This window comes from Hemicordylus capensis, chromosome 6 (assembly GCF_027244095.1).
Source record: "Hemicordylus capensis ecotype Gifberg chromosome 6, rHemCap1.1.pri, whole genome shotgun sequence".
Classification (NCBI taxonomy): Eukaryota; Metazoa; Chordata; class Lepidosauria; order Squamata; family Cordylidae; genus Hemicordylus; species Hemicordylus capensis.
Genome location: NC_069662.1, coordinates 37,818,265 through 37,879,212, shown reverse-complemented (window position 1 = coordinate 37,879,212; position 60,948 = coordinate 37,818,265). Strand labels below are relative to the sequence as shown.

The 60,948-nt window shown below is 46.8% G+C and overlaps 3 long non-coding RNA genes and 1 other non-coding gene across 6 annotated transcripts; 2 read left to right on the top strand and 2 right to left on the bottom strand.

The window, feature by feature from the left end:
* The first annotated feature begins 2,253 nt into the window (after positions 1-2,253).
* LOC128328962 (uncharacterized) lies at positions 2,254-11,867 on the top strand. Its single transcript, XR_008309467.1, has 4 exons — positions 2,254-2,392; positions 5,285-5,469; positions 10,127-10,203; positions 11,670-11,867. It is a non-coding gene; the product is annotated as an uncharacterized LOC128328962 (long non-coding RNA).
* An 8,272-nt stretch (positions 11,868-20,139) lies between these two features.
* Positions 20,140-53,458, top strand: LOC128328964 (uncharacterized). 3 transcript variants are annotated; one of them, XR_008309469.1, is made up of 6 exons: positions 20,140-20,373; positions 28,853-28,920; positions 31,171-31,326; positions 49,368-49,561; positions 51,750-51,809; positions 53,231-53,458. It is a non-coding gene; the product is annotated as an uncharacterized LOC128328964 (long non-coding RNA). The 3 variants fall into 3 exon arrangements; XR_008309471.1 differs by lacking the exons at positions 31,171-31,326; positions 49,368-49,561 and adding an exon at positions 28,541-28,582; XR_008309470.1 differs by lacking the exons at positions 20,140-20,373; positions 31,171-31,326; positions 49,368-49,561 and having other exon boundaries at positions 28,755-28,920.
* Positions 23,119-23,190, bottom strand: TRNAA-UGC (transfer RNA alanine (anticodon UGC)). Its single transcript has one exon. It is a non-coding gene; the product is annotated as a tRNA-Ala (tRNA).
* Positions 27,305-47,898, bottom strand: LOC128328963 (uncharacterized). The gene is made up of 5 exons (XR_008309468.1): positions 47,829-47,898; positions 43,320-43,372; positions 33,832-34,016; positions 28,965-29,041; positions 27,305-27,507 (listed from the first exon to the last, which is right to left on the bottom strand). It is a non-coding gene; the product is annotated as an uncharacterized LOC128328963 (long non-coding RNA).
* Positions 53,459-60,948: the final 7,490 nt, after the last annotated feature.

Sequence of the window (60,948 nt, the reverse complement as noted above, 5' to 3'; positions counted from 1 at the left end):
CAACTTCAAAGGGAATGGTCAAAAGGATGCTTCAGGGGAAAACCCAACACTACCCCCAACCAAACTAGATCATTTCTAGCCAGTCTTGAACCTGGGTTGGTGTTTGCATGTGTGGTGGTGACCCAACCCCAATTGTTCCTGGATGAAGACAGTTATCTGGATGCTTCCCAGTCCATCTTCAGACTGGCTTTGGCACAGAAATGGTGCTTGTTGTTGCCTTGATTAATTACCTGTGTCAGGAGCCATTCCTTTCTGCCTCTCATCGTTCTTGGAGGACAGGTCCAAGGCGGTGATGCTGGGGGACCTGCTTGATACTGTGGCTCTTTAAAATTACCTTTAGTTGTTGCAGAATGTTTAGGATGTTTTGTTTTGTTTTACTCGGCTTAGAAAGGAAGGAACTTCAAGATTCTGAAGGTCAAAAATGTTTTTTGTCCATTTAAAACTTCTGAATGTATTGATGGGCCACACTTCAAGGAGGTGCAAAAAAAACATCTGGATGCTGAACCCCCCCGCACACAAACACATTTTCTTTTTTATTGCTGCTTGACTGTCAATGCCTTTGAAACATAAAAATTAAACCCTTGCAAGCTCTAAAAGTGGGGCAGGTGGAGTGGAGAGGAGGGAAGGTTGCTAGCAGCTTCTTTCTCTCTCTTTGTGCTTCTTGCCAGTTTTGCAAGGAATGTGGCAAGAGAAACTCCTTGAAAAGCTTGCAGGGGTCAGATCAGTCCCGAAGAGCTTCTCCAACGGCAGGGGCAGAGGACTCTTGCCGCCTTGCTGGCACCACAGTAACCTGTTGCCTGAGGCAACCACCTCACTTGCCTCATGAAAGGGCCGCCCCTCCTGACTATTGCTGGAAACAGGCTGCTGGACAAGCTGGATCTGTAGTTTGGTGCAACAGGGCTCTTCAAGCGTTCTCATCAAGCCAGTATTCTCCCATTTGAATGGGTACATTAAAAGGATAAGCTCCAGGAAGAGGAACAAATTAGATCTATATCAGCAACTGGTACACAGGGTACAAAAACAGTTCCGTTGTGCCTATCTGTTACCTGTTTTTTCTTGGAGAGTTTGCCGTTACTCACAGGAAGGAATCCCCCCAAATCAATAGTTAAACTGTAGTAGTAGCAGCAGTAGTAGTAAAAATATAAGGGAGAGGTGTCAAAATGGCCTGCAGTACAGAATAATAACAATAAATAGTACTAAATGAATGTGAAATAGTAACAACCCACAGACTAATTCGGCCCCCTTTCTTCAATAGGTTTGGATGAATGGGTGCATTTACATGACCCCCTGCAAGGCAGTAAACTGGTAAGATGTCCATAAAATGCTGGCATGCAAGCATGAGTGCTCCTGTGTACATGACATCTGAACCCGCCCAAGTCCTGTTCCCGTGCTGCATTAATGCATTAATGCATGACTGCCATTCCCCTAATTTTCTGTTCCCATCTTTGGAAGTTTGGTGGAGATTGTTGTGCAGTTGTAGGTAACGCAGCCCAGGAACCGTTCTTGGATGGGTTCAGAATGGGTTCACATCCTGGCATTTTACTGCCATGTTATCGGTTTACTGTCTTGCAGGGAGTTGTATCAACCCACCCAATGGATACCTGTTGATCACACAAGCAAAAGCTGCCTCCAGTCTGATTGGACTCCATGATGGACTGCATAGATAATAAGCTATAACTGAGTGGGAACAAGGCATAGTATGTTTATCGCAGCTAGCTAGCACAATGGCTTTGCACAAGCACGTTTGTGCAAGCGTCTTGTTAACCCGGATGCTAGCCAGCGGCCCTGTGTTGCAATCACTGTCTCCGCACAATATTTAATGAGACTTCCATATTTGTTTCTGAACCCCTGACAAAGGAGTTCACCAAAAGGGGTTCGCCAAAGGGCTGGAGCAGCAGTGAAGAAATGGCATAGACTGACTAAATGTAATGGAAGAGAGGGGCGGATATGGCAGAATACCACTGTAGGATGATACAGAAACAATATTCCGTGTATATATCGCTTGAAGGCTGTTTCCAAAAAGAAGGAGGCACACAACGAATGTCTGGATGCTGAATCCCCCCTCGCACAGACACATTTTCTTTTTTATTGCTGCTTGACGGTCAATGCCTTTGAAACAACTCTGCATAACTAAATTGAGGGATTCCTAGGAAAAGTCCGGTTTTAAGATCTGTCTATGGCAGGGTGATTGTTAGTGAAGGAGCCATAAAGGAAGGAGGTCGAGGTTGCTGGTGCCGCTGTCATAATTTCCGCCTTAAACTGGGTGGAGATGGCAAGAGTGGGAGGAGCAAAGCAAGTGATATGTATATATAGACATAAGAGGCTCCAAATTGCACAGTCAACACAGAACACACAGAGCAGGAGGTACTTGTTTCTCCACTGCAAACTTGAGGTAAAAACCGGGCTTGGAGAAAGGAAGTGTGGGTTGTTTCTTCCTTCCTAGGTAGGCTCCAGCCCTGGAAGGGCTTGTCTTCCTTGGGTTCGGTAGAATATGGGGAATTTCCGGTGGACTCTTGTATCCTTTTTAAAGTGCCACCTTGCCAGTGGAGCCCCTGGTGAACATAAGTAGATAGGAAGGCATTGTGGTGTTTGGGGTTAATCTCTTCGTTGATCCAGGCCTGCTTTTGAATGGGCCTTGAGTTACTTTTATTCCAGTCCTGGAGTAGAGGCAGAACAAACAGCCAACGGCAAGAGCACTGAAGGCAGACTGCACTTGCCTCTCCTTAAATCATGAGGCTATTCACACAAGCATGCAAAAGCGGGCTAAGAGAGCCCAGCTGGGTTTTGCACGCTCGTGTGAACCACTGGGATCAGGCTCAATCCTGATGGCTACAGGGTGGCAAACTCGCCTATTAACCTCAACGAGGTTAGGGGAGTGAGTGCTTTTTAATCATGTGTCGGGGGGGGGAGGGGGGAAGGAATCCCAGTAATGCACCGCGCACTAGTCCAGGGACTTGAAGGAGATCATCTGCGGGGAATGGAAGGTGAACCCTCCTTCCCCAAAGACTGCCCTGGAGCTATTCTCACAGATCGTGAGGAGAGCTCTGTTGTTGTTGTTGTTGTTGTTGTTGTTGTTGTTATTTATTCAGTTTCTCCTTCCAAAAATGGCTCAGGGAGGTATACAAAGAGAAAAAACAAACAAATAAGATGGCTCCCTGTCCCCAAAGGGCTCACAATCTAAAAAGAAACATAAGACACACACCAGCAACAGTCAATGGAGGTGCTGTGCTGGGGGTGGACAGGGCCAGTTACTCTCCCCCTGCTAAATACAAGAGAATCACCACGTTAGAAGGTGCCTCTTTGCCAAGTTAGCAGGGTTAAGCCATTCATATTCCTGACTCAGCTGCACTGCCTTGTCCTTGCACACCACAGCTCTCTCTTCTCCTGGATTCTACAGGGACCACCTGTTAACTGCCTTTTCCTTTATAGAGAAATTAAGCTAGTCTTTTACCGAGTCAGCCTCTTGGTCCGATCTAGCCCCGTGCTGTCTGCACTGACCGACAGTGGCTTTCCAAGGTTCCAGGCAGGAGTCCCTCCCAGCCCTACCTGAAGATGCCCAGGAGTGGACCTGGGGCCTTCTGCCTGCAAAGCAGATGCTCTGCCACTGGGCATCCGTATGAGCCAGCGTGGTGTCGTGGTTAGAGTGCTGGACTAGGACCGGGGAGACCCGGGTTCAAATCCCCATTCAGCCATGAGACTTGCTGGGTGACTCTGGGCCAGTCACTTCTCTCTCAGCCTAACCTACCTCACAGGGTTGTTGTGAGGATAAACTTAAGTATGTAGTACATTGCTCTGGGCTCCTTGGAGGAAGAGGAGGATATAAAATGTAAAGTAATAATAATAATAATAAGTATGATTATTATTGTTGTTGTTGTTGTTATAGCAGTATTACTATTTATTATTCTATAATTATATTATATATTATCACATATATATATATAAAATATATAATTATATATTATAATATATTATATTATATATTAATATAATATATAATATTATATAAAATATATATTTATTATAATATATAATAATATTATAGAATTATTATATTATATTATTATAGCAATAATAATAATAATAATAATAATAATAATAATAATAATAATAATAATAATAATAGCAGACAGTGCTCACATGTAGTAACTCATCCAAACGCAAACCAAGGAAAACCAAGGATCCCTTTTGCTTGGCAACAGGGACAATTCATGCTTGCTACCATGCTGAAGCGAGAAGAGCCAGTGGTAAACCCCTCCTGTATTCTACCCAAGACAAGACAACCACAGGGCTCTGTGGGCGCCAGGAGTCGACACCAACTCAATGGCACACTTTACCTTACCACAAGACTGGCTCTCCACCCCTAACTAGTAGGGTAAACTCTGTATGTGTGTGTGTGGGTGTTGGATATATCAAATGGAAGAAATCCCCATGCCCTTCTAGATTGCAAATGTATGCCATTAAAGTGTCCAATCCAGCTGCAGTGGGAATATATGGAATCTTTTTAGACAAGGCTGACGCCAGAGGGTGGCAAGATGAGCAGATACCAGGGCCCTGAAGCCAAAAGGAAGTTAGCCAGACCTTTCATACAAGGCCCACGTTTCCTCCTAAGTCTTAACTGGACTTGCCCCCAAGCCAGTTTGTAAATAAGCCTCCAAAGCAATCTCCTATTCAAAGGCATGACAGAAATGCAAATTCAGTCTGATGCCCACATGAAAAGAAGATCTCAAGAATTTACAATATAATTATATACAGAAATTAAAGGTCAAGTGTGCCGTCAAGTCAATTTCGATTTCTGGTGCCAACAGAGCCCTGTGGTTTTCTTTGGTAGAATACAGAAGGGGTTTACCATTGCCTCCTCCTGTGCAGTGTGAGATGATGCCTTTCAGCATCTTCCAATATCCCTGCTGCCTGTAGTACCAGCGGGGATTCGAACCAGCAACCTTCTGCTTCTTAGTCAAGCATGAAATTGCTGCCTAATATATTTTGTTGAAAGGCAAAGCCTATTTGTTTTCCCCATAAATATTATTTCTAGATGGCTGATTTTTAAATGCAAAGAGGCTGTTTTGCTACTGTTGGGTTCACTTTTGCACAGACCTCACCCTACACATTTTAGGGCAAGGTGTCCCATTAATGGTCTGCTGCTTGGGGCACAGGACATGTTTTGCACCTCTGAAGATGATGCACCTGTGAAGATGATGTGGCTCTCTAATAAATCCACAGAAGAGTATCCATTCAGTAGATGCCCTATGCACATGGCCATGTGTTTTTTTCCCTCCTGCCACAGATGATCACTCCCCACAGATGCTGGACCACTCTCTTTGCCTTCACCTGCTGTATGGCTTTGCTCCTTGACCATGTTGGGGGCTCCGAACCACCACCGTACCCGGGTGACAATGCCTCAAAAGAAGAAATGAAGGCATTTCTGAATGCCCTTACTGAGCATCTTGATCGAGAAGGCGCCAAGAAGAGGTAAAAGGCATCATCTTGTAATGCAGGGATTCACAACCTTTTATACCAAGTGTGCCTCTTCAGTTGCAAATCTTCAGCTCAGGTACCCCAGGCCCCATGGAGTCTGTGTGAGTGTGTGCACACATGTGCATGTGAGCACACACACACAAATGTAAACATTACTGTTATGAGAGAGTCTACTTCAGTCACTGGCTTACATCCAGTCTGTTACTCATGAGTACTCCCACTGAAATTAATGTGACAAGAAAATTTGTCCCACTAATTTCAGTAGTAAAGGGATGAGAAGTGTGTGTGTGTGTGTGTGTGTGTGTGTGTGTGTGTGTGTGTGTACATATAAAAAGACAAATGTAAGTGTCATAGTAAGGGAGACAGGCTCCTACAGCTGCTGGCTCCTAGCCACACTGAGTTACTTGTAAGCCGTAATTGAAACCAATGGGGCAAATTTACTTGTTCTATTAGTTTCAGTGGGAGCACTCATTGCTGATTTTGTGAAGCCTGTCGGTCAGGCTGAGGGGAGGAGAATGCTGAGCTTCAGCACCTAGCCAGCCAATCAGGAGCAGCAGAGGACAGGTGCATCAGAAACAGCAGCCCTCCTCCCTCCCCTTCTGCAGCAGACACAGCACGGAGGATGTGTCAGCTTCAAGCCAGTGGCCCTCAGATGGGAAACAAATTATAGCGTGACTGCAGCGTGGGGAGGCAGGAGGTCTCTGAGTACTCTCTGGGAGCCCTTCAAGTACCCTTAGATACTATCCAGTATCTTTTATGTTTTGTTGTTTAGAAGTTTGTCCCAGTGGGGATCCTGTAGAGTGGGGCGGGGGGTGGGATGGAGAGTAAAGTCAGAAAGGAAACGGAAAGAAGGAGAAAACTGAGTTGTTTCTGAATAAACTCTTAGTTAAATCTATATAATATTCAGGGGTGCACCTAGGTAATTCTGGAGCCTGGACCTAAGGGCCTTTGGAGGTTCTCTGCTGCAAGTTAAGCATCATTATTTTAACATGTAGATTCTTGAGGGCACAAACCACACCACCCAGGACAGACTAAAGATGATTTGTGGGGGCCCCAGGGGATGTGGAGTCCCTGGACTTCGGTCCCAAAGTCCAGGGGTAAGAGCGCCTCTGATAATATTACTTCGTGTTTGTGAGAGTTGCAGCTATAAGTCAGGGTCCTAGTACCCCCTGTTGAAAACGCCTGCTGTGGTGATTTGACCTTGTCAGAAAATGCTGAGATCATTCACACAATCAAAAACTGCGTTCTACCCAGGTTTGTGCGCACTCTCAGTTTTCAGTTGTGTGGAAGCAAGGCAGGAGGAAAAGCTACCCAGGTTTTCCTCCTACCTTGTTTCCACACAATCACTTCTACCCAGGTTTTCCTCTTTCTTTACTTCCACACAATTGAAAATTGTGAGCACACACAGCTCCCAAACCCAGGTAGAAGTTTTGACTGTGGGGCTTTTCTCACGATAAACAAAAATCGGGCTAGGAGAGCCTAGGCCGATTTTTGTTAATCGTAAGAACCACCGGGCTCACAAGCAAGCCCGGTGGTTCTTGAGCGGCTAACCCACTCAAGTAGCCCGCCCCTTAGCCTGGGTTTGTGGAGCGAGCGCTCCGCAAACCCGGGCTATCTACTCGTTAGTAGACCCCTGACTGGGAGGCAAAGAGCCGCCTCCCGGCTCTGGGGGTCTCCCGAGTATGCCCTGTGTGCTCATGCAGGACATACTGGGGCTTCCGGGGGCCACGCGGCCCACAAGCTCCCCAGCCCCCGCCGGCTCCGTCTCGGAGCCGGCAATCGTGTGGGCGGCCAATCCGGCCGCCCAGGGCGCCCTCCCCACTCGTGAGCGGGGAGAGCAGACTTAGCCCGCTCTTCCTCCTCACAGCCCCAAACGGATCGTGAGACCCAGTCCTGTGTGAATGACCTCACTGTATAGCCTATATAAAACCCTGCCACACTGCTCTTTTGTCTCACACAGGAAAATTATTCACGATACCTGTTCCTTTCTTCTACCACATACCCCTTTATAGTCACATGGACAGCTGTAGAGCTAAAATGGCATTGGATTTTAAACGCTACTCTCTTTTTATTAAGAAATGGATGGTTTCTGGAAAGCTTTTTTCTTAAGATGGGAAAATAAATTGGGCACAAGGACTGCTGAATCTGAATGGGGAATTTTCAAGTGAATACAGTGAATTCCAGCTGTGTTCGCTGGAAAAAGAATGTCTGGCATCCAGGCAGACGAACCACTTGCACCGACATGTTGTGCTAGCACAAGGTTGTTGCCTGAACTGGTTGCACTAAGTTGGGAGCTCATCTTCCAGGCCAGCGGGATATAAAATTTAAATTAAATTAAATTGCGCAACAAGGTGCACAACCTGTGGTGCCACACCTCCTAGGTTTTGCTGGGAACTTTTGCACAAGGGCACAATTTTAAGCATCCCTGTGGCACTCCATTTGCATTCTGCTCCCATGAACGTAACTCATTTAACTGGTCACTCATTACCTATGGAGCCTGCCATTGTTCTGTTTGGTGCACCTATAGAAGGAACCCCCTTTGAATTCTGTAAAGAGCTTAGTGGCAGCTTAATTTGAGGTGGGCAAGGGATGGAAGCAGATTAAAGAACTGGTGATCAGGAAATGGGTTGATAGGAAGTGGGAAATGGAGATTATCAATCACATATGACCCTACAATAGAGGGTTAATGAACCCTCATTATAGGGATTGTTGTCCGAAAATATGGATTTTTAAAAAAAGTATAGATAAGACCAAAACTTCATACATCAGACTGTAAAGGTTGAAATCATTTTTAATTTGGTAATTTACATTCCTCATAGTACAAGTTGTTGGTAGCTGGTATCCTTAAGATCTTACATAATTCAGATATATTTGATTAGAAGAATGAGAGGGGAGCCTCTCTCCTCACAGAGGAGAGCTGGTCTTGTGGTAGCAAGCATGACTTGCCCCCTTAGGTAAGCAGGGTCTGTCCTGGTTGCTTCTGAATGGGAGCCTTGATGTGTGAGCACTGTAAGATATTCCCCTCAGGTGATGAAGCCACTCTCGGAAGAGCATCTAGGTTTCAAATTCCCTCCCTGGCTTCTCCAAGATAGGGCTGAGAGAGATTCCTGCTACCCTACAACCCTGGAGAAGCCGCTGCCAATCTGTGGAGACAATACTGAGCTAGATGGACCAGTGGTCTGACTCAGTATGCGGCAGCTTCCTATGTTCCTAAGAAGTTGGAGGAAAACTTCTCACTGGATTGTACCTCAAATCTTTTAAGGCTTGGGTAAACAGGAAGTACATACTGTGTCGTACCTGGGTCTTGCTAGTATCGTTTCCTTGTTATTAATGCACAGGAGGTTGGTTCTTTTGATCATTAACTGGGTAGGAGAAGCCTCTATCCATGCTCGGGAACTGTGCATGCTCCTGTGTTCTGATCGCCTGTGGGTAAAAAGCTAGGTAGGAGGGAGAAGAAGTGATCATTTGCTCAGCAGCAGCTGAGTCAACAGGCTCCATCCTTGCCAGCAGCTGGACCCGGCTCTTCAACAGGGTAGGACGAAAAGTCCTCGGACTCCGCTCCTCCTTCACAGACAATCACATCCTCCACCTCCTCGGCATGTGCCGGAATGTGATTTGGCATTAAAATTGCAGCACAATCCCCACGCGGACCACACAAATGGCTGACATGGGTGCACAGATGCCATGTGCATGCCAGCGCCACATGGGGGCAGCTGTGGGGGAGCACCAGTGGTGTTTGCTGATAACTAGGGGGAGCACCGCGAGTATGGCAAAGATGGTGAGCAGAGGAGGAGCAAGGATGGACCGGCTCTCCTCCATGTTAAAGAGGTTGTGGAAGCCCTCAGTTCTAACGGGATTGTGCTGCGATTCAGACGCCAAATTGCATTTTAAGCACATCCCTACCCCTTCCTATCTCAGTCTTTACTCACAGGTGAGCAGTAAATGGGAGCGAGCACAGCTTCCAAACTTGGGTGGGAGGCTTCTCCTACCCAGTTAATGAGCGTGGCTGCCCAGCTCTGGTTTTTCAGCATCCCTAACTTGGTCTTCAGGAAGGCAAAGACTCATTGGGTCCTCCTTGCTCTTATAAATAATAATAAGAAAAAGGTCTGAAATCAGCTCAGCAAAGCTAGCCCTTTAGGTTGTACAGTCATTTTCTGGGTTAATTTTCAACTTCCCTTGAAAACAACATTCTGCTTCTGAGTTTTTGAACTTGCAAGAAAAGGTGAGCAACAAGCTGGGCTAAATTTGATCTATGGCTCAAGAGGGGTTCAACTTTCAGAGATGTGGAGTTAGGGTTGAAAATGAGAGTGCAGCTGAGCATACCCAGATTTCCGTTTGTCATCACTGACTAGGCGTGATTAGCCCTCACATTTCTGAGGTGAGAGGCAGGCCATCCGTCTCACAAATTATGGTTCCTTTAATTGAACTTGAGCCCAGGCTGCTATTTGATTAGAAGCTGACCACTGGTGAGGGGTGGGCAGTGCATTTGTTGACATAACTGCTAGGGATACCTGACACGAAGCAGAAGTGCAAATTCAAAGGCCTCTTTTGCATGCCTTGGTGGAAGTCACCAGCTCTGGAAATGCTACAAGCTGAGAAACAACTTACTGTATCATCTCCCTCCCCCCACATCCCTTTACCTACCCACCAGGGACCTGGGTGATGAGGATATCGCTGGATTCTGAGAACATCCCTATAGTTGCCCCAAGTGACAGTTGAACACAACAGGTAAGTTGAATTCTACTAGGGTCAGGCTTGGTGTAGCCACTAACCATGTGGAAAGCCAGTATTTTGGGTCCCGATGCTGTGTTCTGTTCCTTGGGAGAAGGGCAGGATAGAACTGTAATAAGTAAAGAAAAAATTGAAACACGTTGAGGCAATGACATTAAATATGAATCCACCAAATTCAGCACCTCCAGATCATAATTTCTTTTCTCAACACCCCCCCCCCCGCCCCCGCTAAATTCAACATCATCCATAAATGAGGTTTTAGGAAAGAATCAAATTAGAAGAATCATCAACTGGAATTTTTTCAAAAATGTTGAGGATAGTAGGAGAATTGGTTTGAAAAATCCACCCTCAACTCCCATGCTTTCTGGGGCTCCAGTTCCTACCAATGTCCAGTAGGTGGAATGTATACCATCCTTTGCTCTGAAAAAGAAAAAGATGGGAGAGAGAAAGATGACACACAGAGAAAGGAATATATTGTGCACAGAATATAACAGAGCAGCTCAAGCCTCAAATATCAATGTACATAACCAGCAAGCCTGATATAAAAGACAGCTTCTTATTTCTCTTGAAGGTGGACAAGGAGGAGTGTGCAATACAATTTAGGAAAACTGGCAGATTTTCTGAGGAAGTGTCCGCAGAAATCTTTCTTATAGGTTTGCCTTACAGCTATGCCTGATCAGGGTCTGAGATTTAATAAAAGAATGCCCCCTAATGGGCAATTGATGTCTCTGAAATGGGAGTTAGTTGTAAGGAGAAGGTCTTTGGGTGCTGGGATTTCTCTGGAATGTTAGGAATGGGGAAGGCCAGGGGGATTTGCAGGGGGAGGGGGCGCACTGCCCCGGCTAAATGGAGGGATTGGTGCAAGGTGCGAGAGTAAAGAAGGAAGCAGTTTTCAGTTTGGGCACAGAGAGGAAGAGTTTGAGAGAGCTGAGATCTAAAAGATCCTTGGAGTACCAGCCTTTTCTGGAATCTGATGCACTGGTGTAGCTGTGTAGCGTGCCCCTTGCATGTGATGTCACACACGTGGCCAGAGTCCCAGAGGACCCGCACGAATCCTCCAGAGCCCATTCCCAGCTGGTGTTTGCTGCTTGGGTGCATTCCACCTCCCCACCCCATTTCTTACCCTCCAGAGAGGGGAGAAAGGAAAATAGATGCATCCAGCCAGCAAATGTGGGCTGGGAAATGAGTATTGACTGCGGGAGTGAGACAGCCGAGGTGGGCGGCTCCCAGGAGCTGGGCAGACTGGGTTCTTTGAACCTGACTGTCTGCTCTGTTATTGTTCCACCCCTGATCTGATCTGGAGTACTGGATCTGCTACTGGATAAGAGCTGACGTAGGTGGCCCCGACTCTTGTACAAAGGTTGGAGCAGATGGACTTTTGATCAATGGGTAAGACTTGAAGGAAGGGATTGGGCAATCTCCTGCTAGCAGCATTGAAGAGATCTCTCCATTGGCTGTTTCAGGGCCAAGACCAGAACAGATGGACATCACAGCAGTCACCCCAAACTCAAGACAGAAAACTGATCTCTCCATGCTTCTCCCTGATGACCTTTGCCAGTTATGCCTTGGTGAATCTGCATCTTTAAAGAGGCCAAGCTACTTGTGTTGCCTTCTTTTGCTCTCCTTAGTGAGTTACGGGAGAATCACATAATTAGAACGAACACCACAGTCTGTCTCTTCTTTTCCTTCGAGTGCTAGATTGGAAATGGGGGACAAGGGGATCAGGCCACAGCTCAGTGAGAGAGAGCCTGTTTTGCAGGCAGAAGGTTCCAGATTCCAATACCTGGTATCTCCAGGTAGGGCTGGGAAGGACGCTTTTCTAGAAACTCTGGAACATTGTGATTCACACTATCCTAATTAGGTCATGAGATGCATCCTGAGGATATCTGAAGCCCACTCAGAGACAACACACTGAGACAACACACAGTGGAAAGCAGGGGTCTGGGGAGGGGTCAGAGGGCAAACCCCTACCAGGATTTACCAGCAGCAGATTCCAGAAAACAGGGGCTGTCCCTGCTGAATATTGGCATTTGGAGCTTCTGCAAGCGCCCTTAGTCCTCTGGCCAGTGACGGAGGCAGAGCACAGTAAAAGGCAGGTGTGTCCTTCAGTGCTGGGGAGAGGGAACACCCAGCTCAGAAATAAAGAAAGAGGGTGATTGGAAAGAGAAAACTGGGGGAGAAATGGAGGTGTGGGTAGCAGTTTGCATACGTGTGTGTGCAAGGGCAAAGGGGTGTTTGTGTGTGTAGCTTCTTTGTGTGCATGTTTATTTTTGAGTGGATACATGAATGTTCCCTCAAAAGCGTTGTTGCAGGGAGAGCTAGGCCTGTTTCTGCAAAACAGAAAACCAGACTATGAACATAAAATGGAAAACATCCTCCAAAACATCCTCATCGAAGGGGGCACATTTGCACTTTTCAGAGTGCTAGCTGGTAGATGCCTGTGACCTGACCTTTGCATGACCACAGTCAAGCCACACACTAACTACACCAGTGATGGATGCACTATTTCAATGGGTGTGTGAAAGTGCCACATTGCCCTAATGCCTAAAAGTCTTGTTTGTTTAATCAAAACTACATACATACACTGCCAGTGAACCAACAAGGGCTCTCAGAGCTGCTAACAAACAAAATACTGACAAATGTAAATGTTCAGCGGTATAAACAGACACACGGTTATTAACCCATCTGTAGCCAGCCATTGAAGACCATTTCTGAAACCTCTCAGGAGCCGTCCTAAACCGAAGCATTGGCTCTCAGTTTCCCAAAGCAACCCTGCTCAGCTGGGCAGGTGAACTTTCCTCGGCAGCCAGTTGCTTAATGAGAAAGTGGTTCCATGGCAGCTCTTCCTGCAACCGTTCATCATTAGGGCAGTGACAATACCCAGAGCAGACCCTCAAGGGAGATCTCAAAGCAGAAAGGAGGAATAATATATTGGAGAGGATGCTCCTCCAACTAGCCTGGCCACCCCAAACGTTAGGGCAGGGATTCTCAACCTTGGGGCCTCAGGTGTTGCTGGACTACAACTCCCATCATCCACCAGGGATTATGGGAATTGTAGTCCAATATCTCGGGACCTAAGGTTGAGAATCCCTAACCTGAGGCTTTAAAAGTTAAACATAATACTGTTGGGCTCGGGAAATAACTGGAAACTAGCACGGCTCTCTTTAGCATAATGCAATTCCTAGGGCCAGATGAGAATTTGGTCACCATGTTCTGGATCTGCTGAAGTTGCAATAGATTGTGGGGAAATGTGCTTTGCAGAAGCCACACTTAAATTGCATTTGGGTGTCTCCCCTACAATTTGTGTGAACATCTCATGGCTCTTCCAATGGAAGAGAGGCATTTGTAATGTGAATGAGCATTTTTGCCAGTGCAGGCTTTACATCACTCAATACCAGTATGGTGTAGTAGACAGTGTATTAGACGTAGACTGAGGAAAGCTGATATCAGATCACCAGGTGACCTTTTCCCAGTCACTATAGCCCTGTTCAGACATTATGCTGTATTATTATTATTTTTTATTATTTACATTTTATATCCTCCTCTTCCTCCAAGGAGCCCAGAGCAATGTACTACATACTTAAGTTTATCCTCACAACAACCCTGTGAGGTAGGTTAGGCTGAGAGAGAAGTGACTGGCCCAGAGTCACCCAGCAAGTCTCATGGCTGAATGGGGATTTGAACTCGGGTCTCCCTGGTCCTAGTCCAGCACTCTAACCACTACACCACGCTGGCTGAGGGTACTGATGCCTCTACATTCATGCATGTGATTGTGTGAATGACTACATTTAAAAAGTGAACCTGGGTAAAGGCCGCTCAAATGATGGGACAGATAGCAAGTGTACTGCTGTACTGTGTTCAACATTAACGTGTGGATAACTGTACCTGTATACATTGTACACTCATTGTGTGAGTGTTAAACATAATGTATGAATTGGACTTATGCCTTACCCTAACCTGTCTCACAGGGTTGTTGTGAGGATACGAAAGTGGGTGGCTGACAGTGGCTGCATTTGCGCATAGCATGGAAACGGACTTAAAGATTCCAGAGGTTGCCAAATCTGCATGCGCAGATGCATGCAGCTCCAGTTCCATGAGAGGAACTACCCAAGGTTTCCATCTTGGAACTCCAATCTGAACCCTCAGGTTGTAGTGACTTTCGTTGCCCCAACCCGAGGTTAAACGTAGCCTTCGTGACATCCAAATTTTGAATGCAGGCTGCATTCCCTGTGACTGGAGTTGAGGGAGGGGGCTCTTCCCTCTCTCCAGCTGTGATTGGCTGTGCAGGCTGTCCTTCATGAAAGAAGGAAATCCACACAGCCAGTTCCCCCTCCTCTCTGCAGTCTCGCTGACTGTGGGATCCCTACTCTCTGTTTCATCCAAATTCAGACAGGAGAGCAGGGGTGGGGTGGGGAGTGGGACCGTGGGTCCATTGGACCCACAGTTCTGTGTCACGTGCGAATTTGGCCTATGTATGCCGTCCTGAGTTCCTTGGAGGAATGGGAGGGTTAAAGGTTATACATTCACATGGGGGGGGGGGCGGGCGGACAATGTTGCCACACTAAACCTTGTCTGTAAAATTACCCTCTGACTCACAGCTGGGAGACTTGGTTCAAGCTCCACTTCTAAGACAGGGCCGTTATTTGTTTCTTCAATATCCTTGTCTCCCAGCTTCCACCTTCAAATGTGGGCAGCTTCCGACATTAACACAATATGCAATACAAAATTACAAGACAGAAGCATTGGACCCCAGTAGATAAGAATAAACCAGCAAAAACCCCAGTCCTGAGTTGGACCATGTCAACCTTGTTTCACACCCATGATGCTTTAGCTTTCTTAAAGCAAGCAGGAACAGACATCACTGAATATATCTAGGGAGCAGGGGTGTAGCTGCAACTGAGTGGATGGGTTCAAAGAACCCAGGCCTCCTAGCTGCTGAGGGCCCCCCAGCTCCACCCCCCCCAACTAGCTACGCCCCTGCTAGGGAGGGGGTTTCTCAGACTCAGAGACAGTAGCTCTGGGCAGCTGATTCATCTGAGGAGAATGAGAATATGGAGTGGGTGCCATTTATACTTACTGGCCCTGCCCACTACTGATCTCCAGACATTGATTGATTGGTACCCCAGCACAGAACCTTTGCACCTATTACATTTTGTAGGTTCTATGCTTTAAAGCAGGGATCCCCACCCTTGTGTCCCGAAATGTTGTCGAACAATGTCTGGACACCCAAGTGTTGCAGACCAGGCCTGATCTATATACTAAACATGCTCATTAGCCAGTATATAAAATAGGTCTGTACCATAATGTCACCAACGTGACCTTGTTCTTTTATATTAGTGACCATGTGTGATCTGGGTTTGCAAAGAAGGAAGGAGGTCGAACCAGTCCTCAAAGAGGTTCAATGGGCTTTATTGAGTATAAAAACTAACCACATAATCTAGCAAAGCAGAAAGCAGAATACTCTATTAATATCAGCAACAGTATTTCCTAACCAGCACCAATATTCACCCGTGTGCCTAACTACATATGTGTGGGCATTTAAATCTTCCTAGATTCTAATACATTTCAGATACAGGCAGAAAAGGGGGGGGGGTTGAGAGAGGCTGGCTGGCATGGTTTTGTGGTGATTAGTGGAGGGAAAGGGGGGGAGGAGAAGGGAGCAGGGGAAGAGGAAAGGATGGAGGGAATTCCAAGGCTTGTAGCATATTACCAGGATCAGAGGCTGGAGAGAGACAGATCAGTTCAGCTGAAGGGGTGAGGCGCTGGCGGAGACAGGAGTTGTGCAATTGCTTCAGATCATAGCTCAGAGCTCCATGGCTGGGGAGCCTGGACTTCTCACTGCGCAGTGGAAGTCACAGCCTCTGAGCATGGGCGGAGTTCCTACTTAGCCCCGTGGCTGGGCAGCAAACTCTGGGAAAGCGTGTGAGCAGCTTTGCTGTAGGCAAAGATTGCTAACTCTCTGTCTCAAAAAGCCTCATTCTTATAGTGATTTTATCTTTGATCCTTGAATAGAATCTATTCAAGATCTCCTCTTTTCCTGGATGTCCAAAAGGTGATAACGTGCTGCTACCTTCTGAACAAAGTCTTATTTTCCAGTCCAGAGAGATCTCTGACTCTCATCTTCTGTAAACTCTGTGCGCTTCAGGAAGGGAGGAAGGGGGACATTGCCCACAGCAAATCTGCATCTAAGACGCTGCAAATTACATCTTGGCAGTCTGGCCCCCAGAAGGTGTTAAGAAGTCAAGAATTAGTAAGGGGATTCAGGATATTCTGTGTGAGACAGCAATTACATATGTACCTTTCTCCAGTGTTTTTCTTGTAATTGAAAACAAGATAATATTCACATGTGTGGGACATTCAAGATATTTTGGATAGGACAGAATCATCAGTGAGAGAATACTTAAAGCCTACAAGTATTTTCTCAGTATCCATTTGGCTATATTGAACTTCCATGGAGAACAATACAAGCAATTAACACTGACTTCTTGTAAAAGGAAACTGGGGGGGGGGGAGGTAATCAGCTCCCTGGCAGACTCTTCCATAGACATAGTGAGTCAGATGCATGTTGCATATGGATTGTAGCATTCAGCATTCAGATCTGGCTTCATTGTGTTTCCTTGCATATCCATTAACAACACAATGCTGGATTCCCTCCTCCCTTCAGAGCAAGGAGAGCAGGCAGTTCACCAGAGGTTAGGTGTGATTTCATTTCTTGATATAAAACGAAATCAGACACAGGCCTGTATTCCGGGCCTATATTTCACATACTTCTGAGTCTGATACCTCTGGTTCTGATAGGTGGACTGTTCATAACACAAGGTTGAGAACCCCTGCTTTTAAGCCAACCAAACCCTGAATGTCACAGATTGGGAGAGGGCATTAAGCATGATCCTGCTCCACACATGTTTATATTCTGTTAAAATAAACAGACAGATACGCAGACAGCACAATAAAGAAAAATGCGTGTGGATCAGGAGCCCAGAGTGGCATACATAGCTATGTTTATCCTCATAACAGTCTAAAGTAGGTTAGATTGATCGATGAGTGACTGGCCCAGAGTCACCCAATGAGTTTCATGGCTGAATGGGGACTGGAATCTGGGTCTTCCCTAGTCCAACACTGTAACCACTACAAACACAATACAACAAATACAATGAGGCGAGTCTCACAATTGGTGAGACTCGCCCAGAGTGGGTTTGCGGGGAGAGTAGGCTTAGTCCGCTCTCCCTGCAGACGACCGGAGGGGAAGCGCAGGGGGGCTGGATCGGACACCCACACCACTGCCGGCTCCGTCACAGAGCGAACGGGGGCTTAGGAGTTTGGGGGCTGTGCAGCCCCTGGAGGTTCCAGCATGCTATGCGCAAATGTGCAGAGCATGCTGGAGAGACCCCCGAGGCGGGAGGCTGCTTTTTAGCCTCTCAGTCGGGGGTATCCTCGTGAGTTGCCCCAGCGAGGAGCCACGCCGCGGCAACACACGATCGGGAAACCCCAGTTAGCGGAGGGCTAAGGGGAGGGTTTCGCAAGTGGGTTACCTGCTTTGAGGCAACGCTTTGAGGTGGTTCTCACATTCTGCTAAAACCTAGCCTGATTTTAGCCAATCGTGAGAATAGCCTCAGTGAATATTTATGCACTGCTTCTCAACAAAAGCTCCCAAAATGGTTAACATAGATAGATATAAATAAATGAATGCATAATTATAAATAAATAACTACATTATGTTAAAATAAAGAGACAGATACACAAATAACACAATAAAGAAAAATTGTGGATCAGGAGCCCAGAGCAGCATACATAGATGTGTTTAGTAGAGAATGCTTTCCCAGCCAAAAGGCCGAGAAGCGATACTTTACACCAATACACTACACCATGCCGACTCTCAATTTATAATAGTAAATTATTATAGAACAAAACAAACATCATAGAATCAAAGACATAAACACAACACAGAGACATAGCAGATGGCACAACCTATCATCATCATCATCATCATCATCCTGGGAGAATGCAAAGTTACTTTGCCTTCCCTCCTCGCATTTCAATGGTGGTAAAAAGCGAAGAAATGAAGTTTACTTTACTACTGTGGCTGTGCCAACCGAGTCAAAAAATAACAATCAAGGCTGTCACTGTTGAGAAACTGTAGTGGGTTAATCAAAAAGATCTTAGCTGATTAAGTGAATATGGTTTAAAGCTACAGTTTTGAAGAGAGATAAACAAGTTTTTGTTTGTTTAAGGGGATGCATATGTAGGTCAAAGGAGGAGCCAACTTAGAAGAGGCATCCCATTCTGTGTGGAGTGCAAGGGATATATAAACAAAGATACCCTTAATGAAATATACTCATAAAAGATACCCATTTATGGTATCTGTGATCTGTGGTTTTTCCAAGTTTTTATAACTTAAAAAAATTACACTTTTTTAAAAAAGTCAGATGAATAACATTACATTATGATTACATAATGCTATGTAACCCCTGCTAACTTGGCAAAGAGGCCCCTTTTCAAAGTGGTGAGCCTCTTTATATAGCGGGGGGGGGGGGGTAAATGGCCCTATCTACTCCCAGCACAGTACCTCCAGTGGCTGTTGCTCGTGTCTATCTTATGTATCTTTTTAGATTGCCAGCCCTTTGGGGACAGGAATCCATTTTATTTATTTATTATTTGTCTGTGTAAACGGCCCTGAGCCATTTTTGGAAGGGTGGTATAAAAATTGAATCAATAATAATAATAATAATAATTAATATTAATAATAATAATAATAATAATTCTATTTCTTTTTCTTCTATTCTGCTATCCCATCGACATAGCAATACCAGGGGATAGCAGAATAGAAGAAAAACAAATAGAAAATATCACAAAATACAAAGATCTACAAATTGAAATTGAAAGGCTGTGGCAGAAGAAGACCCAAATAATCCCAGTGGTAATTGGTGCCCTGGGTGCAATTCCAAAACAACTTGAAGTGCACCTCAACACCATAGGGGCCACAGAAATCACCATCAGCCAATTACAAAAAGCAACATTACTGGGAACAGCCTATATTCTGCGACGATATCTATAATAATAACAGCAACAACACTGATAATCAAATTCAGCCAACCCAGGTCCTTGGGAAGGACTCAATGTCTGGATAAAACAAACCAGTCAATAACACCTGTCTGACTGTATAAACAATAAATAATAATAATAATAGAGGATGCTGTTTTATTTGATTTAGAACACTTTTAATGACTCAGTCTAGCTGTAAAGGCTACAGTCCCAATCACCACTTGATCTTATGCAACTTTACTTGGAAGAAAGTCCTTGACTAAAGCTGCACTCCTAGGCACATTCACTTGTGGGTAAATCCTGTTTGCCACTGTGGGACTTAAGAAAACAAGCAAGGGAGCTGTAAAGCATCCTCTTAGGTTCTCTTTGTAATAGGTTTTTCTTTTCTTTTTAAACCATACCTAAGAATGTTGAAGCCCTGAGGGACTCTCTATCTCTCTTTTGTTCAAAAAGAGCCCTGCCGAGTCGCCAGCTGATGTGAAAGTCGAGTGGGTCAAGTTTTTGACCCTCTTCTGCTTTCAACAAGTGACCAGGAGAAATACAACAGATGATGAAATGTGTTTTGGCCTGGAGAGGGAGCACCTCTCCACACAGGCTGCACCTGTTGAGTTTCTGCCACTAGTCATGCAGCTGCGGATAAAAGGCAGAGAAGCAACCTTGCTAGGGAGGGGGCTGTAGCAAACCCAGCAGGGAGCTATGGCCACTCTGCTCCCATCCCCGCCCTCCCATGAGTAACAAGCCTCTCCGCTCGTGCTTAAAAGCACATGACGTAAGAGCGGGCCAAGTCCCTGTGGGAGCTGAGCGCTGTAGTAGACCCCATGCTGAAGCCCCGTCACTTGTTACTGAAAGCCTCCTGCACAAACAAGGGAACGGCAGAGAGCGGGCGGGCGGGCGGGCGCTGGCGGAACCCGAGGAATCCCGTTTCTGCGAGGCAAGCGCGGTGCCCCTTTAGGGCCCCCTAGAGGCCGATCCGAGAAGTGATCCGAGCCAGCGCCACAAACACTCCTCAGAGGCAGCTCGGTACCGCCCGGATCCATCTCGGAGGGGCTTCGGGGGTCACGAATCGGGATCCATTTCCACCCAGCCCCACGTTGCCATTTCCCCGTCGCTTCTGCGCTCAAGCAGGTGAGTGGCTGCTACGTCTCGTTTCCCTCCGTGTCTCCATCCCCCGCTTCTCTTTTCCTTCTTCAAATAGTGCCCCGAGGTTTCTTCCTCCTCCCTCCCTCCCCCCGCCCCGATTTTGCAAAACGACGTGCGAATTGCCACGGCGGAGAGATCCGCGGCTTGCCTCGCGTCTCCTCCTCGTCTCCCACCCCCGACAGCGCGGAGGCTGTGCCGCTTGCCTCAGTCAGAGTCTGGTCAATTTCAACCCTGATCGCGCGGCTCCGTTTCAGTCCATATCGCCGGTTTTGCTCCTTCTGGTTTCTCTTCCTCCTTGGATCGGGCTCCTCCCCAGCATCTCGCCTCGCTCTGGAAAAGGAGGAATGATCGTATCTCCGGGCGGATGAGGAGGGAACCTCCCTTGCTGTATTGAGGGCAAGGAGCGCCTCTCTCTTTTCCTCCCTTCCCAGCCTCCCCACCTCCCCCTTCCCTTCCGCCGCTTAACTGGATGATGGGTCCTTTTACATGACTTTCTCCCTGCCGTGGTCTGCTTGCTCTCCGTGCCTTTTCTCTTCATTGTCGGCTCCTTGCTTTTGATGAGCGTCGCGTGTGTGTGTGTGTGTGTGTGTGTGCAGGGTTGATTGCTGCCTGTTTCTCCTAAGGCGCGCGCTCTCTCTCCCGGTCCTCCCGCCATCCATACACTAAGCTACCATGGGTAATACCGAGAGTTGTTAAATCTTCTCCTGTCCTCCTCTCCCCAGCCCTGTTAAGGGTTTGATTCCTTCCTCCCACCCCCAGTCAAGTTGCAAAAGGCATGTTTTCCCCCGATCCTTGAAACGTCAAGGTGTATTTGCACGACAGGGTCTTCAGAAGAATGCCTCCCCTCCCCCGCCCCTTTTAAAAGAATCTCTCCAGTGATGTAGTTGCAAATGCAGAAGTGCAGGTGCTGCTCTCCATGACAGCCCCCATGGCCATGCCCACCCCGAGAGCCAGCGAATCTGAGAAGTACTGGCACTCTGTCCCTGCGCGTCCCCCCTCCAGGACACCCCTGAAGTTCTCCCTCTTTCAGCTGGGAGGAGACCAAAGTTCAGTGGTAGAGCCTCTGCTTTGCATACAGAAGGCCCCAGGTTCAATCCTTGGCAGCATCTCCAGGTAGGGCTGGGAAGGAGTCCTGCCTGAAACCTTGAAGAAGCTGCTGCCAGTCAGTGCAGACAATATTGAGCGAGATGGACCAATGGTCTGACTCAGTATCAGGCAGCTTCCAAGGTCCCTCTCTCATTCCAGGGCATTGTAGCCCCATAAAACAAAATGGATGACTGTCATCCTAGGTCACCAAAGACCCATCTCTCTCTTTTTATACATCCCAGAACGTAACAGCACTGTAGCGGGGCATCAGGCACTTCCTGGTCTGAGTGACACAACCCTGCTCCTATTATCACCTTGTTTGGGATGGGAGAATGGAAGCCTCCGTATCGTCCCTCCCTTTGGAACAAACACTTGAAAAACTGTATACATCTAAACTAGCCCGAGAAATTCTGTTTTTAAAAAGTCACACACACACACACACACACACAACACACACACTTCTCTGTAGATGCTCAAGATGAATAGAGGGAAATTAAGTGGCTCCTGCTTCTTAGGGACTTGTCTTAGGTTTCTCTGTGATATTTTAGGCAAAATGGCAACCTGTGGTTTCAATCTGAATTAGGGCTTAGGAACTGATTTCACTGCTGGCTCAGGCAGCCTATGAAGATCCTAAGCAGCAGTGAACCCAGTGCCTTTGAGCATGTGCAGAGTGGTTCTCTGTCACAACAAAGCAAGCACACTATCTCTCACCGCACAGTATTTCTATCCAGAGCACATAGCATGATCTCCCCCCAGTTCTGAACCTAAACATGAATCATAGAAAATAATAGTCTGCTACCATATCTGCAAGAGAAATATACTTTGGGGAATTTGGTGCGACAGGGACCAGGGCACGTGTTGCTTCTTCACAGCCCTGGAGCACTATTGCAGTCTGTTTATTTGTATTTCACCTTCCTTCCGTGACGGATCTCACAGGAATATTGCAAGCTGCCTTATATGGAGTCAGACCATTGGTCCTATCTAGCTCAGTATTCTCTACACTAGAGGTGTGCACAGAACTGGTTAGGGTTTTGACTGGTTTTGTCTCGGGTCTGGCTCTGGACTAACTGGATCCATTCCGGTTTGGCCATTGAACCGGGCTGAACTGGTTCACGGGGCTGGGTGGGGGGTATTTGCACCACCATGCAAATGGCCTCTGGAGGTCACGTGGAGGTCACGAAAATGGCCTCTGTGCATGTGCAGAGGCCCGAATCGGGTCACATCTGGCCTGGGCTGCTTTGGGGAGGATGAGGGGGGTGGGTTTGTGGAGCCCCCACTGCTGATGTCTCTGCCACCGCCATGGCTGCCTCCACCGTCCCTGCTGCCCTGGCTGCCTGAAAGTTAAATGTAAAAAGTACTCTTTTGCTTCCTGCCCCTGTCCTTTGGCTAGGGAATCCCCCTTGACCAGTATGCCCCTGAACTGTCCCGTGAACTGGTTCTTAGAACCAGGTCCAGTCCGGGTTGCACTCAGACTGACCCCCCGCTTTGGGGAGCCAGTCCAGTTCAAACTTGAACTGCCCAAACCGGGCCGGTTCGGTTTGATTGAAACCGTGGTTTGAATCAAGTCAGCTCGCACATCCCTAATCTACACTGCCTGGCAGTGACTGCTCCAAGGTTTCAGGCAGGACTCTTTCCAACCCTATCTGGAGATGCCAGGGATCGAACCTGGGACCTTCTGCATGCAAAGCAGATGCTCTACCACTGGGCTACAGCCCCATCCCCATCTCATCACATTGTCTGTTGGGTGTTTAACTGTAAGCAAGGTGCCGTTCACATTTCCGATGCCCTCGTTTGTGTTTTATTGCTGCGTTACAGCCGTATAACGTCGCATCTGTGTTGCAAAAAACCCCCCTGCATTTTCCCGTTGTAGGAGGAAATGGATTTTAACTGCGGCTTTAAATTGGCACCACAAAACATCACAGTTTACACCCCTTCTGGATATGGACACACATAGATATGGACATGGACATACACACAGAGCATGAGGATGATGGGAGTTGTAGTCCAGCAACACCTGAGGACCCAAGGTTGAGAACCCCTGCCTTAACGTTTGGGCTGGCCAGGCTAGTTGGAGGAGCATCCTCTCCAATATATTATTCCTCCTTTCTGCTTTGAGAGCTCCCTTGGAGGGTATTGTCACTGCCCTAATGATGGATGGTGGCAGGAAGAGCTGCCATGGAACCAGAGGCGTAACTAGGGAAAACGGCGCCCGGGGCAAGCACTGAAATTGCGCCCCCCCCCCCGCCACCGCCCCCCCAGCATTCATCTGACTGACACACATGTGTTTTTTCCTCACAACAACCCTGTGAAGTTGGCTTGAATCTCAAACAACAGAATTATGATGCAATGATGATACACACCACATTATACTTAGGTTTTTCCTCACAAGCAACAACCCTGTGGAGTTGGCTTGTATCTCAAACAACAGAATTATGATGCAATGATTGATGATACACACCACATTATACTTAGGTTTTTCCTCAAAAGCAAGAGACAATCTCCAAAGGTCCTGGCATATAACCCCCTCCCCCATTTTTCTTGCCAAACTTTGTGTCTTTAGCAGGATACCACAGGCACTTGTTGAAGCTAACACTGCAGGTTTTTCTGAGATGGAGCTGTTATAGGAGCACCTCAGCGTAAACTGAGATCACAAGGCAAGCTTTCACAGTGCAAAAACGAGCATGCCAGCAAGCAGAACTCATGGTAAAACTCTCTTGAAACACCTTGTAACAATGCACAGGCAGCTATGTTACACTGCTTGAGTCAACTCACACTGCTGTACTACCCAGGCTGTGGGAATTGACTCTCAGTTCCATATACATGCATGCATTTAAGATTGAGTGCCAAAGAATCTTTATGATTGTTTTTCTTTCTTTTCGGGCAGAGAGAGGAGCGTATAATGCAAACATTAACACCTGTTAGGCATCGGAGAACCATAGTTGGGCAGCTAAATAAAAGCCTGATTCTTTAATATGTTTTTTCCCCACATGTGGCTTCTGTAGTTTTTGCAACTCATTCAATTTCTCACCCTGACACTTGGTCTGCTGCTTCCACCCGCCCGCCCACCGCTGAATCCTTTCTTCCGTGCGGGTGTCCGTGTGTGTCCTCGTCGTCCTGCCTGCGCCTGCCGCAGTGCAGCCCCAGCCCCAGCAACCACGCTTTCCTCCGCGACGGCGACCGCGCCACCACGTGCAGGAGAACAGAGGAGGATGGTCACACCACACGCATGTGCAGCGCGACTCGGCACGCCGGCCGAGTCGCGCATGCGTCACTGACTAGAGACCCTCTGGCTGGCAAGCCACTAGAGGGCCTCTTTCTGGCTGTTCCAGACTAAGCGAGCGACGGAGCGAGCGAGCCTCAGCCAAGGGCAGGCGCAGTGAGCAGCATGAAAGGCGCCCGCCGCCAAGCCAGGCCACTGACTGGCCGCCAGCAAAGCAATGGGGGGGGCGGTGCGGAAGGGACCGCTCGTGGGGGAGGGGGCACCGACGCGCTCCCTTGACTGCTGCAGCGCTGCTGCACTGAGCAGGAGAAATTTGTATTAAATTTTTTTTTTTAATTTTTTTTGGTCATGGCGGCGCCCCCCATGTGACCCGAAAAGATGGTGCCCGGGGCACATGCCCCCCTGTCCCCCCTATAGTTACGCCTCTGCATGGAACCACTTTCTCATTAAGCAACTGGCTGCTGAGGAAAGTTCACCTGCCCAGCTGAGCAGGGTTTCTTTGGGAAATTGGGAGCCAATGCTTCGGTTTAGGACGGCTCCTGAGAGGTTTCAGAAATGTCTTCAATGGCGGGCTGCAGATGGGTTAATAACCGTGTGTCTGTTTATACCGCTGAACATTTACATTTGTCAGTATTTTGTTTGTTAGCTGCTCTGAGAGCCCTTGTTGGTTCACTGGCAGTGTATGTATGTAGTTTTGATTAAACAAACAAGACTTTTAGGCATTAGGGCAATTTGGCACTTTCACACACCCACTGAAATAGTGCATCCATCACTGGTGTAATTAGTGTGTGGCTTGACTGTGGTCATGCAAAGGTCAGGTCATAGGCATCTACCAGCTAGCGCTCTGAAAAGTGCAAATGTGCCCCCTTCTATGCCCTTTGGAGGATGTTTTCCATTTTATGTTCATATTCTGGTTTTCTGTTTTGCAGAAACAGGCCTAGTTCTCCCTGCAACAATGCTTTTGAGGGAGCATTCATGTATCCACTCAAAAATAAACATGCACACAAAGAAGCTACACACACACACCCCTTTGCCTTTGCACACACATGTATGCAAACTGCAGGGGCGTATATAGGGTGGGGCAGGCAGGGCACCATTTTGTAAATTTTTTTTTTAAAAATGGCTGCTGAAAACAAAATGGCCACCGCACATGCTCAAATGGCCTCTGTGAGGCCCTAGGCCATGCCAGGCCTTGCAGAGGCCATTTGAGCATGCACGGTGGTCATTTTGTTTTCAGCGGCCATTTTTTAAAAAAATTATTTTTCAAAATGGCCACTGCATATGCTCAAAATGTCCCTGTGAGTTCCTATAGGCCAGCAGGGGGAGGGAAAACCTTTGCCGACCCCCCCCATGCCCCCACAGCCTTTAGAAAGCCCCCTGAAGGGGCTACAGGTAAAAGGTTTTTTTAAAAAAAAATAGTATGATATAAGACACTGTACACATATTCAGATTGGCACTATGTACAGCAAATCAGGGCTTGTGAATACTGAGCTGAAACTTGTGAGCTAGGATTGTATTCATTTTCTCTTATGATAAGTGAGTTAAATGTGATGTCTTAATAATATGGCTATTAATGGTGAGTTTGTCTTTGAATCAGTGTGAAATCCTTAGTATTAAGGCCCACTAGGAGTTTCTTGCTCTCTTTCTCTCATTTTAACTGTCTGTCTGAAATACTAGAATATATTCCAAGCAGTGACACAGTTTACTGCATATCCTTTAATTATTTTCAGAGTATCTGGGGAAAGTCCAATTCTCCATTTAATTTTAAAACGTATGTAACAGTGATGCTACAACGCATAGTAGAGAATTAGACAAGCACTTCTGTTTAGTTTTCCAAGTACACCTCCACATAGTATTTGTGTATTTCATGAGCCCCAGCATACTGAAATTTGTAGTTTTCCAGCATTTTTTGGTCTGGCTACGTCCAATGCTGAATAGTTTTTGAAATATTAAAAGATTAATGAGCTTGACTTGTATTTTTGAGCTGATATTATGGTAAAGTTATCTGAAAGATGAGTGTCAGATGTTTGGACAGGGGGCGCAATTTCAGTGTTTGCCCTAGGCACTATTTCCCCTAGATACGCCCGAAACTGCTACCCACTCCTCCATTTCTCCCCCAGTTTTCTCTTTCCAATCACCCTCTTTCTTTATTTCTGGGCTGGGTGTTCCCTCTCCCTAGCACTGAAGGACACACCTGCCTTTTACTGTGCTCTGCCTCCGTCACTGGCCAGAGGACTAAGGGTGCTTGCAGAGGCTCCAACTGCCCATATTCAGCAGGGACAGCCCCTGTTTTCTGGAATCTGCTGCTGGTAAATCCTGGTAGGGGTTTGCCCTGCTTTTCACTGTGTGTTGTCTCTGTGTAAGTGGGCTTCAGATATCCTCAGGATGCATCTCATGCCCTAATTAGGATAGTGTGAATCACTACCCTGATGGACAGCAATGCTCCAGAGTTTCTAGAAAAGCGTCCTTCCCAGCCCTACCTGGAGATACCAGGTATTGGAATCTGGAACCTTCTGCCTGCAAAACAGGCTCTCTCTCAATGAGCTGTGGCCTGATCCCCTTGTCCCCCATTTCCAATCTAGCACTCGAAGGAAAAGAAGAGACAGACTGTGGTGTTCGTTCTAATTATGTGATTCTCCCGTAACTCACTAAGGAGAGCAAAAGAAGGCAACACAAGTAGCTTGGCCTCTTTAAAGATGCAGATTCACCAAGGCATAACTGGCAAAGGTCATCAGGGAGAAGCATGGAGAGATCAGTTTTCTGTCTTGAGTTTGGGGTGACTGCTGTGATGTCCATCTGTTCTGGTCTTGGCCCTGAAACAGCCAATGGAGAGATCTCTTCAATGCTGCTAGCAGGAGATTGCCCAATCCCTTCCTTCAAGTCTTACCCATTGATCAAAAGTCCATCTGTTAAAACCTTTGTATAAGGGTCGGGGCCACCTACGTCAGCTCTTATCCAGTAGCAGATCCAGTACTTCACATCAGATCAGGGGTGGAACAATAACAGAGCAGACAGTCAGGTTCAAAGAACCCAGTCTGCCCAGCTCCTGGGAGCCGCCCACCTCGGCTGTCTCACTCCCGCAGTCAATACTCATTTCCCAGCCCACATTTGCTGGCTGGATGCATCTATTTTCCTTTCTCCCTTCTCTGGAGGGTAAGAAATGGGGTGGGGAGGTGGAATGCACCCAAGCAGCAAACACCAGCTGGGAACGGGCTCTGGAGGATTCGTGCGGGTCCTCTGGGACTCTGGCCACGTGTGTGACATCACATGCAAGGGGCACGCTACACAGCTACACCAGTGCATCAGATTCCAGAAAAGGCTGGTACTCCAAGGATCTTTTAGATCTCAGCTCTCTCAAACTCTTCCTCTCTGTGCCCAAACTGAAAACTGCTTCCTTCTTTACTCTCGCACCTTGCACCAATCCCTCCATTTAGCCGGGGCAGTGCGCCCCCCCCCCCCCCGGCCTTCCCCATTCCTAACATTCCAGAGAAATCCCAGCACCCAAAGACCTTCTCCTTACAACTAACTCCCATTTCAGAGACATCAATTGCCCATTAGGGGGCATTCTTTTATTAAATCTCAGACCCTGATCAGGCATAGCTGTAAGGCAAACCTATAAGAAAGATTTCTGCGGACACTTCCTCAGAAAATCTGCCAGTTTTCCTAAATTGTATTGCACACTCCTCCTTGTCAACCTTCAAGAGAAATAAGAAGCTATCTTTTATATCAGGCTTGCTGGTTATGTACATTGATATTTGAGGCTTGAGCTGCTCTGTTATATTCTCTGCACAATATATTCCTCTCCCTGTGTGTCATCTTTCTCTCTCCCATCTTTTTCTTTTTCAGAGCAAAGGATGGAATGATATACATTCCACCAACTGGACATTGGTACGAACTGGAGCCCCAGAAAGCATGGGAGTTGAGGGTGGATTTTTCAAGCCAATTCTCCTACTATCCTCAGCGTTTTTGAAAAAATTCCAGTTGATGATTCTTCTAATTTGATTCTTTCCTAAAATCTCATTTATGGATGACGTTGAATTTATCGGGGGGGGGGGGGGGTTGAGAAAAGAAAGTATGATCTGGAGGTGCTGAATTTGGTGGATTCATATTTAATGTCATTGCCTCAACATGTTTCAATTTTTTCTTTACTTATTACAGTTCTATCCTGCCCTTCTCCCAAGGAACAGAAAACAGCATCGGGACCCAAAATACTGGCTTTCCACATGGTTAGTGGCTACACCAAGCCTAACCCTGGTAGAATTCAACTTACCTGTTGTGTTCAACAGTCACTTGGGGCAACTATAGGGATGTTCTCAGAATCCAGCGATATCCTCATCACCCAGGTCCCTGGTGGGGAGGTAAAGGGATGTGGGGGGAGGGAGACGATACAGTAAGTTGTTTCTCAGCTTGTAGCATTTCCAGAGCTGGTGACTTCCACCAAGGCATGCAAAAGAGGCCTTTGAATTTGCACTTCTGCTTCGTGTCAGGTATCCCTAGCAGTTATGTCAACAAATGCACTGCCCACCCCTCACCAGTGGTCAGCTTCTAATCAAATAGCTGCCTGGGCTCAAGTTCAATTAAAGGAACCATAATTTGTGAGACGGATGGCCTGCCTTTCACCTCAGAAATGTGAGGGCTAATCACGCCTAGTCAGCGATGACAAAAGGAAATCTGGGTATGCTCAGCTGCACTCTCATTTTCAACCCTAACTCCACATCTCTGAAAGTTGAACCCCTCATGAGCCATAGATCAAATTTAGCCCAGCTTGTTGCTCATCTTTTCTTGCAAGTTCGAAAGCTCAGAAGCAGAATGTTGTTTTCAAGGGAAGTTGAACATTAACCCAGAAAATGACTGTACAACCTAAAGGGCTAGCCTTGCTGAGCTGATTTCAGACCTTTTTCTTATTATTATTTATAAGAGCAAGGAGGACCCAATGAGTCTTTGCCTTCCTGAAGACCAAGTTAGGGATGCTGAAAAACCAGAGCTGGGCAGCCACGATCATTAACTGGGTAGGAGAAGCCTCCCACCCAAGTTTGGAAGCTGTGCTCGCTCCCATTTACCGCTCACCTGTGAGTAAAGACTGAGATAGGAAGGGGTAGGGATGTGTTTAAAATGCAATTTGGCGTCTGAATCACAGCACAATCCTGTTAGAACTGAGGGCTTCCACAACCTCTTTAACATGGAGGAGAGCCGGTCCATCCTTGCTCCTCCTCTGCTCACCATCTTTGCCATACTCGCGGTGCTCCCCCTAGTTATCAGCAAACACCACTGGTGCTCCCCCACAGCTGCCCCCATGTGGTGCTGGCATGCACATGGCATCTGTGTACGCATGTCAGCCATTTGTGTGGTCCGCGTGGGGATTGTGCTGCAATTTGAATGCCAAATCGCATTCTGGCATATGCCGAGGAGGTGGAGGATGTGATTGTTTGTGAAGGAGGAGCAGAGTCCAAGGACTTTTCGTCCTACCCCGTTGAAGAGCCAGGTCCAGCTGCTGGCAAGGATGGAGCCTGTTGACTCAGCTGCTGCTGAGCAAATGATCACCACTTCTCCCTCCTACCTAGCTTTTTACTCACAGGCGATCAGAACACAGGAGCATGCACAGTTCCCAAGCATGGATAGAGGCTTCTCCTACCCAGTTAATGATCAAAAGAACCAACCTCCTGTGCATTAATAACAAGGAAACGATACTAGCAAGACCCAGGTAAGGCAAAGTATGTAATTCCTGTTTACCCAAGCCTTAAAAGATTTGAGGTACAATCCAGTGAGAAGTTTTCCTCCAACTTCTTAGGAACATAGGAAGCTGCCGCATACTGAGTCAGACCACTGGTTCATCTAGCTCAGAATTGTCTCCACAGATTGGCAGCGGCTTCTCCAGGGTTGTAGGGTAGCAGGAATCTCTCTCAGCCCTACCTTGGAGAAGACAGGGAGGGAATTTGAAACCTAGATGCTCTTCCGAGAGTGGCTTCATCACCTGAGGGGAATATCTTACAGTGCTCACACATCAAGGCTCCCATTCAGAAGCAACCAGGACAGACCCTGCTTACCTAAGGGGGCAAGTCATGCTTGCTACCACAAGACCAGCTCTCCTCTGTGAGGAGAGAGGCTCCCCTCTTATTCTTCTAATCAAATATATCTGAATTATGTAAGATCTTAAGGATACCAGCTACCAACAACTTGTACTATGAGGAATGTAAATTACCAAATTAAAAATGATTTCAACCTTTACAGTCTGATATATGAAGTTTTGGTCTTATCTATACTTTTTTTTAAAAGCATATTTTCGGACAACAATCCCTATAATGAGGGTTCATTAACCCTCTATTGTAGGGTCATATGTGATTGATGATCTCCATTTCCCACTTCCTATCAACCCATTTCCTGATCACCAGTTCTTTAATCTGCTTCCACCCCTTGACCACCTCAAATTAAGCTGCCACTAAGCTCTTTACAGAATTCAGAGGGGGTTCCTTCTATAGGTGCACCAAACAGAACAATGGCAGGCTCCATAGGTAACGTGTGACCAGTTCTAGCCTTGAGATAATGGAATATATACTGCCGGAACTCCTGCATGTTTGCACAGCCTCACTGCAGAGGGAAGGAAGAACCTTCGCCCCATTTCCTCCAGTAAAATGGTGAGTAATCTTAAACAAATGAGTTATGTTCATGGGAGCAGAATGCAAATGGAGTGCCACAGGGATGCTTAAAATTGTGCCTTTGTGCAAAAGTTCCCAGCAAAACCTATGAGGTGTGGCACAACAGGTTGTGCACTTTGTTGCACAATTTCATTTAATTTACATTTTACATCCCGCTGGCCTGGAAGATGAGCTCCCAACTTAGTGCAACCAGTTAGCGCAACAACCTTGTGCTAGCCCAACATTTCTGTGCAAGTGGCTCGTCTGCCTGGATGCCAGACATTCTTTTTCCAGCGAACACAGCTGGAATTCAGTGTATTCACTTGAAAATTCCCCATTCAGATTCAGCAGTCGTCGTGCCCAATTTATTTTCCCATCTTAAGAAAAAAGCTTTCCAGAAACCATCCATTTCTTAATAAAAAAGAGAGTAGTGTTTAAAATCCAATGCCATTTTAGCTCTACAGCTGTCCTTGTGACTATAAAGGGGTATGTGGTAGAAGAAAGGAACAGGTATCGTGAATAATTTTCCTGTGTGAGACAAAAGAGCAGTGTGGCAGGGTTTTATATAGGCTATACAGTGAGGTCATTCACACAGGACTGGGTCTCACGATCCATGAGACCCAGTTTGGGGCTGTGAGGAGGAAGAGCGGGCTAAGTCTGTTCTCCTGCTCATGAGCGGGGAGGGTGTCCTGGTGGCCGGATTGGCAGCCCACACGATTGCCGGCTCCAAGATGGAGCTGGTGGGGGCTGAGGAGCTTGGGGGCCACGTGGCCCCCGGAAGCCCCAGTATGCCTTGCGAGAGCACGCAGGGCATACTGGGGAGAACCCCAGAGCTGGGAGGCGGCTTTTTGCCTCCCGGTCAGGGGTCTACTAACGAGTAGATAGCCTAGGTTTGCAGAGTGCTTGCTCCGCAAACCCGGGCTAAGGGGCGGGCTACTTGAGCGGGTTAGCCGCTCAAGAACCACCGGGCTCGCTTGTGAGCCCAGTGGTTCTTACGATTAACAAAAATCGGGCTAAGCTCTCCCGATTTTTGTTAATCATGAGCATAGCCCCACAGTCAAAACTTCTACCTGGGTTTGGGAGCTGTGTGTGCTCACAATTTTCGGTTGTGTGGAAGAAAAGAAAGAGGAAAACCTGGGTAGAAGTGATTGTGTAGAAACAAGGTAGGAGGAAAACCTGAGTAGCTTTTCCTCCTGCCTTGCTTCCACACAACTGAAAACTGAGAGTGCGCACAAACCTGGGTAGAACGCAGTTTTTGATTGTGTGAATGATCTCAGCATTTTCTGACAAGGTCAAATCACCACAGCAGGCGTTTTCAACAGGGGGTACTAGGACCCTGACTTATAGCTGCTACTCTCACAAACACGAAGTAATATTATCAGAGGCGCTCTTACCCCTAGACTTTGGGACCGAAGTCCAGGGACTCCACATCCCCTGGGGGCCCCACAAATCATCTTTAGTCTGTCCTGGGTGGTGTGGTTTGTGCCCTCAAGAATCTACATGTTAAAAAAATGATGCTTAGCTTGCAGCAGAGAACCTCCAAAGGCCCTTAGGTCCAGGCTCCAGAATTACCTAGGTGCACCCCGAATATTATATAGATTTAACTAAGAGTTTATTCAGAAACAACTCAGTTTTCTCCTTCTTTCCGTTTCCTTTCTGACTTTACTCTCCATCCCACCCCCCGCCCCACTCTACAGGATCCCCACTGGGACAAACTTCTAAACAACAAAACATAAAAGATACTGGATAGTATCTAAGGGTACTTGAAGGGCTCCCAGAGAGTACTCAGAGACCTCCTGCCTCCCCACGCTGCAGCCACGCTATAATTTGTTTCCCATCTGAGGGCCACTGGCTTGAAGCTGACACATCCTCCGTGCTGTGTCTGCTGCAGAAGGGGAGGGAGGAGGGCTGCTGTTTCTGATGCACCTGTCCTCTGCTGCTCCTGATTGGCTGGCTAGGTGCTGAAGCTCAGCATTCTCCTCCCCTCAGCCTGACCGACAGGCTTCACAAAATCAGCAATGAGTGCTCCCACTGAAACTAATAGAACAAGTAAATTTGCCCCATTGGTTTCAATTACGGCTTACAAGTAACTCAGTGTGGCTAGGAGCCAGCAGCTGTAGGAGCCTGTCTCCCTTACTATGACACTTACATTTGTGTTTTTATATGTACACACACACACACACACACACACACACACACACACACACACACACACACAGACTTCTCATCCCTTTACTACTGAAATTAGTGGGACACGTTTTCTTGTCACATTAATTTCAGTGGGAGTACTCATGAGTAACAGACTGGATGTAAGCCAGTGACTTAAAGTAGACTCTCTCATAACAGTAATGTTTACATTTGTGTGTGTGCTCACATGCACATGTGTGCACACACTCACACAGACTCCATGGGGCCTGGGGTACCTGAGCTGAAGATTTGCAACTGAAGAGGCACACTTGGTATAAAAGGTTGTGAATCCCTGCTTTACAAGATGATGCCTTTTACCTCTTCTTGGCGCCTTCTCGATCAAGATACTCCTTAACGGCCTTCAGAAATGCGTCCATTTCTTCTTTTGAGGCATTGTCACCCGGGTATGGTGGTGGTTCGGAGCCCCCAACATGGTCAAGGAACAAAGCCATACAGCAGGTGAAGGCAAAGAGAGTGGTCCAGCATCTGCGGGGAGTGATCATCTGTGGCAGGAGGGAAAAAACACATGGCCATGTGCATAGGGCATCTACTGAATGGATACTCTTCTGTGGATTTATTAGAGAGCCACATCATCTTCAGAGGTGCAAAACATGTCCTGTGCCCCAAGCAGCAGACCACTAATGGGACGCCTTGCCCTAAAAAAGTGTAGGGTGAGGTCTGTGCAAAAGTGAACCCAACAGTAGCAAAACAGCCTCTTTGCATTTAAAAATCAGCCATCTAGAAATAATATTCATGGGGGAAACAAATAGGCTTTGCCTTTCAAAAAAATATATTAGGCAGCAATTTCATGCTTGACTAAGAAGCAGAAGGTTGCTGGTTCAAATACCCGCTGGTACTATATCAGGCAGCAGGGATATTGGAAGATGCTGAAAGGCATCATCTCACACTGCACAGGAGGAGGCAATGGTAAACCCCTCCTGTATTCTACCAAAGAAAACCACAGGGCTCTGTTGGCACCAGAAGTCGAAATTGACTTGACGGCACACTTTACCTTTAATTTCTGTATATAATTATATTGTAATTTCTTGAGATCTTCTTTTCATGTGGGCATCAGACTGAATTTGCATTTCTGTCATGCCTTTGAATAGGATATTGTTTTGGAGGCTTATTTACAAACTGGCTTGGGGGCAAGTCCAGTTAAGACTTAGGAGGAAACGTGGGCCTTGTTTGAAAGGTCTGGCTAACTTCCTTTTGGCTTCAGGGCCCTGGTATCTGCTCATCTTGCCACCCTCTGGTGTCAGCCATGTCTAAAAAGATTCCATATATTCCCACTGCAGCTGGATTGGACACTTTAATGGCATACATTTGCAATCTAGAAGGGCATGGGGATTTCTTCCATTTGATATATCCAACACCCACACACACCACACCCAGTTTACCCTAATAGTTAGGGGTGGAGAGCGAGTCTTGTGGTAAGGTAAAGTGTGCCATTGAGTTGGTGTCGACTCCTGGCGCCCACAGAGCCCTGTGGTTGTCTTGTCTTGGGTAGAATACAGGAGGGGTTTACCACTGGCTCTTCTCGCACAGTGTGAGATGATACCTTTCAGCATGGTAGCAAGCATGAATTGTCCCTGTTGCCAAGCAAAAGGGATCCTTGGTTTTCCTTGGTTTGCGTTTGGATGGGTTACTACATGTGAGCACTGTCTGCTATAATAATAATTATTATTATTATGATGATTATTATTATTGCTATAATAATAATATAATATAATAATTCTATAATATTATTATATATTATAATAAATATTATAATATATAATTATATATATAATATATATATGATAATATATAATATAATTATAGAATAATAAATAGTAATACTGCTATAACAACAACAACAATATTATTATTATTATTATTATTATTACTTTACATTTTGTATCCTGCTCTTCCTCCAAGGAGCCCAGAGCGGTGTACTACATCCTTAAGTTTATCCTCACAACAACCCTGTGAGGTAGGTTAGGCTGAGAGAGAAGTGACTGGCCCAGAGTCACCCAGCAAGTCTCATGGCTGAATGGGGATTTGAACCCGGGTCTCCCCGGTCCTAGTCCAGCACTCTAACCACGACACCACGCTGGCTCATACGGATGCCCAGCGGCAGAGCATCTGCTTTGCAGGCAGAAGGCCCCAGGTCCACTCCTGGGCATCTTCAGGTAGGGCTGGGAGGGACTCCTGCCTGGAACCTTGGAAAGCCACTGTCAGTCAGTGCCGACAGCACGGGGCTAGATCGGACCAAGAGGCTGACTCGGTAAAAGACTAGCTTAATTTCTCTATAAAGGAAAAGGCAGTTAACAGGTGGTCCCTGTAGAATCCAGGAGAAGAGAGAGCTGTGGTGGGCAAGGACAAGGCAGTGCAGTTGAGTCAAGAGTATGAATGGCTTAATGAGACAGATAACCCTGCTAACTTGGCAAAGAGGAACCTTCTAACGTGGTGATTCTCTTTATTTAGCAGGGGGAGAGTAACTGGCCCTATCCACCGCCAGCACAGCACCTCCAGTGGCTGTTGCTGGTGTCTGTCTTGTGTTTCTTTTTAGATTGTGAGCCCTTTGGGGACAGGGAGCCATCTTATTTGTTTGTTATTTTTCTGTGTAAACCGCCCTGAGCCATTTTGGGAAGGAGAAACTGAATAAATAATAAATAATAATAATAACAACAGAGCTCTCCTCACGATCTGTGAGAATAGCTCCAGGGCAGTCTTTGGGGAAGGAGGGTTCCCCTTCCTTTCCCCGCAGATGATCTCCTTCAAGTCCCTGGACTAGTGCGCAGTGCATTACTGGGATTCCCCCCTCCCCCCCGACAGATGATTAAAAAGCACTCACTCCCCTAACCTCGTTGAGGTTAATAGGCGAGTTTGCCACCCTGTAGCCGTCGGGATTGAGCCTGATCAAAGTGGTTCACACGAGCGTGCAAAACCCGGCTGGGCTCTCTTAGCCCGCTTTTGCATGCTTGTGTGAATAGCCTCATGATTTAAGGAGAGGCAAGTGCAGTCTGCCTTCAGTGCTCTTGCCGTTGGCTGTTTGTTCTGCCTCTACTCCAGGACTGGAATAAAAGAAACTCAAGCCCCATTCAAAAGCAGGCCTGGATCAACGAAGAGATTAACCCCAAACACCACAATCCCTTCCTATCTACTTATGTTCACCAGGGGCTCCACTGGCACTTTAAAAAGGATACAAGAGTCCACCGGAAATTCCCCATATTCTACCTAACCCAAGGAAGACAAGCCCTTCCAGGGCTGGAGCCTACCTAGGAAGGAAGAAACAACCCACACTTCCTTTCTCCAAGCCCGGTTTTTACCTCAAGTTTGCAGTGGAGAAACAAGTACCTCCTGCTCTGTGTGTTCTGTGTTGACTGTGCAATTTGGAGCCTCTTATATCTATATATTCATATCACTTGCTTTACTCCTCCCACTCTTGCCATCTCCACCCAGTTTAAGGCGGAAATTATGACAGCGGCACCAGCAACCTCGACCTCCTTCCTTTATGGCTCCTTCACTAACAATCACCCTGCCATAGACAGATCTTAAAACTGGACTTTTCTTAGGAATCCCTCAATTTAGTTATGCAGAGTTGTTTCAAAGGCATTGACCGTCAAGCAGCAATAAAAAAGAAAATGTGTCTGTGTGAGGGGGGATTCAGCATCCAGACATTCGTTGTGTGCCTCCTTCTTTTTGGAAACAGCCTTCAAGCGATATATACACGGAATATTGTTTCTGTATCATCCTACAGTGGTATTCTGCCATATCCGCCCCTCTCTTCCATTACATTTAGTCAGTCTATGCCATTTCTTCACCGCTGCTCCAGCCCTTTGGCGAACCCCTTTTGGTGAACTCCTTTGTCAGGGGTTCAGAAACAAATATGGAAGCCTCATTAAATATTGTGTGGAGACAGTGATTGCAACACAGGGCCGCTGGCTAGCATCCGGGTTAACAAGACGCTTGCACAAACGTGCTTGTGCAAAGCCATTGTGCTAGCTAGCTGCGATAAACATACTATGCCTTGTTCCCACTCAGTTATAGCTTATTATCTATGCAGTCCATCATGGAGTCCAATCAGACTGGAGGCAGCTTTTGCTTGTGTGATCAACAGGTATCCATTGGGCGCGTTGATACAACTCCCTGCAAGACAGTAAACCGATAACATGGCAGTAAAATGCCAGGATGTGAACCCATTCTGAACCCATCCAAGAACGGTTCCTGGGCTGCGTTACCTACAACTGCACAACAATCTCCACCAAACTTCCAAAGATGGGAACAGAATGTTAGGGGAATGGCAGTCATGCCTTAATGCATTAATGCAGCACGGGAACAGGACTTGGGCGGGTTCAGATGTCATGTACGCAGGAGCACTCATGCTTGCATGCCAGCATTTTATGGTCATCTTACCAGTTTACTGCCTTGCAGGGGGTCATGTAAATGCACCCATTCATCCAAACCTATTGAAGAAAGGGGGCCGAATTAGTCTGTGGGTTGTTACTATTTCACATTCATTTAGTACTATTTATTGTTATTATTCTGTACTGCAGGCCATTTTGACACCTCTCCCTTATATTTTTACTACTACTGCTGCTACTACTACAGTTTAACTATTGATTTGGGGGGATTCTTTCCTGTGAGTAACGGCAAACGGCAAAAAACAGGTAACAGATAGGCACAACGGATCTGTTTTTGCACCCTGTGTACCAGTTGCTGATATAGATCTAATTTGTTCCTCTTCCTGGAGCTTATCCTTTTAATGTACCCATTCAAATGGGAGAATACTGGCTTGATGAGAACGCATGAAGAGTCCTGTTGCACCAAACTACAGATCCAGCTTGTCCAGCAGCCTGTTTCCAGCAATAGTCAGGAGGGGCGGCCCTTTCATGAGGCAAGTGAGGTGGTTGCCTCAGGCAACAGGTTACTGTGGTGCCAGCAAGGCGGAAAGAGTCCTCTGCCCCTGCCGTTGGAGAAGCTCTTTGGGACTGATCTGACCCCTGCAAGCTTTTCAAGGAGTTTCTCTTGCCACATTCCTTGCAAAACTGGCAAGAAGCACAAAGAGAGAGAAAGAAGCTGCTAGCAACCTTCCCTCCTCTCCACTCCACCTGCCCCACTTTTAGAGCTTGCAAGGGTTTAATTTTTATGTTTCAAAGGCATTGACAGTCAAGCAGCAATAAAAAAGAAAATGTGTTTGTGTGCGGTGGGGTTCAGCATCCAGACGTTTGTTTTGCACCTCCTTGAAGTGTGGCCCATCAATACATTCAGAAGTTTTAAATGGACAAAAAACATTCTTGACCTTCAGAATCTTGAAGTTTCTTCCTTTCTAAGCCGAGTAAAATAAAACAAAACATCCTAAACATTCTGCAACAACTAAAGGTAATTTTAAAGAGCCACAGTATCAAACAGGTCCCCCAGCATCACCGCCTTGGACCTGTCCTCCAAGAACGATGAGAGGCAGAAAGGAATGGCTCCTGACACAGGTAATTAATCAAGGCAACAACAAGCACCATTTCTGTGCCAAAGCCAGTCTGAAGATGGACTGGGAAGCATCCAGATAACTGTCTTCATCCAGGAACAACTGGGGTTGGGTCACCACCACACATGCAAACACCAACCCAGGTTCAAGACTGGCTAGAAATGATCCAGTTTGGTTGGGGGTAGTGTTGGGTTTTCCCCTGAAGCATCCTTTTGACCATTCCCTTTGAAGTTGTGTTGGCACTATGCCTTCTTGCAGAAAGGAATTCACAGCACTAGCCACCCACATGGCCAGGACCTCCCCCACTGCCTTAAGCAATCACAAAGGCAAGAGTGAAGCACAGAAGAGTTAAACTTCCAAGGATCCTGTTCACATCCTTGGGCCACAAGTGAATGTTATCCAAAGAAGCTGGAGAAGTAATCATTACTGTCATCTCGACTGATGCTACACTCAACACAGAGTTCAAGTTGGAATGGATACACATGATTTCTCTATACTTTTCCAATTTTTAGCAGTTTATGCTGAGTTCTGGCACTGAAGTGGAAAAAGTGATGCCTGGCCAACCAGATCAGAATGTTGGGAGGACATGTTCCAAACTACAGGTACAGCTCAGTTACACCAAAAGAGAAAATAGGTACGTTATGCCTATTAAGTAGATCTGAAGAGTGTATTCATATCACAAATGACAATTAATTATGGACAGTTGGAGAACATTTCGCTTGAACAGTGCTCTCCCCTCCCTAAGCAATACATTCTAGTTTTCTTCAAGGTCCAGGATATCTGCTGCCCTCACTAGAGACCCTCTCTTTTTATGTCCAGACTCCTAGTTTCTGTCCTCAGCCATTCACATGCAGACAGATAGTGTCAGAAATCGTATATAGATGAATGAAGACCTGATGTCAGTAATACAAGAAAAAGGCAAGATTCATTTTGATTTGCTGCCTTCGGGACTGCATAAGTTGATCTATGGAGGACTGATGAGTGAATGATGGTCTTGCTTTGCTCCAGGGAATTGGACTAGATGAATCTGGATTCTTTTGATTCGATGATTCTCCACTTCGCAAATTTCCAAGATTTCACCTTCCTCCATTTCTTTCATTCCTATCGCTCATGCTGTGTTCCTTGATTTTTGCTATTCTAAATGTTTTTGTGAACTGCAGTTGTGATCACTTACTGAGGTCATTCACACAATCAAAATCTGTGTTTTACCCAGGTTTGGAAGCTGTGTGTGCTCCCAATTTTTGATTGTGTGCAAGCAAGGCAAGAGGAAATTCCGAGTAGAAGTGATTGTGCGGAAGCAACGTCGGAGGAAACCTGGGTAGTTTTTCCTTCTACCTTGCTTCCACACAATCACTTCTACCCAGGTTTTCCTTTTACCTTGCTTTCACACAACTGAAAATTGGGGGCACACACAACTCCCAAACCTGGGTAGAACATTGACCCACTAAGAGGAAATCCACATTCAGCAACTGGGTTACTAGTTTATTTCTGACATTTCTACATCTGCCTTCTATTTACAAATATTATGAAGGTGATGTACAAAAATTAAACAGCAATCAACAACACTAAAAAAAAACATTTAAACAATCTAAAACAATTTACATTGTCAAGAGCAACAGATGCTCTTTACTGGGTTAGCAAAGCCAGTATCATTGGAGTATGGAAGTTGGAGGAACAGACCTTCATAACACAACAGCACATGTATATCCCCATTATTTCCCCTATATTCAAGACTTCCATGGTGACAGCTGCTTGCAGGCAGTTATAGCTCAGTGGCACAGTATGTGACTTGCATGTAACAAGTAGGGGTGTGCATGGAACCATCTGGCCCGGTTCCGTTCGAGGCTGGACTGGCCTCGGACGGAACCAGGCCAGTTCAGTCCGGCCCCCCATTGAACCCCCACCCCCCACCCCGGACTGGTCCGAACCCGGACCGGTCCGCGAATTTTTTGGGTTTAAAAAAATAATAATTTTTAAGCAAATAAATTACCTTTAGCCCCTTTGGGGGGCTTGCTGAGGCCACAGAGGGTCTGCGTGGGTTCCTTCTCCCCCCACCGGCCTTCTTCATCACCGCTGCAGCCGGGTAAGTTAATCCTTTTCCGCCCTCTCGGGCCACCATAAGAGCGAGTGGCCGCCATTTTAGTGGCCGCCGCGCATGCGCAAATGTGAAGGCATTTGCGCATGCACGGTGGCTGCCCAAATGGTGGCTGCTTGCTCTTATGGCCACCCAAGAGGGCCGGAAAGCATTAACTTTCCCGGCCACGGAGGTGATGAAGAAGGTCGGCGGAGGGAGAGGGAACCCACACAGACATACCCCCCCCATGGCCTCGCAAGCCCCCCGAAGGAGCTAAAGGTAATTTATTAACTTTTTTTTAAAAAAAAACCAAAAAATTCGCTGACCGGCCAGACCAGACCCAGCGGTCCAGTTCCGGTCCGACGGGACCAGAGTGGTGGTAGTTCGGTTCGACCCCAAACCCCCGGACCGAACCACCAGACCGCTGGACCGGTCCGCACATCCCTAGTGACAAGGCATGTCTTATGAAAGGCAGTATACAAATTGAATGAGCAAATAAACAAAAATAAATATGTCCCTGTGGTTCAATCACTATGACTGAAATCTCTTTCCACAAGTTGTCATGATGGCCACTGGCTTTGATGGCTTGGAAAGCAATGATTTTGCCATTGTTAATTCCATCTTAATTTTTTCAAACTACATAGGATCCCTATTCAGTGGCTTAGCAACAATGGAGTCCTCCCTCCCCCCCCCCTCCATGCTGGAAGATAGTTTTAAATCTACTTGGGGTAGTCATATTCATGATATGCTAGGCAGGTATGGTCTCTCAGTTCAGCTGTTAAGATCTTCGGGTCCTAATAATACTAAAAGGCTTATTAAGCAGTGTATAGCAGATGTTGAAAAACAGAATGATCTTGCACAAATTTCTGCAAGTAACTTTTTTGGCAGCTTTACAAATTACCTAAAACCTGCACAATATTTATTTAATTTAGTTACCAAGTCTCAGAGAAGAGCCTTCTCTCTTGCACGATTTAATGCCTTACCAACAGCCGTGGTAGAGGGCAGATATAAGAAAATCCCTGTTAATAATCGGCTCTGTCCTTGTGGTCAAGGTGTAGAATCAATGGCTCATGTTTTGCTATACTGCTTATTTTACAGAGATATTCGTTCTGAATTGATTTCCCCCTTTTTATTGAATATCCCAGGTAGAACAGACGATGGGTATGTTTCTTTTCTGTTAGCAGACTGCAGTGAACGCATAACACTGAATGTGGCTCAATTCTGTGCAGCAGCAAGTAAGATTAGATCCAAATTCTTTGAGTCAATGGTATTAGAATGATTGGTTAATTAATATTTTCTTGTATTTTGTGAAATGAGCTGTATTGTGTTGTTTCTGTTATGGGTCATTGACCGTAATAAAGAGTCATTCATTCATTCATTGTGTCCTCCCACGTCCATTTTTATTTCCCAGTCTGCCATGGCCACCATGGCCACCAGCAGCACCCCATTGGCCTCTGCAGTCCCATTAACTACCACGGCCACCGCGGCTGGCAAAGGGAAGCAAGCCAGTTGTGAGCGCGGTATAATGATGTCACCACCCAGTGCCTGGTGTTGGGAGGTGGGCGTCATACCACACTGGGGCTGGTCTGCTGCAGTGGTTAGCAGAGCCGCAGAGGCCAGCGGCAGGAGGGAAGGAGGGGGACTGAGTGAGGAGGGAGTCCTGCAGCAGAAGCAGCAGATGGCAAATGGCAGGGGTGCAAATGGCAGATCAGTTGGGTAGGCAGGTAGGCCCATGGCAGCGGCAGCAAAAGGCAGGACCTGTGGTGGCTCTCCCAGCGGCCCCACTTTTGACCAGGCCCACAGTGACCCATGCTCTTCCCACCTCTGCCCCATCAAAAGGCGTTTTCTTTTCTTTGGAAAGATGAGAAGAAGAGAGTTTGGGATATTGTGGCACCTGCAGTGAGGCACTAAGTGCTGCACTGCCTCACAGCTCTGATGAGGCCCAGCTCCCTTTCAACATGGAGCTATGCAAATGCTGAAAGGGGTGTGATGGGTGAGGAGGGAGAGAGAGTCTGGCCTGCCAGCTGCCTCCTCTTCCCATGCTTCTCGCAAGCTTTGCAAGGAGAGTGAGGAAAGATGTTCCTTGCAAAACCTGCAAAGTTCAGGTTCGTCCCGAAGAACTCCCTTGCTGGTGCCCCATTATGTATTGTGTGTGTGTGTGTGTGTGTGTGTGTGTGTGTGTGTGTGTGTGTGTGTGTGTACACCTCCCCAAACTCACGTCTCTGGGAGGTTTACAACAAACATAAAACAATAGGCCTCAATTACCTCTGCCTGAAGCAACCGCCTCACTTTGCCATTGACTCAAGAATGGTCTGGCCCTGGAAGAGATCTAGCATTAGAGTTTCATATTACATTGGTTAATAATCTAATATTGTATTCTCAGAAAAAATGCTTTAATTCTACAATATCATGTTCTTTCCCAAACTTGCAGTTTAGGGATGTGCACGACCCAAAGTTCGTGTGCCGGTTCAGCACTGAAAAGGCTCACACGAGGTCCAAATCAATTGGGTGCAACAGGGAGGGAATTGGCAAGCAGGATCTTTTAAAAAGAGGAGAGCAGGTCCTTTCTGCTTTCTGTCACCACATGCAGCTTCCTGCTGTGGCGGCGTTGCTCACAAGAACCCATTCGTGGCGCCGGCATGCATATAGCATCAGTGCTTGGGCAGGCACCATTTGCGTGGTCAACAACACCATGCTGACCATGCAAATGGCGCCTTCACATGCATGGACACCATATGCATGCTGGCACCACAGATGGGCTCTTGGGGGTAGCACTGTCACAGCAGGAAGCCCCATGTGGCAGCGGAGAGCAGGTAAGGACCTGCTTTCCATTTTTTCAAGATCTTGCTTGCCAATTCCATCCCCGCTTCACCGAACCAGTTTGGACCTCGCTTTTTAAAAGATCCCACTTGCTGCTCCCCTCCCCGCGGTGCCGAACCAATTTTGACCTCATCTGAACTGGTTTGGTGCCGAACCAGTGCATAAACCTTGGTTCATCCACGTCTCTGCTGCAGATTCCTCATTAGCCCCCACATTACTCATTGCAGAGAACAGATACAACTGGAGACATATCGGAGTTCAATTTCTATTTAACTTCCCCCCTGTTCAATTACAGAGTTTTGGCTAATGGGTTCTTCTCAATCATCCATGGCCAGTTTCTTTTGGTCTGCCAAATTAGCCATTCAGGGGGCCTTCCAAATCCAGTTGCTCTTGAACATATAAAGTCCTTGGAGGACCACAAAACAGCTTGTCATAACAAAAATAGTTCAGACCCCACCCTCATCTAGTCTCTTGTGATATAAAGTATTAGCAAGTTCTTGTAAGAACTAACCCACTTACTTTCCTTTCACTATAATTTTCTGATAATTACCATCTTCAAAACAATGCATTTTTTGCTGATATACACCAAGTGCAATATGCAGGAAACAGTACAGCAGTAGCCGCCAGAGCCTCACCTGTATGAGCAGGTTGCACCATGCATAGGTGGAGGTGGCAATGAGATAATGACATCATTTTAAAACATGCCATTGAAATGTCCCTTGTAGTACACTACTATTGTACTAAATTTTGGCCAGGCATTACAAAGTTCTCAGTGGGGGAAACACACACAGCCTCCATCTTAAAATGGGTTCTGGAATTTATTTATTGGATTTCAAATCTTAACGGCCTCTCTAATCTTAACATGAATATCAAGTCTGGTACAAATCAGTGAGGCAGTTCACAAGTTAGCCCATTTTCATCTCAAAAGATGTCATCACAAAATACACCACTGAGGTGTCCCTATGTGGCATTACAACGGTACCAAATTTGGTCCAAATCTATCCAGGCACTGCAAAGTTGTCAGGGAGACACACACACACACACACACACACACACACACACACACAGACATAGGGCAAGGTGATCTCATAAGACTACTTTTCATTAGGAAAGTAGTCTTATGAGATCACCTTGCTCTGTGTGTATGTCCGTGTCCATATCCATGTGTGTCCATCTCCAGAAGTGGTGTAAACTGTGACGTTTTGTGGTGCCAATTTAAAACCACAGTTAAAATCCATTTCCTCCTGCAACAGGCAAATACAGTTATTTTTTTTGCAACATAGATGCGATGTTATATGGCTGTAACGCAGCAATAAAACACAAAAGAAGGCATCGGAAATGTGAACGGCACCTTGCTTACAGCGCAGGGACTGTGATGTCAAGATACAGGCAGTACAGAAAGACTCTTAAGGGATATATTGTAGGGATGTGCACAGAACTACGGAGGCATGGTCCGGCACTGGGGGGAGTGTGTCTTTAAGGGCGGGTGGTAGTACTTACCCCCCCCGCCATTCTCCCCCCCGCAGCTGGACTTTTCTAAAACATTCTGGGGTGGCAGAGTTCCTACCTGCCGCCCCTGCCCTCGTTGTTGCGCATGCGCCGCGATGGGCACAGGTGTGGTGCCAGCTTTTTCTGCTCCTTGTTGGAAGGCAACGACGGGGGCAGGGGCAGCAGGGAGGAACTCTACCACCCCAAGAACGCTTTAGAAAAATCCAGCGGGGGGGAGAGTGGTGGGGGGTAAGTCCTACCCCCCTTTTAAAGACACACTCCCACCCCCCGCCGAACCACCAGACAGGCCGAATTCCGGACTAGTCCGGAGGCCTTTTGCATGGCCCCGGACCGGTCCGTGCACACCCCTAATATATTGTGCCCCTGTAGTAGCGTGCAATCTGGAAAGCACCCCATTTTCCATTGAGAAGTAGGCTAAAAATAATTCTGGCTCTCCTACCACCATTAATGCAATTATAAAAAATATTTCTTCACCACAAAAAGTTAGTATATGGGAATTAAAACTGGAAGAGTCCGAAGTTTAAAAAAACAAAACCATCTCAGAAGTAAAGTTTTGTGCCTTTGAATTTGTAATAGGACCCTAGAGCCATGAAGAAAGGACAGTGTTAACAGGTGGCAATACTGAAGGCTCCACCTTAAGCTGGGTGGGGATGTCAAGGGAGGGAGGAAGAAGTGAGAAGTATAAAGATCGCCCCAAGTGCTTGGCAGAGCTAGGGATCAGAGGAACTCCTCCAAGCCGGCAGATTCCTGTCTTTGCCTTGCAACCTTGCACTCCCGGTAAACACAAACAAGGTCTGGGGAACTGAACCTAAGCTTAGGTTAGTGTCTTGGTCTATTAGCAGGTATCCAAATCTCTCTAGGGAGATATCAGTGAGCTTGGACCACTGGTGAGTGTCCTGTACATTCAGTGGTCAGATGACAGAGCACTGTCATTTCAGGAGGAGCCATCACTCAGTGGGCAAAGGCATAGTTTGCATGAATATTCAATCCCTGGCATCTTGAGGTAGGGCTGAGAAAGAGAGCTGCTACATGTCAATGCAGACGAGGGGTAGGCATAGGTAGCCCAAAGAAGCTCTCAGGCTTATTTGACGTAGCTCTCTGGGAATTTGGGCTTTCCTCTTCCCTCCCTCCCTCCTGCTCCCCATTCAGCAAACACTGCAAATCAAGTTGACTGGCTGAGTGGGGTTGTGGCCGCACCATTTTCAGTCTCTCGCTTGCTGCTCAAGGTGGCTCATTCCTTAATTCTGTGCATCTTACCTATGACCAAAAAAAGGAGGGGGAAGTTGTAAAAAGGTGGGGAGCCCCCCTCCCAAAGTTAAAAGAAAGCTTCTGATAAGCTTTCATTGCTTGGCTGTTTTGTTCATGTCGACTCCCATTGATTGCATAGTTGGGTATAATTCTGGTCAATGCTACCATTGTTTTCTATTCCTCCTAAATGTATCAGGATGGTTGGACATCATGATGTAGGACCATGGTGTCTAGTACCATCCATGTATGGCTACTGGTTCAGACCAGCCCTTCTGGCCATTGAGGTTTATTCTCAACTGTGAACTAGGGCATAGCTCTACTAATGCCTTAAAATTGATTCAAAAATTCACTTTGCTATTTGGACCACTCTATCGGCCTTTCCATCCACCTTGTGTAGAGTGGGGGCTGACTATAATATGACTAAAACTGCATTTATTTGCAAATTCACCAGGTTCTCCCTGCAAATTGTGGAGCATTCTCTATTCAAGTTGATCTGGACGTGCCTACCTATATTTGGCAGATATCTACTGTTAACTCTTTTCCAGGGTCTGCCTGGCAGAATCAGTTGTTCACTTCACTGGGGGGGGGGTGTTCTCATAAAGATCTGGACTGGCAGCAAAGCAGGAATCCTAGATCCAAGTGGTGTGTGAACACCCGATTTTGTGTCATGAGAACAACTTCACACCCAGTTTTGTGCTGTTGTGCCCAGACCACATCAACCCCAAAGCAGACATGTCCAATCAAATCCCAGATCACTGATCTGAAATCTATGTGGGCTGGGTGTGATTGCAAGCACTACATTTCTGAGTTCTCACAACACAAAATTGTGTGTATGTGCACACCACTTGGATTTAGGATTCCTAGCCTGGATCATTGTGAGAATGTGCCTTAAGAATGTTTATTCTTTTGGCAGAATTCAGCCTGATACCTGTGCTTTAAGTTCCTGACCTCATAGCAGCCACCAAACAGAAAGCCTTGCACTCTCTGTGTATCTGGTGATTTCCTGGTGGCCATTGTAGAGTTCGCTAATAAGTCTTGTCTCATCTCAGCTGGGATGACAACTCTATCATTGTAAAGGGCTAATCCTTGTTACATTGAAGTTTTCTAGATGGCAGTGAAACATGCTATAAACAGAGTTTGTGAATAAATATAAGCCAAGAGTTTACAGAGAAATCAGGAACTCCTGCAGATACTCACTGTGTTTTCTTCCAGGATCATTCTGGAAGGTCACATGGTGAGGAGGCTCATGGCACGATTTCCACTGCGCCACCTGCTGGCCGGCTCTTGCATTCTGTGATTAACCCACCACTTTTCAAACTGCTTTCCTGACAGATGTCTATTAATCACACGGGGGAAAGAGTGGGCCAGCAGGTGGCGCAGTGGGAATTGCACCAGGAGCCTTCTTCCCGTGTGACTATCCCATCAAGTCTTGGAAGAAAAGACAATAGCAATCGGTGGGTGCGTCTGGATTCTCTGTAAACTCTCGATTTATATTTATTCATAAGCTCTGCTTAATATAGTGTGTTTTACTGCTATTTGGAAAGCCTCACTATAAGATTCTCTCATTCTGCAAAGACAGATCTGAACTCACCTGGTACAGAGTTCATGTGCATTGGGCAACAATTTCTCACAAGTTTGAACATTGCCTGTAGCTCTGGATCAGAGATAGTAAGAACTCAAATATGTTGAAATGACTAGTCTGAAATTGGTTTTAGAGCTTGTAGTGTTGTTTTGTAATTCTCATCTTCCTCAACAAGTTGAGCTGATGCAGGGTCTGAGGTTTCCCGTGGCTGTCTTGACAGCACATCTACTACCACAAGCAAGGATTATACTGCATCAGACAGAGCAGAAGCCTCTTACACCTAATTGATACCTGATTCAAATCCTTGCAGTATGTCAGGGATATCAAAAGTGTATGGTCTCTATAAAGTTAAAAAGATTGAGAACATCTTGGTTCTCAAAGTGCCGATACATTTCTGGGTCACATTTCCCTGTGTATCTTCACAAACAGGGTTGGAGCCACCATTGGGCAGATAGGTTTAAAGAAGCTGGCCACCACTGCCTGTGGGCTGCCCCATCTAACCTAGCCACACCCCTTCTGCCTGATGTCAGATGCAGGGGGCGTGGCCATATGCAGATAAAGGGCCCCGTGGCCCCATTTGCAAGGGGCTCCAGCCAGCGCTGGGTTTCCAGCCTGGCTAGGAGTGCCTTTCCCTGCCTTGAAAGGCATTTCCAGACAGACTGGGAACCTAGCGCTGGCTGTGGCATCTCACAAATGGGGCTTCGCAGCCCTATTTCTGCATATGGCCACACCCCTTGCCTCTGATGTCAGGCACACTGGGCGTGGTCAGGGCGCCTAGGGGCTGTCGCCTGCGGGTTGCACGCATGCCTCCAGCAGTTTTCTATGTACCTGTTCACAAACATTTGCAGGGATTGTACCACACTCTCTGCCAACGTGTCCCTATTTTCGAATTCAGGTGAATGGGAAAATAGGGACATGCTGGCAGGTATGCAATGGGAAATCTGGAGGATTTCCTTCTGGAGGATTTCCTTCTGGAGGAAGGAAGATATCTGCTATTACAACTATTATTTTCCACCTAGAGACATTACACCTGTCTCTTTCATGTGCATTTCTGAATGTGATCATAATATGTGACGTCCATTCTGCTCATTGTGCTTCGTGTTCACTGTCCTTTTGGACACTGCCTTATCTCCCTGGCTTCCTCCCTGTGACAGATGATTGCTCAACGGCAACGCTGGACCTCTCTGTTTGTCCTCATGTTTTGTATGGCTGTGTTAATGAGCCATGTTGTAAGTGCTTTACCAAAACAAAAGCTGCCCAAATACCCTGGTCCTAAAGCATCACTGAGAGATCTGCGGACTTACTCCATACAACTCAGCGTGTATCTTATGGATCTTGAGCTTGAAAGGTATTTGGCACCATCTTGTAGTAGAATATATGTATTTATTTGGTTTTGTCTCCCAACATCTCCCGGAGACTTAGGGCATGTCACAGTACATTGATCAAAATAATGGTTGACATCCTGTGCAGCATCCTGCAGGTGTTTCCAGCACTGTAGGAGCTGCTGTTCTGTGTTCACAGCATTGTGCAAGAGCATCTTTTCACAATCACTGGAAATTGCACAAATGCAGTTGCTCAATTGTCCAGCTATTGGAAAAAATGGCAGGACAATAATGAAACAGTGTTAGTGAAATTTCTGGGGATTGTGTGAAATAGCATTCTTGTGCAATTGCACACTTCCCAGTGTTCCAGGAAGGGGGCAGAATTCAAGAATAAATGTAGACTTAACGACATTATCCCCAACCCCAAATGGGCAGAATCAGAATGGAAATCACAGGATCTCCTTCAAAAACTGGCCCGGCTTCAGGTGGATTCAGACATCCACAGAGATGCATGTTATTCCTCACAACCCTTTACAAGATAAAACCATCTCTCAGAGGTTCTCAAACTTGGACTCTCAGATATTGTTGGACTACAACACCCATCATCCCCAGCGTTTGATAATGCTAACAGAGTTTAGTTACAAGAAGCAGTCTCTTTTAGTTTGTGAGAGTTATTGGAATAAGAGTTCTGATCACTGTATCTTAAGAAGGACATTGTAGAACTTGAAAAGGGGCAGAAGAGGGCAGTCAAGATGATCAGGGGCCTGGAACACCTTCCTTATGAGGCAAAGCTACAGTATCTGGGGCTCTTTAGTTTGGAGAAGAGGCGACTTCAGGGAGACATGCTGGAGGTTTATACAATTATGCATGGAGTAGAGAGAGTGGACAAAGATAAATTTTTCTCCCTTTCACAACAGTAGAACCAGGGTCGTCTCATGAAATTGAAGGCTGGGAATTTTAGGCCCAACAAAAGGAAGAACTTTTTCACACACAGTGTAATTAATCTATGGAATTCTCTGCCATGGGAAGTGGTGATGGCCACTAGCTTGGATGGCTTTAAAAGAGGCTTAGACACATTCATGGAGGCCAGGTCTCTCAATGGCTACTAGTTTGGTGGCTATAGGCCACTTCCAGTCTCAGAGGCAGGATGCCTAAATACCAGTTGCAGGGGAGCAACAGCAAGAGAGAGGGCATGCCCTCACCTCTCACCTGAGGGCTTCTCAGAGGCATCTGGTGGGCCACTGTGAGAAACAGGATGCTGTTTCACCATAGGTCTTGGGCCTGATCCAACAGTACTTTTCTTTTGTTCTTAAGAGCCCTTGATAAAGGCTTTGCCAAAACATTTTGGGCCATCAAGAAAGTCCATAACGGAGGCATTTGAGGATTTTCCTCTTTTTTGCCTGGTTTGGTGCCTTTCCACTTCCACCCTGGTTTTTGGTGTGAAGCACAGAGAGATGTTGCTGATACTTTGCATGGCCACCATATTGAACCAACATGGCAGATGAACAAAACAAACAAACATACAAACAAACAAACAAACAAAAACCAACCCTATCAGGTTCCTCTAGGACTGCCTTCCAGAAGTGGCTGTGTGGGAGCAAGGTAAGAGGAAAAACTACCCAGGTTTTCCTCCTACCTTGCTTCCACCCATTCACTTCTATCAGGTTTTTCTCCCAGTCCCTATTGCCTCAGTAGAATTGGCTTCCAAGTATTTATGCTCAGAGTTACAGCATTTAGTTTTATTATCACGCTTTATTCTGTGTTTTTATTGTATTTATGTCTCTATTTTAAATGACTTGTTGTTTTTGCTTTGCTGTAAGCTGCCTTATGTGTTCAGTTGCGTGCAAAAATGGGATAATTAATTAATTAATTAGACAATACAAACCTTTTCAAAAAAAGGTTATTAATAAAATGGCACCTGGGAACATGGAGGGAAGGCATGCATGTGGGAATGAAGAAAAAGCTGTTCATGAATAACCCAGACATCTCTCTGTTATCTAAACTAACCACTATGTGAATTTCTGAGTATGGGAGAAGCAGAAGGCACTAGAGAGAGGAAACAGAAATATATAAATGCCTGTCCTGCCATCTGCATACTTTGGTGAAATGTGCCAGCTCTGTACATGTACATAAAACCAATGGCAATTGTATGTTGGATAACGTTTCCCACCCCCCACCCCTTCTCTTTAAAAAAAAATAAAAATCTCCATCCAGTATAAAGAAGTTGACGTTCGGACTTGTGAAGCTTTCTTAGGCTGTTGGTCCATTAAGCAAGTAAGTTTGATTCTGGGAACGAGCATGGGTTGAGGGGCATCCAGTGAACCTAGACACTGGGGTCCAGGCTTAATTTCTAAGCTGAAGTAATGGGGGAGGAGGCTAATCCTTTCTGGAAACTTGACACTGGTTTGTGGCTTATTGGTGTGCATATGCTGTGCAGGCTGAAACTTCCAAGTTCAGTTCCTAGCATTTCTTGGGCAACAAGGCTGGCAAAGACCTCTGCCTGAGATCCTGGAAAGCTACTGTCAGTCCAAATCATCACTCTTGGACTAAGTGGTCAATGGTCTGCCTCATTCAGTAGAAGGCAGGTTCATGTGCTCAGGATGGATGAAAATTGGTTGCTTTGGGGTGGTATACAAATGTGCTAAATAAATAAAGACAGACTCGGGCGGGGGCAGACAGTTTTTCATTTTATTTATTACGTTTTTATATCACCCCATACATGAGCCTCTAGGGTAGGCAATGTAATTTTGGACTAGTTATCCTGCTGAACGACTCTAGAGAACTGCTTTCATTCGTCCACTGTAGAATGTACACTGGCTCTCTTTGTCATCCATTGCTTTTCTGGTTGGTTTCTGTGCTGCATGTTACACTTTGTTGCTGCAGGGATGTGCTGGAGGAGGGAGATTGCTCCATTCTTTGTGTAGAGCAACAGCTTGTCCTTTGCAACTCCACAGGACAATACACACTGCCATAAACTGGGTAGGAGATGAGTCCTACCCCATTTAGGGAGCTGGGTTTGCTCCTGTTTTGCAATCGGGAGCTTGATGGTTTGCTAAGCCCTGGCTGGGGAAGATTCTACCCAGATTCCATCCCCAGCTTCTGAACAAGATAGGTGGGGAAATTGCCCTGCCCAACTGAGCCACCTAATGGTGCAGCGGGGAAATGACTTGACTAGCAAGCCAGAGGTAGCTGGTTCAAATCCCGGCTGGTATGTTTCCCAGACTATAGGAAACACCTATATCAGGCAGCAGCGATATAGGAAGATGCTGAAAGGCATCATCTCATACTGCGTGGGAGGAGGCAATGGTCAACCCCTCCTGTATTCTACCAAAGACAACCACAGGGCTCTGTGGTCTCCAGGAGTCGACACCGACTCGACGGCACACTTTACCATTACCTCTGCTGGGGTTTGACAGACGATCAAGCTCCCAGCCTCCAACCTTGTTTTTATCTAACTCACACTTGCAAAATGGGGGCACAACTCACTGCCTATCCAGTTTCTGGTCGTGTAAATGGCTTAATGTTTCCTTGAAGAGTTGTCTCCAGAGAGGAAGCAGACAACTGCTGTCTCTTTTTATCGAAAACTCTGGCCTTCATTCCATACATGGGAAGGTAGCCTTATTGGGCAGGACGTGAAGGGTGGTAGAAATCTCTGGCTGAAAGCATCTGACTGCTCTTTCCATTTGCTGGTTCAGGCTCCTGTGCTTAATGGGCGGGACCAGATGTGATCAATATTAGTGCAGAAAGAACAAGCAGAAGAATGAAGAGTGATTTCTCCACGATTCTCCTGTGATTGTATCTTCCCAGGAAGTCCTTGTGAATTCCTCTGCCAAGGAGATCATAAAGGCCCCTTCGGCAGACTCTTGTCTTTTCTATTGATTAATGAATGTGATCACTATAATAAATCTACATGAAGCTTGGAATCGGCTTGGATCTCTTTATTACCACGCAAGAGCAGGAATTAAAGTGGGTGAAACAATGAAGGGAAATCTCATATCTGCTTTAAAAAAAAAAAAAGTTCCCGACCTATATAGCAAGCACCACATTGTCACTCTTTGGAGTTATCCACATGACAGTTCGGGAGGGTAGGAGGATGGGCAGGAGGGAATGTTTCAAAACCTTCCCCCCAGATGATTCCTAGAATGTTGCTGGGAGCACGGACTGCTCTCCCAGGCAAGCAGCACTGCACTGGGTGCTGACACATCATGGCCTCCAGGTGTCCCACAATGCACCGTGTGACATGCACAGTGCATTGGGGGGGGGGTTTTCCCCAGGAGATGGGCCCTCTAGGCCCTCTCTATGTGGGCGCTCTCTGTGTTCGCTAGGGCGGAATGCAGCCCCAGTGAACACATGACTAGGGATGTGCGTTTCGTTTTGGATACAAAACGTTTTGTGAACAAAACAGGCCATTTCGCCTGTTTTGTAGCCAAAACAAAACACCCAATGCGCAAAACAGAACATTTTGTAGCCAAAACAAAACATCCCTGTTTCGGATACAAAACGTTTTGTTGTTTCAGCTGTTTTGGAACTCCATTTTGCAATTGCAAAAAGTCTTTCTCCTTCAGTCTCTATTTTGAGTTTTGACATCTGTGTGGATTTCCAGCCCTTCCAGCCTGCAGATTGGCCAGCGGAAGCATGAGCTGATCTGCTGGCAATTGCCTCCTTATTCCTTTTAAGCAAATTTCAGGGTAAATTTTACCCTCATTAGGCTAGTGTGCATTTACCCTCATTGACCAGTGGGGCAGTGTGCATTTCATTGTTGTTGTTTTACACTGTTGTGTGTACATCAATTGCATTTGGGGCAGGGGGGGAGGTGGATGTGCATGACCTTTGGAAATCTGCCTGATTTTCCCCCAAAGCTCTGCTGTTGTTGATGTGTGAAGTTGATGTTATTTGGGGTGGATTGGGGGCAGAAAGGGGGATTTAGGGGCAGAAGAGTGGTTCAGGTGGTAGTGCCCCAGTGGGTGCCTGCCACAACCCAGATTCCAAAGGAATAGGGCAAAGGGCTGATTTCTTAGGAATTGTTTAAGTTTTCGCTTCTTTAAGGTCCCCCCCCCAGGGAATAATGGAGGTTTCAGCAGACCCATAACTCCACCTGGGGGGCACTGGGGTGGCCAGGAGTGAGTCGTGGTGTAGTGCACATAGGGTGCCAACTGCCCCCATGGGTTGCTAACCCATGGGGTGCTGGGTTCTGTTGTTTCTGAGGTCTTCTGAGTGTAGATTCTCTGGTAGCATATGAGATTTTCAATGACAAACCATGAATCCACTCTTATATGCTACCAGAGATTCAGATTCTCTGGTAGCATATGAGAGTGGATTCATGGTTTGTCATTGAAAATCTCATACGCTAGAAGGAATTATGGAGGGCCATCATTCCCTATGGGGAAGAACTTTACAGACACGCAAACTCCATTACATCTTTAAAAATCAGCCTTCTGCCCAATTCCTTTGAAATACTTCTGGCAGCTTCCTTGCCCCCACTAGGCACTACCACCCACCCTACTCTGCTCTGGGACACCCCTTTCCCCCCAACATGAAGCTATACTTTTGCTAAAACCTCAATTCTTCCCTATGGGAAAAATCCTATACTTCAAAAATTCACCGAAACCCAGCCCTTTGCCCAATTCCTCTGAAATTTGGGTGGTAGTTTCCACCCATTGGGCACTACCGCCCCCACCCACTAGTTTTTCCCTGGGGCCATTTTTAAAAATCCAAAACGTTTCGGATTTGGATTTTGCAATTTCGAACAAAGAACAAAATTGGGGTGTTTCGGATTGGCTGGTTTCGAACAAAGTGCAAAACGGGGGTGTTTCAGATTTGTGCCAAAAACAAAACAGAAAAAAACACAAAACGCACAACCCTACACATGACCCCAGAGCCCGGGTTAAGGGTTTTCTCGAGCCTTTAACCCTGGCTATGAGCCAGGTTGAAAAGCTGAACTAGATGGCACTGCCACACTGGGATTGGGCCCCATCCCAGTGGTTCTCACATGCAGCCTAACCCAGCCTGGGCTTCCCTAGCCGGGGTTAGGGCACGTGTTAGAACAGCCTCTTTCACTGTTAAGGCTTGAATCACCATTTCTTAATGACCCCAATGAATTACTTAGAAAACTCTGAGGCCGTTCACACAGTCAAAAACTGTGTTCTGTCCGGGTTTGGGAGCTGTGTGTGCTGCCAATTTTCAGTTATGTGGAAGCAAGGTAGGAGGGAAACCTGAGTAGAAGAGATTGTATAGAAGCAAGGTAGGAGGGAAACCTGAGTAGAAGAGATTGTGTAGAAGCAAGGTAGGAGGAAAAGCTACTGAGGTTTTCTGCCTCCCTTGTTTCCACACAATCACTTCTACCCAGGTTTTCCTCCTAACTTGCTTCCACATAGCCCACAATTAAGAGCACATACAGCACCCAAACCTGGGTAGGACACAGCAGGGTTGTGCATGGAACTGGGCGGGGTGGCTCGAGGGGGTGGAGGGTGCCACTTTAAAGGTGGGGAGGGTGCACTTACCCCTCCCCCCGCTCCCCCCCCGGTGCTCGCCCATAAAAGCCTTTTGGGCAGCAGTGTACCTCCCTGCTGCCCCTTCCCCCTCTTCGGCTGGAAGTACCGGGTGTGCATGCACACATTGCGTGCATGCATGCGCCCGTCTGATGTGCATGCACACATGCATGATTTCCAGCCACTTCTGTAAATGCACCCTCCCCCATCCTTAAAGTGGCCATAAACTTCAAACCACTACCACCACCCCGGTGTTTGAACCTGTTTGGAGGCCTGTAAAAGGGCCTCCGGACAGGTAGGACACAGTTCTCAAGGCTGTTCTCATAGTCAGCCAAGCCCAGGCGTAGGCAGCTTGTGAGACCTGCCAGGATCCATGCAGATCCCGGCGGTGCCGCAGTGCCAAACCCAGCACTGTGACTTGGCTCATAGCCAAGATTAAGGGTGCAAACATGCCCTTAACTCCACTCCAGGGATTGTGTGTCAGTGCAGGCTACTTGCAGCTTGCGCTGACACAGAGACAGGTGCCTAGAGTGCCCATCCCTTGGGGAAATACCCCAATGCACTGTGCTTGGCACGCAGTGCACTGTGGGATACTTGGAGGCCAGGACAACTGGTCCCGACCTCAGAGTGATCCACCCTACTCCACACTGCACAGAGCAGCGGGGATTGTGTGGGAGCACGACACACACTCCCATCAAGCTCAGAATGCTCGTCTGGGGGAAGGCAAGTTTTGTGAAGCCTTCCCCCTCCCCTGCCATCCGTAGGTCATGTGAATGGCCTCTTTGATTGTGTGAATGACCGCCCCCAGTGCTTCCCCCAGTTCCTCACAAGCCCAGGGACAAAAGATGTTTCTGTTGACTATGATGTTGTGTTGATGGAGCAGAGGAAGATCCTGATATACTGCTCTGGGACAATTCCATCCCAGGTAATGGTCTCCGTGCTGGGGACTGTATACACAGAGGCACAGCATGGACTTTGGTATGTGTTGTAGCTCATGGCAAAGCACATACTTTGCATATATAAGGTCCCATGTTCAATCCCTCCAGTCTCCATGGATAAGGACCCCGTAGCAGGTGATGAGGAAGATCTCCTTCTGCCTCCCAGAGAACTGTTGCCAGTTAGAGTAGAAAACTAGAGCAAGGTAGGAGGAAAACCTGGGTAGAAGAGATTGTGTAGAAGCAAGATAGGAGGAAAAGCTACCGAGGTTTTCCTCCTCCCTTGTTTCCACACAATCACTTCTACCCAGGTTTTCCTCCTAACTTGCTTCCACATAGCCCACAATTAAGACCACACACAGCACCCAAACCTGGGTAGGACACAGCAGGGCGGGGTGGCTCGAGGGGGTGGCAGCGGTTAAATAGACTGGTATTCTGACTCAGACAGCTTCATATGGGTGATTACACAATAAGCTTATGCACGCTCTCAAGATTAGGGTAAAAGGAGTGCCCAGGCAGGGTAGGGGAGCTGTCACATTATTGACAGGTGGTCGTGCATTTGCAAAGATCAAGATAAGAGGAAGTAAAAGTGATCATGTGGGAGCTGGGAGCTGAATTGGACAGGTGCTGCTAAGCCAGGCTCTGTCCCCAGCATTTTACTGAGAGTGGACGAGAAAGCATCTTTGTCGGAAAGAGTGGGATATAAACCTAACAAACAAATATTCAGGAAACACTTCTGTTCCCAGATGAAATGAGGGGAAAGACTTCAAGTCCACCCCATGGCCATCATCCCTTCCTTGGCTATCCACAATTCATCTTATGCAGTCCAGAAGGCAGTCCAGCAGGCAGCATGAAGGTCGGGCCTTGTCCCTAGTAACATTGGCACGGTGTACTCATTCATCTACACCCCATTTCCGAATTCAGTCAATCTGCACGTGGATGACCAAGGATGGAAACCGGAAGGTTGAGCATGACAAAAGAAGGCTGAGGAGAGGAGAGCTGGTCTTGTGGTAGCAAGCATGACTGGTCCCCTTAGCTAAGCAGGGTCCACCCTGGTTGCTTATGAATGGGAGACTTGATGTGTGAGCACTGTAAGATATTCCCCTCAAGGGATGCAGCCGCTCTGGGAAGAAGTTCCAAGTTGCCTCCCTGGCAGTATTGCCAAGATATGGCTGAGAGAGATTCCTGCCTGCAACCTTGGAGAAGCTGCAGACAGTCTGGGTAGACAATACTGAACTAGATGGACCTATGGTCTGACTCAGTATATGGCAGCTTCCTATGTTCCTAAGGCCTCTAGTGATGGCAGATACCCTGGCCCTTCAAGAAAGTGTGTGTGTCAAATGATATGCTTTCCAGTTTTAATTAGCAGGTGATTAAAAGACACAGTGTACCTCTTTTCTTTGTACCTAGTTCATACTGCTTTTTTGGTGTATGTACTCTCACTTTTCTTATCTGGCTGGTCAAGCACAATATTTCCTGCTTCATTATTGTGACCCAGTATAAATTGACTTCTGAGTTTTGTACAATAATAGACATAGATGACAAATACAAATGCAGAGGTTTCAGGGACAGATAAATATTGGATAACATTCTCCGCAGGGTATTGGATGGTTCAGCACTGCTCATGCTGTCCCTGTGTCTAAAACACCATCCACATTATTGCAGAATAGCCCAGTCCTGCTGCAATGTAAAACCATGCAATTGGGATAGTGTGACATGGCACCCATTATGGGTGTCCCATTGCACAACTGCTATTGCACAAGGCTGGACCACAACACTGGGGTTGTTTTAGCACACTTGGGGGTTCCGTATTCCCTGAAAAGAATGTCATCTACTGATTTTACAGGTGGGTCAGATTTCTAAAATTTCCTCGGTGGTGGGGTCTGGGAGGGGAGGCTTGCCCTCCACAAAACCAGCATGGAACCTAGGAAGCTGCCTTTTATCGAGTCAGACTATTGGTTCACCTGGCTCAGTACATTGACTGGCAGCAGCTCTCCAAGCGTTCAGGCAGGAGTCTTTCCCAGCCCTACTTGGTAATGCCAGGGATTGAACCTGGGACTTTCTGCATGCAAGCAGATGCCCTACCATTGAGGCACACTGGGCTTGCTTTCTTCCAGTCAGGAGGGACACCCAGAACAGTGCTTGAGGGAGAAGCATGGGTGATGTGTGGGTGAGGGGCTTTTCTGAGGACAGATCGTTCTTGCTCTTTCAGCATCTAAAAATAATAGCCCTTAAATGGGCATGATTGGTCAGTACCATATGGACAGATGATGAGTGCTGATGGAATTGTGGCAAGGCATAAATCCTCAAGATTATTATTTTTTAAATAGATAACATTGAATTATCCAGAGCTTTCTGTGTTTAACCACTCTTTTCAAAATCCCTCAAGATTTTAACCCATTTAAACTTATTTACCCCTCATGGTCTGGAGAGGACCATGGTTTAGGGAGCAGGGGTGGTGCTCTAATAGGGTAGACAGGTTCAAAGAACCCGAGCCACCCAGCTCCCAGGGGCTGCCGGACATGCTCCTCCCCCTGAGCTCCAGCCATTCTTCATCTCCCAGCCGGATTTGTGGTTGGGTGAGTGAAGAAAATGTGCACCCAGCCCTGAGCATGGCTGGGAAATGAGCTCCAGAGGGCTTGCATGGCCCCTCTGGGGTTCTAGTCATGCCCCCTTTGTGCGTGACTCCTGATTTTTGGCCATGTGCTTGTAAATCTCTAAGTAGGAGGCAGAAAGCATGATCATCTGTCAGGTGTCAGCTGGGTAGGATGCTTTTTCCTTCTACCTCATTCAAATGCCTGGCAGACGATAACTCCCTACTTCTCCTACCTAGGTTTTTACAAGTACTTGATCGAAAATTGCGAAAGCACACAGCTCCCTAAGCTGGGTAGGATGCGTGTCTTGCCCAGTTTATGGTCATGTGAGCAACCCTTCAAAATTCTCTTGTTCAAGTCCGTTATAGGGCTAAATCCTGGTCTGGGGAGCAGGGCCAGAGCTCTAATAGGGCAGGCGGGTACAAAGAACCAGAGCCACCCATCTCCCAGAGGCCACCAGGCATGCTCCTCCCCCTGAGCTCCAGCCATTCTCTATTTCCCAGCCTTGTTCATTGCTGGGTGAGTGAACAAAATGTGCACACAGCAACGAGCATTGCTGGGGAATAGGTTTCAGAGGTCTTGCATGGCCCCTCTGGGGCTCTGGTCATACCCCCTTGCACAAGGCTCCAATATGGCCACTGCCACCAGAGAATGGGCCAGAACAGCTTGAAAATGGGCCCAAGTGGCCCTTGGAAGAGTGGGGGAAGGTCAGCAGGAGGAGAGAGAAATGGCAGAGACACACCCTCCCCAATAACCACAGAGGCACCCTTAGGAGATGGCCTGTTATTTTGGTTTTTTAAAAGAATTATTTATAAAATATCTAGAACCCCCAAACCAGCTCGAATTTGAGCCAAACTGGGGGTCTGTTCAGGGGACACAATACCAGACATGCCCGGTTTGATTCGAGTCTGGTTTGGACTCACAAAATTGGTTTTGTGCTGTAGTGAATAGCGATTAGTGAATGGTTTTAATGATTTAAGCCCAGCCTTTGTCTCAAAGCAAGCCCACATGGGGGGAAGAAAAATGCTGCATCGTTCCTTCCATGTTTGTTCAGCAAAGGTTGTTCCTCTGGTATCGCTGCCACCATGTCCACTTTTTAACAGTGTTTAATCCCTCCCTGGTGTGGGCAAAATTCCAGGAAAACTCTCTTTCTTTTACCAAATGGAAAAATACAAAAACTTCCCATGTGCAGCCTACACATGGTGAGAAAACTTGGTAAGTTGCTGAACAATTAACCTTGAGGAGTGCCTGCACCAGAGTAAAACCCCTTTTTTTCTGAGTTAAAAACCCACTCAGAGGCAGGTGAAATTACAAAGAATAAAAAGAAAAATTTATTCAAAAGACTACAGACTGCTTCAGTCTGAGGCTCTAGCAGCTTCAGTTACAGGTAACAGAG